We start from the raw sequence: 72,089 nt of genomic DNA, 5'->3' as shown, positions 1-72,089 counted from the left end.
GTCTCTTTTTGAATTATGGTTTTCTCACGGTATATGCCTAGTAGTGGGATTGCTGGGTCATATGGTAGTTCTATTTGTAGTTTTTTAAGGAACCGCCATACTGTTCTCCATAGAGGCTGTACCAATTCACATTCCCACCAGCAGTGCAAGAGGGTTCCCTTTTCTCCACACCCTCTCCAGCATTTATTGTTTCTAGATTTTTTGATGGCCATTCTGACCGGTGTGAGATGATATCTCATTGTAGTTTTGATTTGCATTTCTCTAATGATTAATGATGTTGAGCATTCTTTCATGTGTTTGTTGGCAGTCTGTATATCTTCTTTGGAGAAATGTCTATTTAGGTCTTCTGCCCATTTTTGGATTGGGTTGTTTGTTTTTTTGCTATTGAGCTGCATGAGCTGCTTATAAATTTTGGAGATTAATCCTTTGTCAGTTGCTTCATTTGCAAATATTTTCTCCCATTCTGAGGGTTGTCTTTTGGTCTTGTTTATGGTTTCCTTTGCTGTGCAAAAGCTTTGAAGTTTCATTAGGTCCCATTTGTTTATTCTTGTTTTTATTTCCATTTCTCTAGGAGGCGGGTCCAAAAGGATCTTGCTGTGATTTATATCATAGAGTGTTCTGCCTGTGTTTTCCTCTAAGAGTTTGATAGTTTCTGACCTTACATTTAGGTCTTTAATCCATTTTGAGCTTATTTTTGTGTATGGTGTTAGGGAGTGATCTAATCTCATACTTTTACATGCCCCTGTCCAGTTTTCCCAGCACCACTTATTGAAGAGGCTGTCCTTTCTCCACTGTACATTCCTGCCTCCTTTATCAAAGATAAGTTGACCATATGTGCGTGGGTTTATCTCTGGGCTTTCTATCCTGTTCCATTGATCTATCTTTCTGTTTTTGTGCCAGTACCACACTGTCTTGATTACTACCACACTGTCTTTGTCTTTTTTGTTCTATTTGCTGTCCTATTTCCTTAACCTTCTCTTCTGTTGAATTTTCCATTTTTGCTCCAATAATTTCCATTTCAAAGTTACTCCTTTTGTTTTCTGAGTGTTCCTTTTATAGAGCACCCTGCAATTTCTTCTCATATCTCTGAGGACATTAACAGCAGGGGTTCTTGTTCACGATTTTCTCCTGCTCCCTCTATTGCCATGGTTTCCTGGTCTTTCTCTTGTTGTGGCTGCCATTATTTCATGGGCTAGAGATGACCTCAGTGTTTTTTACTTCTTCACAGCAGGCTCCAAGCCCACCAGTGCTAAATTCAAATCCTCACACATCCGATTGCTTTAAATATAGCCCAAAGAAGGGTATTTTTAGCCACCTGAGCCTGCCTGCTTTGCAAAACTGCACTCAGCATCAGCTTACCTTAGATAAGACAAACCCTGGGGCCATTAAAGACCCCAAATCTGGGCTTCCCTGGTGGTGCAGTGGTTGAGAGTCCGCCTGCCGATGCAGGGGACACGGGTTCGTGCCCTGGTCCGGGAAGATCCCACATGCCACGGAGCGGCTGGGCCCGTGAACCATGGCCGCTGAGCCTGCGCGTCCGGAGCCTGTGCTCCTCAGCGGGAGAGGCCGCAGCAGTGAGAGGCCTGCGTACCGCAAAAAAAAAAAAAGAAGACCCCAAATCTGCTTTTGCCCTTCAGGGGTCTCTGACCTGGAAAATCCCCACCGCACTGCTGAGTGATGCCACGGAGACACAAAAGTCCCCTCTGTGATTCCACTCTCTCCTGGGAGTTCCCTTGCCCTGTTCCCCCTCTGGGTGCCGCAGCTGCCCCTGTAAGGTCTCCTGCAGCTGTCTGTAAGGTCCTTTTCACACAGTCCCGACCCAGTAGGCCTGTTCTGTGATCCTGACACGTCATGGTCCCATCTCTTCCTGATCAGCCCTGAAATTCTCCACCTCACCAGACGTAAAGATGGGGGCTTTGCTCACATGTCTCGGCCGTCCACTCACATGTCATCGTGGGACTCTGGAAGGCCCTGGCTGTGGGCAGGGCTTGTCCACCACGAGCTTCCCTCAACTCCCAACTGTCAGCATCTAGATCTCATCTCTTGGTCAGTTTCTCCGGGGGAAAACCCTCCAGTCTCCCTCCTGAGGAGTCCAAGCCTGGCTGCCAGTACTCCGGATGCCCGGGGAGGAAAGGACCTGACCCTTGAAGGGTAGGGAGTGAAGGACAAGGCCACTCATCCACTGTGGGTCTGGGAGCCTGCACCCCTCAGGCTACCAACTAGACCCAGCTGGATCGAGGCCACCAGGCGCAGCTGAGACGTGGGTGCTGTACCAAAAACAAGGGGTTAAATGAATATCTACCTCCTGAATGGTGAGACCCTCCCCCCAAGCCCCTGTCCCAGGCACATAGTTTTTCCTAGGACAGGAGATGGTAAACTTCTTCTGTAAAGGGCCAGACAGCAAATATTTTAGGCTTTGCAGGCCACGTGGTCGATGTTACAACTCTTCAACTCTGCCATCCTAGCGCAAAGGCAACTGTGTAAACGAAGAAACGTGGCTACCTTCCAAAGTCGCTTTATTTATGGGCTGAAATTTGAATTTAATATAATTTTCACATGTCATGAACAATGATTCTTTTGATTTTTTTCCCAAGCATTTAAAAACATAAAATTCTATATATAAAATAGATAACCAACAAGGACCTACTGTACAGCACAGGGAACCCTACTCAATATTCTGTAATAACATATATGGGAAAGGAATCTGAAAAAGAATGACTGTATGTATATGTATAACTGAATCACTTTGCTGTACACCTGAAACTGATACAACATTGCAAATCAACTATACTCCAATAAAATTTAAAAAAATAAAAATAAAAACATAAAATTCTTAGGTCGCTAGCTCTACAAAAAATGTAGCAAGCTGCAGTTGGCCCAGTGGTGGAAGTTTGCCCATCCCAGTCCTAGAACATCGTGGTCGAGGGTTTATTGTCAAAGGCCTCTGAACCTCTCTTACTCCTCCCCTTAGCAATGCTCCCAGTGCTGATTTTTACCTGTAGGTATAAGGGTTACCGGTTCTCTCTCCCTCATGCAGCCTCCAAGACGTGCCATGGAAATGTAGACATTTATGAACTGCCTTGGAGTGGAAAAGGTGGTGACAGCGATTCCGAGAGTTCCTGCCAAGTTCTACCCCGGGTGGAACAAGTCGCTAATTGTTCTCTTTCCCTGGATTTTACCCAAGGTGATACAGGAATGCAGTGAGAGGAGATGTCTGGGGAGGGTGGGGCCCCTGAGACAGAGCCCTGACTCCCAGGCCTTGAGCTTATGAGTCAGAACCTCTGTCTCTGGCAAGAAAGATTGTTTTCCGTAGGCCAGGACCTTCTTAGCTCAGCTTCCAAGTTGTCAAGGAAAGAAATCCTCAGTTGCGGGGGCAAAATGGGGGTTTGGCAGAGAGAAGAGCTGCTTCTGCCACTTCTTTTTATTTTTGAGTTAATTTTTATTGGAGTGTAGTTGATTTACAAGGCTGTGTTAGTTTCAGGTGTGCAGCAAGGTGAATCAGTTATACATACACATATATCCGCTCTTTTTTAGATTCTTTTCCCATGTAGGTCATTACAGAGTATTGAGTAGGGTTCCCTGTGCTCTACAGTAGGTCCTTATTAGTTATCTATTTTATATATAGCAGTGTGTTTATGTCAGTCCCAATCTTCCGATTCTTAATGTGCATTTTGGGGGCAAATCAGGTCTACCTGCTAAGCCTCAATTTTTTTATCTCTAAAATGGGGATAATCATTCCCTACCTCATGGGGTAGTTGTGTGGATTAATCAAATAACATACCCCCTAAAGTCCCCATCACATCAAAAGGGCTCAACAAATGGCAGAGAGTGTAGTTCTAATTTATCTGGACAAGGAAACTCAGAGAGGTTAAGGCACCATCCAAAAGGCACACAGCTCGTTAAGGGTGGAGGCAGGAATAGAGTTTGTTTTCTCAACTCTCCAGCTGATATTCTTTCTTATACCCTGCACTGCTGGAAGAGGAGGTCTTAGTTCTTTTTCTTACCACACCTGAAATTCTACAGTAGGGAAGGTGTCAGGGCTGAAGGATATCAGGTCTGTTCCCCAACTCTTCTCACAGCCCGCTTGGTTTCTGCTGCAGGGGACAGACCCACTCGTCCCATGGCCAGACACTGGGCAAAGCAGACCTCTCTGCATCACACAGCACAGGGAGTATTGATGGGCATCACCTCTTCGCCACCTCCCCTCTCCCCCCTTCCTGCAGTCACCCCCATCTCTACCACCACGCGCTTCCTGATTCAAGCTCCCTTCCTCTGGACGGTTACAAAGATTCTTTGTAATGTGTTTACACAGGGAGGAGTGAGAGCAGGGGCCTGGCTGTACTCAAACCACAGGGGCCCCCAGCCCTGTTTACATAAAGAGAGAAGGAGACAAGACGGATGACCCCGTTGCCCGGGGGCCCGGATTGAAAACAGAACCCAAGTCCAGAGCCCAGGGCTCCTCGTTTCCTGGGGTACATCACACAGAAGCAGCACAGAGGCGCCGCTACCCAGGAGGCCTGTTTACTCGGCTGGGTGAGAGATGTTTGCACAGGGAGGGAGGTGGCAGTGCCATCTGGCTATTCTCTGGCTGAGCGGGGAAGCGGGCGGGGGACCTTCGCAGGTCAGGCCCTGTCCGTGTTCCAGGGCCTCAGGGAAGGCAGGCCCCTGACAACAGTCTTTTGGAGACGCTCTCGTCTCTTCTTTGAGAGTGAATCTGGCAGATTTGGGAAAAATTCTCAAAACAGTGCTAATTATTTTCCCCTTTAATTCATACCCACACCAAATAAATCATCTAGGACCTTTCAAAGTGGGGAGAAATGCCATTTTCAGCACTCAAGGAATGGTGATGTTTCATACACGAGGTACAGTTGACAAAGCATTGTCATTTCCACCGTTTCATGTGACCCTCAAGATAGCAAGGAGGTGGGTAGCTGCGGCCAAAATCATCCCTGTTTTACCGATGAGGAGCTGACACTTAGAGAGTCAAGTCACTGGCACGAAACCACACACCCAACAAGAGGCAGAGGCCCAGTGACTGCAGGTTATGAGCTTTTTCTACCTCGCCCCCTGCCTCCCACTTGACTGTAAAGCAAGGTGTGTGGAGACCTTGTTCCAATATGTTACGTCCTTCCAGTGGCTCCTGGGAGAGAGCCTTGCATCTCAGGGACCTAGTGGAAAGCAAAGGTGGTGTGAGCTGCAGCGCACTGTGCCCGGACCACGGAATCTGTCCATGGGTACCACCAATGGGGCATTCCCCGGGCACCAGACAGAGCCTTATGTGGACCAGCCGGGTGAAACTACACAGAACATACGCACTCTTCTACCACCAGCGGAATCATGGAGGAGGGGGAACGTGCTATAGGACCACCGAAGCTTTCCTCCAAGTTCATTTCTCCCTGCCTCCTCTTGGGCTTGTCCCCGTGCATTCAAACCTGTGCGTGTCTACCTGAAGCCGTTACCTGAGTTCCAGCTCTGTCCTTCAAGTCCAGCTGCCCTGCTCCATCCAAACTGCTGTGACCTGTGAGGTCAGCTGGAACCTCTCGGCTCTGCTCCCCTCCCCACTTAGCCCAGCTCCAGCACCTGACTCAGCACCTGGCCGGCCTCACTTCCTGGTCTTTCCCGTCGCTGTCAAATCCTGTCTCCCCTCTTTTCTCACCAATCCATCCTTCAGGGACCACTTTCCTGTGACAACTAATGTGCTACCATGTTTTACAGCTTGCAAAGTCCATTTGCCTACGTGCATATACACAAACATTCATACCGACTCACATTTAGCAATTAGCTTCTCCTCCCTGCTGGATCTCTATTCATCCCCTGCCTAAACTACCAATACTGGGTTGTTATTTTTTAAAATATTTATTTATTTGTGTTTTTATTTATTTATTTATTCATTTATTTATTTGGCTGTGCCGGGTCTTAGTTGCAGCATGTGGGATCTAGTTCCCTGACCAGGGATCGAACCCGGGCCCTCTGCATCAGGAGTGTGCAGTCTTAACCACTGGACCACCAGGGAAGTCCCTCTAACACTGGTTGTTTGTGAGTTGTTGGGGTTTTTTTGTCTTTGCCTTCAATGCACCTGAGCTCTGCCTGCCATTTTTCTTTTAACCGACCTACGTTAAGATCTTCACTACCTTCCTGATAAATTGCTCCTTATACGCTTTCAAGCATTCTTCCTAATGTGAAGGTCTCACTTCCTTTCCTCCAAAAATTCTAACTAGCCCTCTCCTGTCTCTTTCTTCTCTCTCAACATTCAGAGCCTGTCATCGATTGTTAAAATGTGACTCCTGGGGCTTCCCTGGTGGCGCAGTGGTTGAGAGTCCGCCTGCCGATGCAGGGGACGCGAGTTCGTGCCCCGGTCCGGGAAGATCCCACATGCCGTGGAGTGGCTGGGCCCGCGAGCCGTGGCCGCTGAGCCTGCGCGTCCGGAGCCTGTGCTCCGCAACGGGAGAGGCCACAGCAGCGAGAGGCCCGCGTACCGCAAAAAAAAAAAAAAAAAATGTGACTCCTGGAACCAGCAACTTTAAGGGTCAGGTGGCCATGAATGACAGTTCACCCCATGGCCAGCCACCCCGTGCTGCCTGGGTGTGTTTGCACATCCACACCTTGCTTCTACCCTGCCAGCTCCCTGCAGCAGTGACAGTCCTTTACCTTTATAAACTACACAGATGTTTAGAGGAAGCTCTGGGTTAGTTCAGCTGCTCTCTGGGTTCTATCCCAACTCAAACACGTCCTGTGTTCTATTACCTATGGGTTTGGCATTATACCGAAGGCAATTTGGGGGAGGCACTGTGAGAGGTGACTCCCAGCTTGCCTGTGATTGAAACTCTGACCATCAGAGAAGTCCTAGTAACATGTCCTAAAGTTGAGTCCTAGAATTTCATAGAGGGGCATGCAAAGCCTTGTGCCAGCCCTAAATGGACCAGAGTTCTAGATAAATCCTAAACCAGGACTTCAGGCACAGGGACAAGTCAGGATTCCAGACACGGGAACTCAGATCCAAGGAGACCTGGTCTTTGGAACAAAACAGAAATTCAGGTCATAGGTCATAGAACTGGTGCCCAAGAGCAACCAGAGTGACCTTGTGCTGAGATCTGAGGGTCAGCTGGGTCCCCTCACATCTTCCCCTGATATGAATGGGCCTGCAAACAAGGGGGCAGCTCACCTGTGAAAGGACCACCAGTGGTCCCAGCTGGGCAGAACCAAGCAGGACTTGACTTCCTCCTCCTTCTGGGTCACCTCACTGCAGTCCAACCACTTCTCATTTCTGCGTTTAAAACTTAAGACTAGGGCTTGCCTGGTGGAGCAGTGTTTGAGAGTCTGCCTGCCGATGCAGGGGACACAGGTTCGTGCCCCGGGCCGGGAAGATCCCACATGCCGCAGAGAGGCTGGGCCTGTGAGCCATGGCCGCTGAGCCTGCGCGTCTGGAGCCTGTGCTCCATCCGCAACGGGAGAGGCCACAACAGTGAGAGGCCTGCATACCGCAAAAACAAACAAACAAACAAACAAAACCTTAAGACTAACTCAAAAATATATGCACCCCATGTCTATTGCAGCATTATTTACAATAGCCAAGATATAGAAACAACCTAAGTGTCCATCAATGGGTAAGTGGATAAAGAAAATGTGGTATCGGACTTCCCCGGTGGCACAGTGTTTAGGAATCCGCCTGCCAATGCAGGGGACATGGGTTCAAGCCCTGGTCCAGGAAGATCCCCCATGCCTCAGAGCAACTAAGCCCGTATGCCGCAACTACTGAGCCTGCGCTCTAGGGCCCTTGAGCCACAGCTACTGAGCCCACCTGCCACAACTACTGAAGCCCACGCGCATAGAGCCCATGCTCCGCAACAAGAGAAGCCACCGCAATGAGAAGCCCACGCACCGCAATGAAGAGTAGCCCTCGCTCGCTGCAACTAGAGAAAGCCTGTGCGCAGCAACGAAGATCCAATGCAGCCTAAATAAATAAATAAATAGAAAAATGGTACAGATGAACCCGTTTGCAGGGCAGAAATAGAGACACAGATGTAGAGAACAAACGTATGGACACCAAGGGGGGAAAGCGGCGGGGGTGGTTGTGGTGGTGGTGTGATGAATTGGGAGATTGGGATTGACATGTATACACTAATACGGATAAAACAGATAACGAATAAGAACCTGCTGTATAAAAAAATAAAACAAAATTTAAAAAAAGACATAAAATATTAATGAAGTATTTAGCGTAGTTGACATGGACATATACTAGATTAGTTGATTTGTTTTTTTTTTGTTTTCCCATGTCTATTTCGTTCTTAAGTAGTGTGTAAATATGTAGCCCATTTGCAGTGTTCTCTTACAATAGTAAGATAGTGATTGTCATGAAGCTCCTATGAAATGTACCACCACCCTACCCCACCCCTTTGCAATCTATATATATAAGTGTGTATCCCTAGAATGACTATTGGCATTGTCAGCTCAACTCTGAATTGCTTGTCTAGGTGAGGTCTCTGAGAGGCCAGTGTGTCCCCTGAAAGTGTTAGGTTACCATTTCAGTCACCAAGATTACAAGTGGTGGTTCATATAGGAAATGAGACCACCAGAAGATTGACTTCAAGCAGATAGGAGGGGAAATTACTTTTTCCAGCCCTTATCCTCTGAGATTTGAACTTTGAATTGCTTGCTAGTACCGCAAGAGAAGAAAGGTGACTTCTATCATGTAGAAGCACGCTTAGAGTATTCCTTCTTGGAACCCAAGCCACATGGAGAAGCTGTGTGGAGAACAATCAAGGCCTTCAATCAACAGCCCCAGCTGAGTTCCCAGACGACGAGCAGCACCAACTGCCCGCCCCAAGAGCGAGCCATAGTGGATATTCCAGCCGGGTTGAGCCTTCAGAAGACTGCAGCCCTCACACATGGTATAGAATTGCACTGTTGGGTCCAGTTAACCCACACAGAAATTGTAAGAGGCTATAAATACTTGTTGATTTAAAAAATAATAATAATAAAATAATAAATAAATTTATTAAAAAAAGAAAATGTGTGTGTGTGTGTACTTCAATATTATTCAACCATAAAAAAGAATGAAATCTTGCTATTTGCAGTAACATGGGTGGACCTGGAGGGCATTATGCTAAGTGAAATAAGTCAGACAGAGAAAGACAAATACCATACAATCTCACTTATACGTGGAATCTAAAAAAAAAAAAGCCGAGCTTGTAGATACAGAGAACAGATTGGTGGCTGCCAGAGGCTCGAGAGTCAGGGTTAGTGGTGAAAAGAGTCAAAAGGTACAAACTTCCAGTTATAAAATAAATAAGTCCTGGGGATGCAATGTACAGCATGGCAACTATATTTAATAATACCATATTGCATATTTGAAAGTTGCTAAGAGAGTAGGTCTGAAAAGTTCTCATCACGGGATAAAACAATTTTGTAACTATGTGTGGTGGCGGATGTTAACCTGACATTGTGGTGATTGTTTTGCAATATATACAAACATTGAATCATTATGCTGTATACCTGGAACTAATATAAGGTTATACATGAATTATACCTCAATTTTAAAAAATTAAGTACAGAAGAAATGGTACCCCAATCCAAAACCATGACTCTCCAGGTCTGGTATTTTGTCATTAAAGGGGAACACAAGAGATATTTTTGCAATTGTGTACACTCAGCATCAAAGAACCTCAGGCTCATAGATGCATCTTGAGGATTCATCCAGTCTGCCTTTTCTCAGATACAACATTCCCAACAAGAGACTATCCACCCTCTTTTTGACCATCTTTGAAACCATCCCTTCCTAAGGCAAAGCTCTTTCTTCTTTCTTACAAAGATTTTCCTATTGAGCCAGAATTGACCTTCCTAATAATTCCTACACAGTGGTCTTTGCTTTGTCTGCTGGAATCGCAAAAGAGAAAGCTACTTCCTTTTCTGCATGTGGAAACAAGAGTCAGTCATTGTTATGGGCTGAATTATGTATCATCGTCCCCACACCCAAAGTGCATGTGTTGAAGTCCTAACCCCCAGTACCTCAGAAGGTGACTGGATTTGGAGACAGGGTCTTTGAAGAGGTAATTAAATTTAAATGAGGTGGACTTCCCTGGTGGAGCAGTGGTTAAGAATCCGCCTGCCAGTGCAGGGGACACGAGTTCGAGCCCTGGTCTGGGAAAATCCCACATGCCGCGGAGCAACTAAGCCCGTGCACCACAACTAGTGAGCCTATGCTTTAGAGCTCGCGAGCCACAACTACTGAAGTCTGTGCACCTAGAGCCCGTGCTCCTCAACAAGAGAAGCCACTGCAATGAGAAGCCCGCGCACCGCAACGAAGACCCAATGCAGCCAAAAATAAATAAATAAATAAATTTATTTAAAAATAATGATTAAGATGGTAACTTAAAAAAAAATTTAAATGAGGTCCCTGGGGTGGGCCCTAATCCAGTAGGACTGGTGTCCTTAAAAGAAGAGGAGATTAGGACACAAACACACAGAGGGAAGACCAGTGAGGACACAGGGAGAAGGCCATCTGCAAACCAAGGAGGGAGGCCTCAGAAGGAACCAAGCCTCCAGATGTTAAGACAATATATTGTTATGGCGGCCACTGCAGACTAATACAGGCTCCCAGCTAAGCCCCCTCTTCAGCCTAAGCAGACCCTGCTCTTCTTACTGAGCAGGGATCTTCCCTTGCTCCTTCCCCATGTGGCTACCTCTCCCCTCCCTGCACTCTGGTTAGTTCCAGTGCCCAGAGGCGAAGCCCTGCAACCAGTTGCCCTGACCATTTGTGGAGGAAGACATGCCTCTCACTTCATTGGACTCTGTGTTGCTGCTCACAGAGACTAAGATTTATTTAACTTTGATTGACTCACCCTTGGCTCCCTTTGAGCTTACAGTCCGTAAAGAACCCCAGGGCTCGTTCACTAACATTACTGTCAAAAAGCCACATCTTCCACTTCTGGGCCTTCTATGCTTATTTTTTCCAGACTGATGTTCCAGCTTAGATGGTAGCCACAGGGATGTTTTGTAGACTTTTCCCCCTACAAGCAGAACACTTGGCCCTGTTATATTTTAACTCATCCATTCCCTGTCTGTGGATTGGGGTCGGGGGAGGAGGGACAGAAATTGCTTTTCTACCTTCAACACATTAGTTAACACCGTTAGCTTAGGATCATGTGCTAATCCAACTTTATGACACCAACATTCTTGAGTATGACACTGATAAAAGAGGAAACAGGTCATATAAAGCACATATAAGAGGATCTTGTTGGGGCTTCCCTGGTGGCGCAGTGGTTAAGAATCCACCTGCCAATGTAGGGGATACAGGTTCAAGCCCTGGGACTCCACATGCCGTGGAGCAACTAGGCCCATGAACCACAACTACTGAGCCCGCGTGCCACAACTACTGAGCCCACGTGCCACAACTACTGAAGCCCACGCTCCGCAACGAGAGAAGCCGCCGCAATGAGAAGCCCACGTGACGCGATGAAGAGTAGCCCCCGCTCGCCACAACTAGAGAAAGCCCGCGCGCAGCAATGGAGACCCAGCGCAGCCACAAATAAATAAATAAATAAATAAATAAAATAAGAGGATCTTGTTGAACGAGAATAGCAGTATGGAGCCCAGTGGTAGCAGTCTCTGGAGACTCCATTTAAAGTTGATATGAATTTGTTAATAGAACTTGGGTCTGGTAATTCAACCAACTAAAAATTCCATCCAACTCTGCCCTTACCTGCCTTCCATTTATATAGCAAATAGTCATTGAGGGCCACATTTTTCCAGCCTGTCCCCCAGGAATACGATCCATAAAATCACTATCTTCTCTACAAAGCAATATCTCCAGGTATTTGTCCTTTGTACTTTGCACGAGCATCTTCATTCTAGTGTTCCATGACTTAATGATTAAGCCTGTTTTACTCCAGTCATGCCACCTATAATTTTTCAGACTTACAAGTCTTACATATAATATCCTCCTGGACTTCTACTTCTGGCCATATAGCAGGTAAGAAGATTAGAGAAACTCCCCCTGTAGAGCATACCGAAAAACGATGGGTTCCATGAAAAAGACATCTTTTATTAATACTGTATGTGAAAGAGCTGGTTGGAAAGTAAGGGAATTCCCTGGAGGCCAGAAAGGACAATCCAGAGCGATAAGCACACCCGTGAGAGACTTCTCCCTGAAGCGTCTGCTCACCTCTGGTGTCCAGAGCGTGGGGGTTTTTTTGTTTTTTTTTTCTGCGGAGCACAGGCTCTGGACGCGCACAGCCCCATGCTCTGGGGCTTCCCTGGTGGCGCAGTGATTGAGAGTCTGCCTGCCAATGCAGGGGACGCGGGTTCATGCCCTGGTCTGGGAAGATCCCACATGCCGTGGAGTGGCTGGGCCTGTGAGCCACGGCTGCTGAGCCTGCGCATCCAGAGCCTGTGCTCCGCAATGAGAGAGGCCGCAACAGTGAGAGGCCCGTGTACCGCAAAAAAAAAGAAATCATCAGAGATGCCTTTAATGAGTATGCACAAAATTGGTTTGCTTTTTTCACAGCACCACTATGAAACTATCTTGATTATTTACTTGCGTCTTTTCCCCCATGTGGATGTAAGCTCCATTATTTCCTCTTCTGATTCAGATTATGATAAGAATAACAATAATAATGATAATGATAGGTAACAGGCCTTGAGTATTAACTGTGTACCAAGCATTTTGCTATGCATTTAATACATTATTTATACATTATGTCATTTAATGCTCACAAAGACTTCATGAGGTTAGTATCATTTTCACCCTTGTCAATTGATTATCAATAATGATCAGTTATTAATTATCATTATTTTACATATGAAGGAACTGAAGCCTTAGAGAGGTTATTAAAAAGCCCCCAAACACAACCATGCAGTGAGTTACAGAAGTAAGACCTGTAGCAACTATGCCTATTTTCTTCCTTATTTGTAGTATATAGTTATATATGTATTTATATATTTCTATGTATTTACTAATCTGTCCTTTTTCTTCTGTTTCTCCTATTATTTTATATAAAGAGTGTTACTAATTTTACATCAGAAATGGTTAACTACAATTTAGATTTTAGGTTACAGACTATACAGGTGAGATTGGAACTGAACCAGATATTAACACCCAATGGTGAATAAGTGACTGATGGGGATTTGTGGAAATGCACAAAAGCATTTCACATGTATGAGGGATCATTGCAACAACTTAAGTGAAAGTACAATGTGTTTTGTTGTTGCTGCTGCCACATGGAAGTTAAATCTTGATGAACAGTGAGAATGAGTGCAGTGGACTCTTCCTGTCTGCTCTCAGCTCCCAGCTTGATTCTCTCCCTTCTGGCTCCCACTCTGTATGGAAGAAGCTAGGACCATGCAAATTACACTTTCCAGACTCCTTTGCCAGCAGGTGATTCTGGTGTCATTTCCTTTGGGGGTAGTGGCAGCAGCAACATCTTTGATGGTGGTGATGGCAAGCTGACAGTTGATGGTGAAGCAATGGCCTGAGGATGCAGGTCCGTACGTGCCCAGGACTTGGGAACTGGATGGACAGCCTGCAGGGAGAGTTTGAAGAATTCTTCTCCCAGGAAGTTATGGTGGGCAGAACGATCCCCCCCCCCCAAAGATATCTATGCCCTAATCCTGAAACCTGTGAATATGTTATCTTTCATGGTGAGAAGTCCTTTGCAGGACTTCCCTGGTGGTGCAGTGGTTAAGAATCCACTTGCCAATGCAGGGGACGTGGGTTCGAGTCCTGGTCCAGGAAGATCCCACAGGCCGTGAAGCAACGAAGCCCATGTGCCACAACCACTGAGCCTGTGCTCTAGAGCCCGCGAGCCACAACTACTGAGCCCACATGCCACAAATACTGAAGCCCGTGCACCTAGAGCCTGTGCTCCACAACAAGAGAAGCCACCACAATGAGAAGCCTGCGCACCGCAATGAAGAGTAGCCCCCACTCGCCACAACTAGAGGAAGCTCACACGCAGCAATGAAGACCCAGTGCAGCCAAATAGAACAGGGAGATCAGCGGGTGCTTTGTGACCACCTAGAGGGGTGGGATAGGGAGGGTGGGAGGGAGATGCAAGAGGGAGGGGACATGGGGATATATGTATAGTATAGCTGATTCACTTTGTTGTACAGCAGAAACTAACACACCATTGTAAAGCACTTACACTCCAATAAAGATGTTAAAAAAAACCAAAACAACCAGCTACATCCCTCAATATCCTTCTCCCAGAGGGCCCACCCACCTCCAGGATGTACAATTTTCTCATGCAGTGCAAAGAAAAAGACTATTTTTTTAAAGGGAAGGAATTGCAATAGTGCTTCCATATTGTTGGTGGAGGATCAGCATTCACTTCACGTTCGGATGGCTCTTTGTTTAGGAAAACCCCTGGAGGGGACTTGTATAAGAAAGAGAAGGTCCCTCGGCCCTGGGGCTCTTTAGACAAGAGGTAGCACACAGGGCCACCTGCAAATCTCTCTGCACCCAACTCAGAGGGGGTGTATTGTGTGCGTGCCCAGTGCCAGTGTGCCCCTCGTTTGTTTGCTGAGTACCAAGTAAAAATTGAGAAACTTCATCTAAAAATCCCATTTCTCTTTTCTCCTTGGAAGAATTAGCCTTTCTGGAAATTCTGAGTCCACACCTGGCTTGGCAGCAATAGCCTGAAGTGTGAGTGCCTCCCTCGGCCAGGGCCTGTGCTCAACAGATGGACAGCCACCCACAGTCCCACTTCAAGCTCAGGTAACAATTAAATTTATCCCAGCCACTGGCTGCCTGGCCCCTGTGGGTACTTGGGGGTGGGGCAGATGGACGTACATAAAGAGACATCGATATTCAATAGAATAAAAGCTCCAAGAGATTGTTAAAATCCTAGAAGAAAGAAGATGAGAGGGAGGATCTGGGTAAAGCAGAGAGCTTGGGTGCCAGGGGAGAGCTAAGCATTAGCGAGCTGGGCAGGTATAAATTCCCGATGGCTGCAGTGGTTGCAAATGTTGAATATTCACCTTGAGTTTGATTCCAATCCGCATGTTATCATTTTCCTCATTGATTCAGAAACTGAGGATTAAATCTATTGTGCACAGCAATCTTTTTTCTTCCCAGCATTTTATCCAGAAATATGTTTGCACAGCATATCAGAGGTAATGGAGCAGATGAGGGGGGCGACCATGCTGTAGGAAAGCCCAGCTCAGGGACACAGCCACTGCACCCAGACGCGCTGACAAGGGCCAGATAGCAGGCTCGCTGCTGGTGGTGGTCTCTCTGTGGAGCCACAGGAAGCAAGAGGGGACAGGTGGGAAGGCCAGGGGCCACACACAGTGGGACAGCTGGGGTCACAGAGGATGTGCCATGCAGGGGCAGGGGGAGGGGGGAGGCGTGAGGGCCAGGCCCTCAGTCAGCACAGAGGTGGCCGACCTGAGAAAGGTCCTCACGTGGGGACTGCTCCTTCCCTGGCCTGGCCCCTTCCACCCCGCCCTGCTCTGCCCACAGCCTCGCTGGCACAGGTGCACAACAATCTTGTGTTATGGACCTTTCATAAGTCCAGGAACTGAAGAAGAGGCTTTTCCAAGCCAGGGGACTCAGAGTAGACAACAGCAGGCAGTGGCACTTAGGGGCAGCAGGAGGAGAAGCTGACCTTGTCACAGCTGACCTTGTCACAGCTGACCTTGGAGGAGGCTTGAGACAACCCCTTTTTCTTTTTTTTTAAATTAATTTTTATTGGAGTATAGTTGATTTACAATGTTGTGTTAGTTTCAGGTGTACAGCAAAGTGAATCAGTTATACATATACATATTTCCGCTCTTTTTTAGATTCTATTCCCATATAGGTCATTATAGAGTACAGAGTAGATTTCCCTGTGCTATGAAGAGACAACCCCTTTTTCTACTACCAGAGAGTAACCTTTGGAAGAGGGGCCCCACAGATCCCTTAATTCTGCCCTGGGAAACCTGCAGTCAGGACAGAGAAGTGTATTTATATGGCTCTGGATATATGCATCATTTCACTTTGTATTTTGGGGACCCATGCATTGATCTAATATCCCCACCAGACTTTAAACTTCTCGAAGACCAGTGCTATGTCACTTTTGTATCCTCCAAAGTCAAGCATAATCCCTGATACATATTATATGATCAATGGTTATGAATATATAAATAAGTTTTGCCATAACTCTGATGTGACCCAATAAATTAAGCAAGATCAATGGAAGGACATTTGCCACCCTTCTGGTGTAAGTAGATTTGCTGCAGGACAAAGATAAGAATTAAACCTCTTTGGGGAAGAAATATGGTTGTATGCATATTTTTTATTGAAGTGTATAGTTGATATACAATATTATATAAGTCACAGGGGAAATGTGATTCACAATTTTTAAAGGTTATACTCCATTTATAGTTATTATAAAATATTGGCTATATTCCCTGTGTTGTACAATATATCCTTGTAGCTTATTTTATACATAATAGTTTGTACCTCTTACTTCCCACACCTATATTCCCCCTCCCCCCTTCCCTCTCCCACTGATATCCACTAGTTTGTTTTCTATATCTGTGAATCTGTTTCCTTTTTGTTATATTCTCTAGTTTGTTGTATTTTTTAGTCCATATATAACTGCTATCAGATGGTATTTGTCTTTCTCTGTCTGACCTATTTCACTTAGCATAATACCCTCCAAGTCCATCCACGTTGTTGCAAATGGAAAATTTTCATTCTTTTTTATGGCTGAGTAATATTCCATTGTATACACACACCACATCTTCGTAATCCATTCATCTGTTGATGGACTCTTAGGTTGCTTCCACATCTTGGCAATTGTAAATAATGGTAATATATATATATATATGTACATATATATATATTTTTTAACTCAGTAAACTTGCTTGTCAGAATCTGTCCTATTTAAATAATCCAAAAGACATCTGCACAGAGATCTTCATTTAAATATTGCTTAACCTAGCGAAACTTTTGAAGTATTCAGCATGTCTAGAAATACAGGAATTATTAAATAATTAATGGTACAGCTGCTTGACGGAATACTATACAGCTATTAAAATGATAATTATACATTCTGTGTAGCAAAATTTTAAATGTTAATGATATGATATTAAGGTTTTTTAAGTAGTATGCATTATTTCACATCAACCACATGGGGCTTTTCTTTGTGGCAAGGAACAAAGTGAGACTCTTTTGTTGGCAAGGGATTTATTCTAAGGACACACGGACACATGGGGAAGTAGGGAGACAGGATACAAGAGCATCTGCAGCAAAGTCAAGTGGTGCAGAGAATAAAACTTTGGAACCTGAGGGTTATTCAGGCTGTCACCTCCTCATGCTGTGGGTTCTCAGCACTAGGTGGCTGGGCTCCCTTCTGTGAGCTCTGCCATGTGGTGCATCAGCCACTCTTGGTCTTTGTTTCTATAGCTCAGTTGAGTTTTCTCTACTGAAACCACTGCTTACCCATGACACCCATGGCTTTGTGGCTTCTGTCACCTAATGCCTTCTGCTGACTGATTTCTGCTTGGCCCCAGTTTTCTGTGTGTCTCACATTTGAACTCCCCAAGAAAGGAGATCTAGTTGCTTTAGTTCCCTACTATCCCATTCATCAGAGCTCTCAGACCAGACCACCACAGCATATAAGCTGTGTTTCCATCAAGTGCCCAAAACTGTTCCCATCAGCTCTGGTCCAAAAAGTGGCCACACAATATGAATGTGGCAGGTGCTTCAAGTACACCAGCCACATATCCAATACAATCATAGTTTTGAACCATGTTTAAAACAATAAAAACATATACATATGAAAACAGATAGGAAAGGGATACATTAAAACCATCATAGTTGGGTTACGATGGAGGGATTACAGCTGATTATTTTTCTCCATTTTGCAATTTTCATTTAATGAAACTGTAATTGCCTTTTAGTTTTCAAATATTTTTTAAAAAGTAATCTCCTCCAAGCAATAGGAGTCATGCAACCAAGCTATTAAGTTCAGTCTCTCCCCCAAACTTGCCTTGGAATATACAGCAAAGTCACAATCATTAAAGCCTGTGGTCACCCTTGCTCAGCAGGCGGAGTATTATTTCTGCTTTATCTTGCCAGGTGAAGGCCTTAATTGTTGTAGGTTGTGAAAGCACCTTGAAGGCAAAAGTGTCTGTTATTATTCTGAAAACTTCTTTCAAATCGCTATAATAGCATATGTCACATGAGCAGAACATAGAACCTGTAACTAGCTTGGTTGTAGAAAGACGTCCTTCATCCACAGGCCAAGTATTTAAAAATACCACCAACTCAATTGTCAGACATCTTCAGGGCCCGAGAGAAACTACCACGGCAGTTTTGTGAAACCAGCCACCGCTGGCTTCACTTTGACCTTCCTCTGTGTACACCCTTCTTTCAGCTCCCTCCTCTGCCACAGACATACAATTATTAAGTAGTATTATTGCTTGGTAATAACTATAATTACTACAAGGACTGCCCGAGATGAAAAAGGAGAAATCGAATTATCAGATGGACTGGTGTCAGAACTGGACAGTCTGTTTGTATCTCGAAAGGCCTGAATCCCTTCTCCTTCGTCCCCAGCCTTCACACGGGGCGCACAGGCTGAGGGCGGAGACCCCAAAGCGGGAGACAGGACCACGGCAGTGAAGGGGACTGGTCCAGCGTTCGGGAACCGAGATGCCAAAACCTCCCGCGCTCCTAGAGAGGACGCGGAAGCGCGGCGCAGTCCCGGAAGACGAGGTGCTGACACACTTCCGGCCTTTGTGACTCATTGTGTCTGTGTCGAGGCGTTAGGAGGGCCTAGATCCGTGTGCGGCGCCCTTCAGCCGGCCTGATCCCCAGAGTCAGCTCCCCTTGCTCGCCCAGCGACCCCAGGCCGCTCCCGGGGCTCACGGTGAGACTTGGGGCCGGCCTCTGTGGGGGGCGGGCGGGGCCGCAGGGGTGTGTGCGTGGGGGTGGGCTCTGCAGCTGCGGCCCCGGGGTCCTCTCCGGGCGGCCGGGGCGCAGCGTGAAGCGAGTCCGTGCCCGCGTCCCCGCCCCAGGCCCGGCCGTCCCCTCCCCACCGCGGGCCCAGGCGGGGAGGGGGCGACGGTCCTTGGCCGGGGGTCCTGGGAGGCCGTCTGCGGGCCCCTTCCGGGCCCCTCTCCTGCAGTGTCGTCATCGTCGCTTGACGTTTCTGAGAACCGGGTCGCGAGCGAACCGACCCCTGTCTGAATGTTCTGCTCTGCTTTCGTCGCCATTTGCTTTGATTCCAGTGAGAGATTTTTTTTTCGGGGTCCTTGCAGGACCTCGAGGTGAAAAATGCGGAAGGCTGAGAAATGGACACGTTTCAAGGTGCCGCATACGTGTTTCCAGATCACCTGCTTCTCCGCATCCCACCCCCACCCCCGAGCGGTGATTAAAGAGCTTTTGAAACCTAGTCAGAGCGGGTAAAGAATGATTCGGGTCTAGTAGAGATTATATGTACATCCCACTCTCTTTCAGCTTTATGGACTATTTCGAAGGCTTTTGAAAACGAGCTGTCCGGTAGATGAGGTGGATTTTCCATTTCTGGGTGGTAGTTATTCTGCCTGACTTGGAAGGGGTGAAGAGTGAAAGGAATTTGTGGAAATTGCGCGGGGTCATTAGGAGACTGATTAACTGAGTGACCTTGGATAAGATAAGACACTTCCGCCAACTCTCAGTTTTGTCATCAATCAGATTAACTAGGTTTTCTCCAAAGGCCCTTCCAACTTTGAGATAATTTGATTTGGTCAATATAATTGAAAGATTCAGCTACAGCTCAGCCTGACACTGACCCCCTGCCCTCCGTTTCCTGCAGTGCCTCCAGTACTCAATAACATACTTTCATTACAGAGAGCAGCTGTTACATGGCCTGGGACCAAAGAAAGCATTTATTGTACAGACTATTGCTAGGCTGATTGGAGGTGGTCAGTAAATAGTTGTCGAATTGAACTGTGGAGGATTCATTGTAACCAGTCAACAAAGCCCTGTTACTGTATTTGCCAGCCACGTGTGGAGAAATAGCTCTATTACTTAGGGAACCATAATGATCATTTGCCCCAGAATGTTTCTCCAAGTTTGTATTGTCTCTGAATTACTATGCACGATGCTTGTTCATTATTTCAGGCAGTTTTCACCAATCTTAAAATACAAACAGGGAAGCTAGCTACTTAATATCATAGTCTTTTGCTGATTTCCTACTTGATCTAAGCATTTAAATTTTTTCTAACTTTATATTGTATCTAAATACAGATGAGTGTTATGTTAAATGTTACCTTTTCATTCTGAGTATCAGTATTTGGGTAGCTAGTTGTCTTTTTTTTTTTTTCTTCCGGTACGTGGGCCTCTCACTGTTGTGGCCTCTCCCGTTGCGGAGCACAGGCTCCGGACGCGCAGGCTCAGCGGCCATGGCTCACGGGCCCAGCCGCTCCGCGGCATGTAGGATCTTCCCGGACCGGGGCATGAACCCGTGTCCCCTGCATCGGCAGGCGGACTCTCAACCACTGCGCCACCAGGGAAGCCCTAGTTGTCTTTTTTTTTTTTTTTTTTTCCTAGTTGTCTTTTAAAGGTAGCTTTTTCATGTTTTAAAACATGTTAGAGCTCTGTTCAGAAATGGGTGGGAGGCAGTTTAAACTTTGAGGACTATGCCCTGGAAAAGATACTGGCCTGTTTAGAAAATAGGCTTTGGAATAAACTGAGCTTGTAACTCCAAGCCTTTTTTTGTAAGAAAATCTTTCGTATTTACCTTCGGGGAGAACCAGGTACTGGGGGTGATCTTATCTAAATCGGATAGCGTGTCAGAATGGTTTTCAGCTCAAAGGGACCCCAGAGGTAGTTTTCTGCTCCTCTGTTCCCTCCCCCACCCTGCCCCAATTTGACAGATAAGGATACTGGATGTCAGAGAGGTTAAATAACTCACCCAGGGAGGGACTCACTCTTACTCAAGGGAGACTAGGATTCAGGTGTTCCACCCTGTGCTACTTTCACTATTACAGGATTTCTCCTGTTGCTTAATCTTTTAAGCAGGCTGAAAATTGGAAAGTATAGTTACATCTCTTAAGTTTATTGAAAAAATTTAAAACACTTCTCTAGTGCCTACTAAATGCCAGAGACTGTTTTCAGCACTTCATATATGTTAACTCCTATAATCCTCACAGCAGCTCTGTGAGACAAATACTGTTTTTTAACCCAGAGAAGAAACATCTGTACTTAGAGTAACTAACCTAAAATCAGCTGGTAAGTGGTGATGCAGCTTAGTGAAACTCTTCCACGCCTGTAATTTGAGGGCAACTTTGAATGCTGTATGAATGGGCCAAAAAGAGTAACATTCAGTCAAGTATTTTTTAAAAACTAGTGCTTGCAAAGAGGTCATACTAAGTGGTCTAAGAGGTACAAAGACGCATACTCTTAACAATAGCCCAGTCGAAGAAGATGGCATGAAAAATTAAATTACCAAGAAAGAACTTGAATAGCAGATGCTTGGTGGAGACCATTAGGGCTTAGAGTTTAGAGAGAGGAGAAAAGATTGTGTGCACAGATCCTCTGAAACCTAAAATAAAACCCAACCCTTCCACCGCTATTGTGGCTTTTCTCCTGCCCAAAGTAGGAGCAGAGAAATGGCGGGGGGGAGGGTACCTGTCAAAATTGGGGGAAGAGGGGCTGTGACCGTGCCCTCATCTCTGTCCCTTAAGGTCTCACTTCCTCCTCAGAATCCCTTCCTGTTGAGTCCCACTGACCCAAGGAGCATCCTACTCTTCAAAACTGGCTAAGGTGTGGGCACAAATTAAGATTCCTTTCCTTTAGTCTCCTTAAATGCCTAAGATGGAACAGAATTTTCATAAATGAGATTTCTGACACCAGGCTAGATGCCACACTAGCTCTGCTCAGTTGTCTCTTTTGAAGGTCCCACCTGGTTAGAGTTTAGATGATTCCCACTTGCATCTCCTGCCGTGTCTCCTTAGTCACGCAGCTCTCCAGTGAAAACAGTGGATGGCAGGTGAGGCCCATTCCTGAGTGGTCATCCTTCATGGGCCTTCCTCTTCGAAAGAATCCGTGTGTCCGCAGAAGCCCTTCCTTACCCCACACGTTGGGACAGAATGAGTTTAGTATGGTGGTTGGAGCTTGAACTGAGGGGTTCCACAGACCTAATTTCACATCCTCACTCTACCGTTCAATTGCTCTGTGACCTTGGGTATGTTATTTAACATCTGTAAACCTTAGTTTTTTCATTATACAGTGAGACAACAATGGTACCTACCTCCTGAGGGTGTTGTGTGAAATGCCTGGTACATAGAAAGCACTCAGTTAACATTGGTTCTTCCTATAATGCCTACTAGGGGCCTCTTGAACAGATGAGGGGCAAGTTGCATTTTAGCTTAGCTCTGAAGGATAAGTAGGATTTGAAAAGTCAGAGAAGACTGGGAGGGAAATCCCAGGCATTATCATGGGAGAAAAGGATGGTGTTCAAAATACAAGACATATTTAGGAAGTACTGAGTAGACTCATTTTGCTGGATGGAAAAGGTTCATGCAGGGGAGGGAGAGAAATTCATGGGAAATGAAGCTTGATGGGGAAACTGGGACCAGGTGCTGGGGAGTATTGACTGCAAGGCTCTAGAGTTTTAGGAAGAGGTCTGAGAGCAAGGTGGGAGGTGAACTGGGGTGGGGGATGAAGGCAGGGCACCAAAGAGAGGAAGCTGGCCTCCACGGAGCTAGATAGAAAAATAAGTATGAACAAAGAATTACTTCTCCCTGGTGCTTGGAGACTGAATGCACGTAAGGAGAGAGGAGTCAAGGAAGGTGAGATTCTGCGCCTGAGTGATGAGATGTTCGTGGGCTGTCTGATCACTAATTGCCACTAAAGGCAATAAGACGGCAGGGGGAGCTGTAATGGTTTGAGTTGTTCTTTTTTCTTTTCCTTTTTTTTTTTTTTAATATTTATTTATTTATTTGGCTGCGCTGGGTCTTAGTTGCGGCATGTGGGATCTAGTTCCCTGACCAGGAATTGAACCCGGGCCCCCTGCATTGGGAGCGTGGAGTCTTAACCACTGGACCACCAGGGAAGTCCCTGAGTTGTTCTTATTTCTTCTGTGCCGTTTAACAGTCTCCCCAGTTCCCTAGAAGATAAGTAAACAAAAGTCCTTGTCCTTGAGGGGCTCAGTTGGGAGGTGGAGATAGGAACTGCAACTCAAGTAATGATAATACAAGGAGAGTAGAAGTGCCTAAGATAGGAACAGAGAAAGTACCAGGGGTGTTCAAAGGAGGAAGATATCTTATTTAATTCAGAATATCAGGAGACAGTGTACATCTTGAAGGGTGAGTGAAAATTTGGCCAGTAGAGGTAGATAAAGGTGGGAGATTGGTCCCAGCAAAGGGCTGAAGATGCAAAGTCGCACCCTATGCCTGGTGAACATTAATGGGCCCAATAGGCTGAAACATAGGAGATCACTACTAAGGAAAGTAATGGGAGTAGAAAGGTCGAGAGGGTGTGTTTGAACACTAAATCGGTAGATGTCAGGGATTCATTGACAGTAACTGAGGGGAAGGAGGGAATGACCAGAAGCATACTTTGGCAATACTAAGTTGACCTTGGTATGTTGTTCGTATTAGAAAGGGGAGAAATGGACTCTAGAGAAACTGTATGGAGCTAAGGCCCTAGTCTCTCGGCAGGAGATGTGGAGCCTGGATTAGGGTGGGTGGTGGAGAACAGTTCTGGGAGGCATAGCTGGAAAAGATAGTCTTTCTTTTCACTTTTCAGAACGAAATAAAGAGGCTAAACCTTACAGGAATTATTTAGCCTCCAGCTGGGAGAAAGCTAGCCAAAGGAGTGATCTCTTGGACTCCCTACTCGCTGCCTCTTCTTGTCTGGGTCCCAGCTCCAGGGGAGCTGTTTCCTGGAAGCTGCCTTGTAGCTGTCAGTCTCTCCTCAGGGCTTCTCCAGCACTCAGGTTGTAACCTCCTTAGAACTGTTGGCACATCTGCTTTGTACTGTAATTATTTGTGTAAAAATAGGAATGGTGCTTCTCATCTTTTTATTCCCCTCAGTTTAGCAAGACACTTTGCATACTGTAGATTGCAGAAATGGTTAGGAAATTGAATACTCGTAACTGTAAGGACTTTCCAGGTAAAGCTGTTCTGAAGTTGAAAAACAAATATATTTCCTGCGGCAAGGTGGGTGGATGCAAAACAGATCTGAAGGAGTGGATGGGAAGGGCTAGAAGATGGTTTGCAACAGGACTTTTACCAGTTTAAAATCATTGGAGAAATGACTTAATTCCCACATTGTTTTTACATTTACGTAGAAAGCCTTTTTGAATGTAATATTCTTTATTGTTATTATAGACTGCTGTTTTAATAAGGGTTTCTGGTTTTCATTAAGGACCAAAGAAAGAGAGAGAAAGAAACTAATCCTATGATAAATCTCAGATTAAAATCATATTCTTTGCGATTAGAACAGTCATCTCCAAACTTCTGGTCACACGTTTCTGTCAGTAAAAACTATTTAGAAAAAGTATATACATGTACCAGTGTTTTGTATAATTAAAAAAATACATTAAGTTGTGCTATTCTAGAAAAATTTTTGTGCTTTCAATGTACATGATCCTTTTTCCATCAAAATTACTAATAATTCTTCAGTGAGAGCCATGTAATTAAAAATACTTTGCTAGTTTAAAACTCTTGGCTTATCTCATTGTTATAGAACAATTGGATGCTCTGTCTCTAAAGGTTGAATTTGATGCTTAATTTTGATGTCTGTAGAGGTGGAAAAAAAAAGATGCTTCACAAAGATTTGTCAGTTCAGATGGAAGCGACACATTGTTGCCTCTGCTCAGTAACTCATGATTGATCCTGTCCACCAACCATGTTAAATTTTTGTTCTTGAAATTCAGCTAGTACGTTTCCATTTTCCATGCCCTTAAATCGCCTGTTCTTACAAACTAATCAAAAGGTGTTTTATAAAGGGTGGGATGAATTGGGAGATTAGGTTTGACATAAATACATAACCATGTGTAAAATAGATAGCTAGTGGGAACCTGCGGTATAGCACAGGGAGCTCAGCTCAGTGCTCTGTGATGACCTAGAGGGGTGGGATGGTGGGGGATGGGAGGGAGGTCCAAGAGGGAGGAGATATATGTATACATATAGCTGATTCACTTCATTGTACAGCAGAAACTAGCACAGCACTGTAAAGCAGTTATACTCCAATAAAAAAATAAAAAGGTATTTAGCCAAAAAAAAAAAAAAAAGGTGTTTTATAATTTTAACAAACAGATTTAAGACCCACTAAAAATTCTCATTTGGAAGATTTTTAAACAAATTAGGAAATATTTCCAAGTTTTTTAAATGTGTAGATAATAAAGATTTTCCAGGAAACTGAGTATCATTTTTGGCAGTTAAAATTATGTAACAACACACATCTGTTCTCATAATATATCTTTCCTCACAATTTTTTTTAAGCAGCTACTTTCTCACTTACTGGCTGACTTCGTAAGTTTGATTCAGTTCCACATTTGTTTTTACCTTCTAACCTGGCTGAGTTAAAAATTGCTGTGCAGTTTTCTTGTTTGTGTGTGTTTGCATCGTTAGTATTTCCCTAATTGTAGTTTCTCTGAAAGAATCTTTAAAGCTGCTTGTCTCTCTTTTTTTTGAGATGTAATTGATATGTAACATTATATTGGTTTCAGGTGTACAATATAAGGATTCAATATTTGTGTATATTCCAAAGTGATCACCACAATAAGTCTGGTTAACATCTGTCACCATAGTTACATTTTCTTTTTTTCTTTTATTATTTATTTTTGGCTGCGTTGGGTCTTCATTGCTGCACGCAGGCTTTCTCTAGTTGCGGTGAGCGGGGGCTACGCTTCGGTGCGGTGCACGGACTTCTCATTGCAGTGGCTTCTCGTTGCGGAGCATGGGCTCTAGGCGCACAGGCTGCGGTAGTTGTGGCACACAGGCTCAGTAGTTGTGGCTCACGGGCTCTAGAACGCAGGCTTAGTAGTTGTGGCACACGGGCTTAGTTGCTCCGAGGCACGTGGGATCTTCCCGGACCAGGGCTTGAACCCGTGTCCCCTGCATTGGCAGGCGGATTCTTAACCACCGCGCTGCCAGGAAAGTCCCCTACATTTTATATTCTTTTGATGAGAATTTTTAAGAACTACTCTCAGCAACTTTCAAATATGCAGTACAGTATTATTATTATTATTATTATTATTTTTTGCGGTATGCGGGCCTCTCCCTGTTGTGGCGTCTCCCGTTGCGGAGCACAGGCTCCGGACGCGCAGGCTCAGTGGCCATGGCTCACGGGCCCAGCCGCTCCGCGGCATGTGGGATCTTCCCAGACCGGGACACGAACCCATGTCCCCTGCATCAACAGGCGGACTCTCAACCACTGCGCCACCAGGGAAGCCCCCAGTATTATTATTAACTGTAGTCACCATGCTGTACATTACATCCCCAGTACTTAACTTATTTTATAACTGGAAGTTTGTATCATTTGACCCATTTTGCTCACACACACCCCCCACGCTTGTCTCATGTGTGACATGTCACAGTTCAGCATTTAGACCAAGTGAGCTTGGTACTCTCCATTTGTACATTAAATATGGTTTATTTTTTCTCACTTTTAAAATATAAATAGACGTTCTGATATTTTCTTTCTCTGTCCAAAGTGGATCATCTCGTACTGACCAAGGCACCCATAAAAATAATAGAAATAGCTAGACGGTGGGTTAGCAAGTCCTGGCCTTCACGTTTGGCTTGAGTATTGACTCTGCTAGGGAGGTAGCCTCCTGCTCCTGAGCAAATCACTTGAGTCCTCCGAGCCGCAGTCGTGTCATCGGTGAGATGGTGCTCCAAGGGTGTCGTGGGAGGTGGTAAGATGGCTAGCGTGCTGCTGAAGCGGGTGCCTGGCACCCCACTAACATTCTGCTCTCACTGGGCTTAGCGTGTAAACACATGATGTCATAGCCTGCCCTCCTCCTGGAGGGACGGTGCTCAGGCAAACACCCTGAGGGGGGAATTTGCCAGTTGGAAGTTTGTTTGCAAACCTTAATATCTACAGTGACAGGGAAAACAGTGTGGCTCTGGAGGCTTTTTTTTCCCCCTTTGCTATTCAGAGACTTTTAATTAATTAATTAATTTATTTATTTTTTGGCTGTGTCGGATCTTCATTGCTGTGTGTGGGCTTTCTCTAGTTGCGGCGAGTGGGAGCTACTCTTCGTTGCGGTGTGCGGGCTTCTCATCACGGTGGCTTCTCTTGTTGTGGATCACGGGCTCTAGGCACGTGGGCTTCAGTAGTTGTTGCATGCGGGCTCAGTAGTTGTAGCTCGTGGGCTCAGTAGTTCTGGTGCACGGGCTTATTTGCTCTGCGGCACGTGGGATCTTCCCAGACCAGGGCTCGAACCCATGTCCCCTGTGTTGGCAGGCAGATTCTTAACCACTGCTCCATCAGGGAAGCCCCCAGAGGCATTTTTAATGCCTTGATGTGTAGCCTTGTATGAAGTATTAACAGCACAGGTCACTTTTCATAAAGGTACCAATAACTTTTTTTTTTTTTTTTTTACTCCTTCAGGAATAGTACAGAAACAGATATCAGAAAACATTTCCCAGGACAGAAAGGAGAGCACAGACCCTGTTTGGATCAAGTCAGGTCCCTGAGCCTGAATGATGACTGCTGAGTCAAGGGAAGCCACCGGTCTGTCCCCCCATGCTGCCCAGGAGAAGGACGGCATTGTGATAGTGAAGGTCGAAGAGGAAGATGAGGAAGAGCACGTGTGGGGGCAGGACGCCAGTCTGCAGGAGTCTCCTCCTCCCGACCCAGAGATCTTCCGCCAGCGGTTCAGGCACTTCTGTTACCAGAACACTTTTGGGCCTCGAGAGGCCCTGAGTCGACTGAAGGAACTTTGTCACCAGTGGCTGCGACCAGAGATAAACACCAAGGAGCAGATCCTGGAGCTGCTGGTGCTGGAGCAGTTCCTTTCCATTCTGCCCAAGGAGCTCCAAGTCTGGCTGCAGGAATACCGTCCCGATAGTGGGGAGGAGGCTGTGACCCTTCTGGAAGATCTGGAGCTGGATTTATCAGGACAGCAGGTAAGAAGAGGGGAAACCTGTCATGTGTGAGCAGCACGTGGACTTTGAGACTAGAGCAGAGAGAAAGTTACTGACTTAAAGTTTGTATTAATATAGTCCTCGTGGTGCTTTGATCCTGTTCTGCTTGGATATTAAAAAGTATTCCGGCCCTGTCCTTCCTGCAGCCACTGGTATATTTACTGTCTTTTTTCGTTTGTTTAAATTCCTGTTTAAAAAGTGATTTACCCACAAGCCCAACCTGTTTGTCCTCAGGTCCCAGGTCAAGTTCATGGACCTGAGATGCTCGCAAGGGGGATGGTGCCTCTGGATCCAGTACAGGAGTCCTCGAGCTTTGACCTTCCTCATGAGGCCACCCAGTCCCATTTCAAGCATTCATCTCGGAAACCCCGCCTCTTACAACCACGGGGTAAGAAGCAAGGTTTCACATGGCGGGAAAGAAGCAAACTATTCCAGATGGGAGTGCCCTCTCTGTGTTGCTAAATGCCTGTAATAGAGAAGCATGTTTACTTCTATTGTCGCTATTACTAAATATCAGAGGAAATATAACTTACAGACCAATTTCAGGAGTTAAATAATGTTACCAAGGAGTTAAGTGAAATGTGCATAATGAACTTGGGTGGACATTATTATTATTTGTTGAATTGTTAGTATTCTGGATGTCTAGCAGGTTTTTTTTTTTACAGGAAAGTCCTAGGAAGAGATGAAATATAGCCAACACTCTAGTATGTCGTAAATTATCTTTAAAAGGATCATTTATCAATTCATTTTATTTAAAATGTATAAAATACTGTAACATCACTCTATTTCTAGGTTACTTTCAAAAATTCCAAAGAATGGGAAAAGGATGGAAAAAATATTTTGTTTTTGGTTGAGGAACATGAGGCAAAAAAATCACTTCAGGGTCATATAAATAAAAATCAGTTGAATTTTTTTTCCTCTGAGGGAAATATTAACAATATTTTTATCCAATTTTAAAATCAAAGTTGATACGTAGAATATCAGTAAAAGAAAAAAAATAACATGCTAAAAGTATGGTTGTTCAGCAAGAGTTGACAAAGGCTCAGTCCTTAACCAGTGTGTTTATTTATGATAACATTCAGGATAGGAATATTAGAGCTTAAGGAAGTATTGTTTTCCGTGCATTCTGCAGGATAGCCAGCGCTCATAAGCTGGAGAAAGCCTTGTGAGCCAACCAGTGCACTGTGATGTTTATCCACTGCTGTCCACCCAGTCCCGTTAGGTCCTCGTAGGGTTTGTGAGCTCTCTCCGCACTCCACCAGGTGAAGTCAGGAAACGGAGGAGGATCTTCGTGGTTTTAAGTGCCAGATTAGGGCTGATTCAGGTTACCAGAGTAGCAGCTTTCCAGACCCTGGAACATACAGTTGTTAAGTCGTAAATAGTTCTTGAAGGAATTGAGGCATATGCACTTTCTCAGTTTCTCTTTGTGCTGCTCATCTTCCAGAGTGTTTCCTAACTCTCAGAGGGTTAAAGTGCTAGGTACTTGATCTTTTTCTACATTTTGCTTTAGCTTATATTATTGCTGTATATTCTGAAATAGTTACAAGATTTACTAATTCTGTTTCAAATTAGTTTTTCTAGTATCTTTGCAGCGCAGTAACATCATCTGTTCACCAGTAACATTTTCAAATCTAACATTACTTGGCAAGGGAGGATTTTGATTTTGCCGTTTAAAATTTTTCCAGTTTTTCTTGCACATCGCAGTTAGTGTGATCCTATATTGTAGATGTCTTTTATTAGATGAGTGTCAACCCAGACCTTTATACATTTGTAAATGTCTCCTTGACATTCGAACCATGTGTGCATTTTATCCAAAAACTGTGGCTAAGTGAGGGACAAAAGTAGAGGGACAAAAAATGGTAGAAACTTACCCAGAAGTAAGAAGAGCCCCTTCCTTCTCAGTGTTTCAAGATATTACTATACTAAAGATTTTAAAAACTGTTGCATTTTCCACAACTGAATGGGATTCTGAAGTCCTGGTATACTGTTCGTTGGACTGGAGAAAATTAAATTATGAGCCAGACTTGAATGTGGGCTGAGTGTTACCTACTTCTGTGGCTGAGAGTAGGAACCCGGGTTCTAGTTCTGGCTCTGCCCTCTTAACAGGATGATGTTAGGCAAGTTGTTTACCCTCTCGGGGCTTCGGTTTCCCCTTCTTTAAAATGAAGGAGTTGGACCAGGTGATTTTAAGGACCCTTTTATGACCCTTGTTACTCCTGCTTAAGAACAGAGGTCTTGGGAAGACACAGATCATGCCTTTTCTTTCTTATATTCTCTGTGGTTCTCAGTTCTGTAGTTAAACACTGAACATTGGGCATGCTGGTACAAGAAAGAGGGTGCCCCTGGGCCCTTCTTTGAGGGAAGGCCCAGAGCAGAGCTGGCTTCACTCACAGCTCCTTTCTCCTCCCTCAGCTCTCCCTGCCACCCACGTTCCTGCCCCTCATCACGAGGGGGGTCCCAGAGACCAGGCGATGGCATCTGCACTGTTCTCGGCAGATTCCCAGGTGAGCTGTGGGCCCCTCTGCCCTCCTGAGTCCCTCACATCTGCCTCTTCCTGGGGCTCTTTCAGCGGTCTTCACCAGGACACTGGCTCTTGATGTCCCTGCCCACAGAGTGGCCCCACTCCCACCTGTCCACTAGAGCCTGGCGTGGTCACCTTTTCTTTCCCAGCATCCTGTAGGTTTGCAGTCACCTCCGTCCCCGACTCCAGGTTCGGGCAGTGGGACTGTCCCTGGACTTTGGGAGAACTGAGTGTGGGGATCTCATGTTATTTCAGGCAATGGTGAAGATCGAGGACATGGCCGTGTCCCTCATCCTGGAGGAATGGGGATGTCAGAACCTGGCTCGGAGGAATCTGAATAGGGACACCAGGCAGGAGAATTATGGGAACGTGATTTCCCAGGGTAAGATGGCTGCAGGATTATTGTCTGATAAGATTGTATTGCCTCTTTTTCTGTTAGTTCTGGGATCTCTGATGTGTTAGAGACTACTGAGCCCCTTTCTTCAGACCAGATAGAGAAGGAGAACAATTTGAGTTTCTTTAATCCCAAAAGCCTGGTACTGGGACTTCCTGATTCCAGGTGGATTTTTTACCTCTAGGTAGTTTTTGCTGTTTGAAAGCAGAGATACTTTTATGTTCTGAATCCCCACCTCTTCAACTACTCTGTCACCATTGAGGACTCTGCTTCATTCCCTGTGGATACAATTAAGTGCTTTTGTCAGGGGGAGTGTCTGTATTTCCTAGTATAGAGGGCCAGGTGAGAATTGATCATCAGTCTAATCCTAACCTGGGACCATGTTCCTGAACCTACACTGCATCCTGCCATGGGCTTTCAGTCTTGCATCCTGTGAGCGCTGCTCCACGACAGCTCTGTATAATTCCATGAACTTGCACCTGTACCTCCCTTATGGTCAGGATTCCCAGATTCCAAACCTAATGGTGATCTTCTATGAAGAGCTCTGGCTCCTGAGTGTGTAGTTAAAGAACAAAGAAGTTCTAAGAGGCATCAACCAGATAAGACAAGGTGACAGTTGACAAACAGTCTCATATGTCTCTATTAGGTCTTAACCCCTGGGAGACAGTACTGCAGGAAGCTCTCAGATCAGTCCTGTCATAGGGAAGGCCACTTCCTAAGACTTGTGCCTAGGGAGGGCAGTGGTAGGGTGAATGAAGGGAAGTTATGAAGAAAGGATGTTATTACAGAAACCTCAAGTTTTGTTTTGAACCACAGGGATAACTGGGGTTTGTTGTTTCTTAGTACTTGCTCTTTGGACGAGGTGAAAATTAAGCCAAAAAACTGATCTCTGTTTGTGAGCGGGGTAGTACCCACCCCTTGCTAACTTAAAACAAAACAAAACATTGGGAACAGCCGGGGAACTATCCAGATCATCAAGGACCTAGGCTTGGAATTCGAAAGAAGTAGACCAATTTCCTCTTCCTTACGATCAGGTCAGTATTTATGGTGATTTCATCACTCAAGTCAGGGGTTAGATACTCAACTCCTTCAGTGATTGCGTTGAGATAGTGCACACTCACTTGGAAAGGTTTCTTAAGGCCAAGTAAATAAAGAATAGATTTGGGATAGTTTGGTTTTTTCCTAGACAAATGTAAACATATAAAATAGTGTTTTTGTACTGAACAATTTTTAGTCTATACTTAAAAAACAGGGTGGCACACAAAATATAGCAGTTCACAATAAGAATATATTCCAGTGTTTTAACAGGCAGATTGCTAAAATCAGAGGATCATCTCTGCATTTGTAAGATCTTGTCTTATATTACGTCCTTTGTGGGCTGTCTCCGGAATTGTTTTCGGTCTCTTTGTTCTCAGTAGTTCTCAGTCATTTGTCAGTGCAGGTTTCAGTTACATGTACTAATGCCCCAACCAGCTTCTTCACCCTCATTCCTGTTGCTTGAGCACTGTCAGCTCTGTGCTGCTCTCCCTGGTGGAGAGAAACTAGTTTCTGTGTCTGAAGGTAACCTGCCAGGTTCAGCGCTCCTTGTTTTGCCTGTTAACTATCACCTTGTCAATAAAAATCTCACAGAATTGGCAGAGTATTTGCTTTTTTTTATTATTATTAATTGCATTCCTTACTTTCTGGTAATACCACTTATCATTTCCTAGGAAAGACCTGTCCATTCTCTCTTTTTTTTAACTCATAAATTCTTTTTTTTTTTGCGTTATGTGGGCCTCTCACTGTTGTGGCCTCTCCCGTTGCAGAGCATAGGCTCCGGATGTGCAGTCTCGGCGGCCACGGCTCACAGGCCCAGCCGCTCCACGGCATGTGGGATCTTCCCGGACCGGGGCACAAACCCGTGTCCCCTCCATCGGCAGGCGGACTCTCAACCACTGCACCACCAGGGAAGCCCATTAACTCATAAATTCTTAATTAGAACTGGAACATGATTTTTTTTTAAATTTTTTTTTTTAGCCTCACAGCATGTGGGCTCTTAGTTCCCCAACCAGGGATTGAAGCCACACCCCCCTGCATTGGAAGCACGGGGTCTTAACCACTGGACCATCAGGGAAATCCCTGGACCATGATTTTTTTTAATGTGTATTTATTCTTTCAGATTAATTACCAGGTGACCAAATTATAGAACCATGAGTTGTGACCTCTTATGTTCCTTAATTCCTCACCCCTTCCTTCCTTCCTTGCCTGGTTCTGTTCCCTCTGCTCGCTCCTGGCCTCTCTGCACGCTCCCTCCGTTGTCCTTTCCACGCTTTGCCTGCCCTCTCATTTCCCAATTCTACTCCAAGTTGTCCCTATGTTTTTTCCCTTGTTTTTCTACTGTTTTATCTCCAGTTAATATTGTGAGGTCATTTTGCAGGCAGGTAGAAGCTTCCTGGAAAACAGTGTCACTTGAGTAACCCACATATTCAAAAGAAAAAGATGCTATTTGTATTTTTTATTTATTGTGTCAGGTTGTGAAAACAGGAATGAGAATGAGGAGTCCACCTCAAAAGCTGAAATTGCAGAAGACTCAGCATCACATGGGGAGACCACAGGAAAATTCCAGAAAGATTTTGGAGAAAAACGTGACCAGCAAGGCAGAGTAGTAGAAAGGCAGCAGAGAAACCCTGAGGAGAAGACTGGAAAAGAAAAGAGAGATCCGGGGCCAGCTGCAGTCAAGGAAAAAAAAAACCCCAGCCCAGGAGAGCGAGGTCCAAGGGAAAAGGGTAAAGGACTGGGGAGAAGTTTCAGTCTGAGCTCAAACTTCAACACCCCTGAAGAAGTTCCGACAGGAGCAAAGTCCCACAGATGTGATGAATGTGGTAAATGCTTCACAAGGAGTTCAAGCCTTATTCGCCATAAAATAATCCACACCGGAGAAAAGCCCTATGAATGTAGTGAGTGTGGGAAAGCCTTCAGTCTTAACTCAAACCTTGTCCTGCATCAGCGAATCCACACAGGAGAGAAGCCTCATGAATGTAACGAGTGTGGCAAAGCCTTCAGTCACAGTTCAAATCTCATTCTGCATCAGCGGATCCACTCTGGGGAGAAACCCTACGAATGTAACGAGTGTGGGAAGGCCTTCAGCCAGAGCTCAGACCTTACTAAGCATCAGAGAATCCACACGGGGGAAAAGCCCTATGAATGTAGTGAATGTGGAAAAGCTTTCAACCGAAACTCATACCTTATTTTGCATCGGAGAATTCACACCCGAGAAAAGCCCTATAAGTGCACGAAGTGCGGCAAGGCCTTCACCCGGAGCTCTACCCTCACTCTGCATCACAGAATCCACACCAGAGAGCGAGCCTCTGAGTACAGCCCCGCCTCCCTCGATGCTTTCGGAGCATTCCTGAAAAGCTGTGTGTAAAGCGAGAATTTGTCAACAAGCCATTTCCCCTTTTCGTTTCTAAAATTACTTCAGAGATGTGTGCCCACGGAGGGGAAAAAAAAAGCCTCAACAGGTTAAAAAAAAAAAAATCACACTTATGGATCCTTACAGGTACATCAGCAGTGTTCTGCCTTTGCCTAGACTTTGGGCGTATAATTCTTCCACAGCCCCTGCAGGGAAGTGCTAGTCATAGGCATGGATAATCCACATGCTATTTCCACACAGGATAGAAGCACACACAGAGGAAAATGTCAAGCTTTTCAGTAATGAGGAGACCTTTAAGGCGCTCTTGAACTCTCCACAACCACAGTACATAATTGAAAGACTAAGATCGGCTCTGTGAAAATGACACTGAGGTTCAAAACCTGCTTGCCGCAAACACGCCCTACTTGGCCAACGTCTTGCTGAACCTTATTTCTCAAAAAAGAGGGACAGTTTGAACAAAAACTACATCGGCACATGCTGCTCAAACTAGTTATATATATACGGTAAGTTCTCTACAGTCGCTGGTAGCCTACCAAAGCTATAGAAATCTAGGACTGCGCTGTCAGTATCAAACCAAAGATTTCTATCTCTTCCTGAAAGAGAGGGCATGCGCACCAGTCTACAGTTCCAAAGGACAGCTGCAGATGTAGATGGTTCCCTCCTCATGACTGAGATAAATCCTACTGAAATGGCAACCGTGATTCAAAACACTTCTCTCCCTTCGCGAAATCCCCGAATTCCCTAAAGCACTATCGCACTCCTAACTGCGTTTCTCCACAGGTTAGCACTTGATTGCATACTGTCTTTGAATCTTTTGTTGTTCCGTGTGTGAAAGTTTTCATCACTCCCCAAAAGAGATGCTTCTCTCGTCGGGGGATATATTTATATCCCCGACAGCCCTGGACACAGTGCTGACCATATGAGAAGTGCTCATTAGGCCTAGCAGGATTTGTACATTCACGACAAGGCCTGTGAGTCACGAGTACGTGAAATATGGTAGCGTGGCCCAGCTTGTGAGCCCGAGGCGTGGCTAAAGCTCTAGGGTAGCATGCTATTTTTGTCCTAAATATAAACGAAGGGTGCTGGTCAGCCGCCAGCGTAGACTATCTAGACACAGATCAGAGAGTAAATACCATGAAATGTCAAACGACTTTGTTGTCATCCGTCATCTTAAAGAACAATGTGAACACTTACTAAGGCAAAGATGGCAAAGATCTTAACCAGAATTTCTTCAGTCAGCTGCTGAACAACATGATGATTTGGGCACTTTCTGAATCATTTGTAACTTTAAAGTTCAAAGGATGTGATTTCTGTTGCTTTTCAGAAAAAGGAACATTGGAGGGAGCATTTTTTTTCCCACAGAAACTTCCAGAAACTTCGAAAAGACATTTGAGATCGTTAGCTGGCAATTACTAAACGTGTCTGTTGCTCTGAGAAGCTCACCAATGTGCTAAGATGTGGTTGGTCGTATTGTAGTCATACTGCACAGTGTCTTTTCAGAAGTTTCTCATCACTAGAGACTGAGGTGAGGTTATGAAACTTTGATCTTTCCCATCATCTGTGCAGAAGGATGCATTAGCTTCTGCGTAGAAGCCAGCGACAGACCATTTTCAGATGCACACACAAGAGACCCAAGCAGTGTGGGTCACATAGGAAGTCATCAGGGCCTTGGGTAGAGGTAACTGCTCCTGAGAGCACACGAATGATTGTGGACAGCCCTGCAGGGACTTAGAAACAGACTAAGAACACACCTGAAGACTAGCCCCGTAACGGGAGACCCCTCACATAGAGTTTGAGATTTTCCGTCAAGAACTAAAACTGTCACTCATCACTGGTTTGCTAGCCAACAACCCAAGCCTGTGAGACAGTGTCACTTCACCGGGAACCATGGAGGTGGGGGCACCTGTGGCCTCAGCTCTGGGCCAAACAGCACTTTTTCTCTGGCCTCTCTCTATAACTTGGAGCAACTCCAGCTTCCCGGTAGCTCCTAAGCAGTTGCATCAGTGTTGCCTGGGGGAACTTTAAGGAAGTCAGCCGGTGACCAGAGTATTCTATCCATCCAATTTAAGAAAAACAGGAGAGAGACTCCAGAAGAGCACACCTAAGTAACTTTTTATAGTAAGGGAAGGTAGAAGAAATGCTTTTAGGAATTTTCTTCAAAGAGTGAGACATAGTGGTGGTCGCATAGAAAACTGCTGATGCTTTTGAGCAAAGACTTTTGCTGCCAGGAAGCAACTGAAAGCAGTGAGGTGCTTAACTCCAGACACCGATTGAAGCACCGACTGTTGTGAAGAGGGAAAGAACACTGGTCAGGTCCACCCACATTGGCTTTTTTATGCGGACATGATTCAGCCGTCATTTCTTTTTAATGGAAGTTAACTATAACCTGTGCCCCACATTTAATTCCCATTTCCTGGGACATCGTACTGACTGTGGGATGGCCATGGGCATTGCTCCAGATCTTCAGCAGATGGACTCCTTGAAGCAGCTATTTGAAGACAAGTTTTGTGAAGAAAACCGGCTACCACTGTTTATTAAAACCATCTGCATTGCATTCATTTATCAGCTCTTCAGCGCAAAGTGTAATAGAGTCATGGCCCAAAAGGCTTATGACATCTAAATTAGTGCTCAGGATAGTCATTTGAAAGTTGTCAACTGGCTGAAGTATGTTAATGGTTTAAGTACTCTAGTTAACTGTTAGCATGCTAGTTGACCCAGTGGAAGTTTTTGAGGGGTTTTTAAAAATATACCTTAACCTTGCCAGGAAGAGAAGTAAAAGTCTTCAAGTTGTGGGGCATTTGTTTCTACTTCATCCTGGCAGGCAAGGCTAAAGCCTAAGACTACAGATGTATGAGGCATCTTGATATGGAAGGCACTTAGTATTTTATTAAAGGCATAAAAGTGAAACTGTGCTAAATATTTACAGAGAGGTTGACACGTTTGATACCTAAGACAATTCACATCTTACCTGGCGTCAGAGAAGTCATCCCAGGAAGGAACCTCTTGAATGTGATAAATATGGCAAAGCCTTTAATCACATCTCAGCCCTTAGCATCAGAAAGCTCACACTGTAAATAAACATTATTAATATTATATGTGTGGAAAACTTTCATGTGTAGCACTCATTGCTTTGGACAGAAAATGAATTCCGTCAGTATGTTCCAATCATGTATTGAATTTCAGAAACACTGCAGAGGAAGCTTAATCTTAACTCCAGAGGATCCACAGAAGAAGAAAAAAAAAATGTGGGGAAATGCTAAAGAAATAGCAAATGTACAACTTCTGACAAAAATTGTTAATGTTGGGTACTTCTATATATTTTGTATGACCATAATGTCAGTGTCTGTGTTTTGTACCTCCAGCCCCTGTTGTTGTTCTGTATATTTCCTGTAAACAGATAATGTATTTTTATTTTAATCTATTTGACAGAACACGTCACTCCAAAAGAGCAAAGTTTTGGAGTAGTGAAGAAGTTGATGTGGTCATAGACAAAAAGTCAGTTCACAGAACTGAGGAAGGGGGAAAAGAGAAAAAAGCCTTCATAGTTTGGTGCTTATCAAGTCAAGAGCTTAGGAGATGAGTGGAATCGCTAGGAGAGACAGGCGACTAGGGCACTAAAATGGAACAGTTCTAGAAACATCTGCAGCTTCCTGAGAGTGTTCTCTTCAAAGCCAGGAAGTTGACCGCTTAGCTGCCAGATCACCATTTCAAGCAAGGAGAATGGGTTCTCTGAGCTTGTGGGGGGAGGAAGAAGGTCTGCCCCCGTCAATCAAGAAGAGGGCATGTCCTGGGAGGGCCAGTGGGACCACTTACCTTGACCCAATGGTGTGAAGCGTAGTCCTGCTTCCTCCACTAACTCTTAAATTTCTGTGTTTAGAAAACTTGGGATAGGAAAACACCAGGATGGGTTCTTCCCGGGAAAATAGACACACAGGCATCCAGTCCCTGGGATTGCAGGAAGGCTTGAGAAGCATTTTGCAATATTCCTGTCTCATCTGTCTCCTGTGTACCCTCCTTGCTCCCACTCACTTCGCCTGGCCTGTGATTATTAGGAGAGGGCTTGTGAAGGTTCATAGCTGGGAAAGAACTTTTTTCTAATTTTTATCCTAGAGTTGATCACCTTTTATTGCAGGGTCTCGTCGTCCTGACGTCCTCATCTAAAGCTAGCTAACCAGGCTCATCCTACCATCCTCACAGAAGAGTCATCGTGTGAATTGGAGTAACAGTATTAAAACGTACTCACACAGTGACAGCAGTACTTACCAGCGGAGCCATGTGTTTGTGGGTCCCACTCTGTGCAACTTATCAGAAATACTGATGAGGGGGCTATGGTTCCCCACCTGGGAAACCACGTGAAGGTCTGCAGATTGCAAAGTGAAACATAGAATCAGAGAAAAGGAAATTAAGTGGTATAAATAGATCTTTTCATAGAAGTTAGAGTAGATTTTTATTTCAACTACTACTGGAAAATATAATAAAAAGTATTATTTGAAAAGTTTCCCTAACATTTAGGTTTCGTTTTTAGAATGGACACACTACTGTACATTGAAAAGTAGTTACTTATTTTGCTATTCAAATTAATTTTTTATTATATCTAAAAATGAAATTATCTGTTTTACTTTACAGAGCTTTGTAAAACAAACTTGAAGTTATAGGGAGGTAAGCCATCTCCAATTCTGCAGGTCAAACAAAAGTTTGGGAACTATTTTGGACATCTCATAATACAGAATGTCTTAACATGAGAACTTAGTTTCATATTGTCTGGTTCTGTTTAACAGTGGATACCACAAGCCTCATGTTTTTCTCTTATCCTAAAACAGTGGAAGGTAAAGAGGGGGCATTAGGTCGACTTCTGAACAATGGTCTGTTATTTTCACAGGTTTTTTGTTTTGTTTTTCTTTTAATCATTGAGATTCTCACCTCCATTTACTAAAGAATCATGACTCACTTCAAATTACACAGTAATCAGCAAAGTTAATTGGTCTTAAAATTAAATTTTCTCCCTTCAACAAGCACTCATTAAGCAGTCAGGCTGAGTGCGTTAAGATACAAAGAGTAAGTTCTGTGAGGGATTGAAAGGTGATGCTGAAACTGGGATTTCATTCCAGTTTCAGATGCGGGTTTCAAGTTCCTTTGGTCCAGGGAAGGGACCAGGCAGCTGCCTGAGTCGCTATTGTTTAGTCTCCCAACAAGGTCAGGTTTGCTAGGAAGGAGAGTGCAGGGGAGGGTTGTAGGGGCCAGACTCCCAGCTGCGGAAGAGTGGTGAGGGAGCCCTGTGGAGGGAGAGAAGAGGGACTGCTGGGCATGTGCTGGGGGCCAGTGCTCGCCTGCCTTCCCCACCCCCCTACCCCCACTTCAGCCACTTGACAGTAAGGTTTTAGTCTGCCGAGCGAGGACAAAGCGTATTAGATTTAGAGGTGCTTCTGCTGGTTGCAGGGGTTCTTAAACATGAGAGGGCTGGGCAGGGGGAAGCAGGTTGTGACGACACAGGAAAATCTTGTTCTATAAATCTATGAGTTTGAGGGCAAGGGGCGGGATATTCAAGCAAAATCAGCAATTATTTTAACATGAACATAAATATTTTTATTAACTTTTAGTTAAATAGAGGTTATTACACCCAGGTCAACACAATAAGCCTAAATCTATATAGAGAGCTAACTCAGGCATTGTCTTGTTTATCTGTAGACTGGATAAAACAAACCTTTGCTGTTTTGTCAGTTCCTAGTTTCTTAGTTTAGAATAAATTAGACGAAAAGAAACTGACTTGTCTTTGTATATCCGCAGAATTAAGTTATTGCTGTTGAAACCTGGCCTTTTCATTTCCCTGATCTTTGAAGCATCCAGATGCTTGGTAGATGTTCAGTGAATGATTTTTTAATGAATTTGTTCATTTAAAATCCTCATTAACATTTCTAGAACGGCTTCTTTCAGTAAATAATGGAATTTTAGAGGAAAAGTGGGGTTTTTTTTAAAGCTAGGAAACTCCTCCACTGAAAAGTCATTTGAGCACTAAAGTTTCAGTCATGAGAAATGGCAGCAAAGTAAATTGGTAATGCATTTATAGTCAATGGTCCATTTTAGGAGGCTGATGGTGTCTGACAAACTTTAGAGTAGTGAGGTGGGGGAAGGAAATTGTGGGGATTTGTAATAAATATTCTCTTTATGTTTCTCTTCAGGATCATGGTAAAACAATAAATTATCATCTCTAGGTGGCAATAGTTGTGATGTTTGTTTTTTGTTGTCCTTGGGTGCATAAAATGCATGTTTTGGGTAAAGAAAAAAGTATAATTTCAAAATCAAAAACTAGAACTGTGACACAAACAATCCTCACCCAAATGACATGTTCTAGATAATTTCACAAGCGCTTAGGTAGCTTCTTGGCAACAGAATGAAAAACCATGGAATCAAGTTGCTTTTTAATGATCCCCAAAACATAATTTTTTCTTAGGATGGAACCATTAAAATAACCTTTGGAGACTGGGATTGACATATACACACTACTATATATAAAACATAACTGATAAGTACCTACCGTATAGCACAGGGAACTCGATGGCCTATATGGATAAGGAAGCTAAAAAAAAAGAGTTGATATATGTATAACTGATTCACTTTGCTGTACAGCAGAAACTAACAACATTGTAAATCAACTATACTCCAATAACAAAACCTTCGACCATTTTATGAGACAAAAAATTGAACATCCTGATAGTAGGAGCAACATGTAAAGTTGATATTTTAGACCTTCAAACTATGAACTCTAACCTAATAACCTTGTTTTTGCATAACTTACTGAAACAAACTCAATGTGATTTTTTTCACTGTCTCATTTAAATAATTGATTTTTTTCCACCCTATTTAGAAACGAGAGAGAAGTGCAAAGTGTTCTGTTTTCCTCTGCTCTTCAGTTTCCTTATCCTAAAGTTTCCTTATCTTGCCTCACTTGCTTTCCAGGGCTATGGTGAGATAAACAAATTGTTTAAAAAGTAAAAGGTGGCACATATGAAAAAGCAATGTATTTTTACTTAGGTATCATGACCAAATCTTAATTCGGGTACTAAACCCTATCCTGTCCAACTATCTTAGCCTAGGTTCCCTGAGAGCAGAACCTGAGGTTAGGGCTCGTGTGCAGATGATTTATTTTAGGAGATGATTCCAGAGAACAGCAGGGTAGACAGAAGCTGGAAGAAATCCAGTGCATTATTGAACTTGGTCGCTGCTATGGACGACGGGCCCTGTGAGAGATTCTGGTCCTGAGCTTATTAACGGCTGGGTGTGGAGAGGACCAGAGACTCCAGCGTCCCCAGTGTAGACAAGAGCCCCAGGAGTCGTAAGGGTCAAGGTTACCTTCCAAGAGCATCTCAGCCTTTCACTGTGTCCACTTCAAACCCTGGTAGCTTCCTCCTCCCTCCATTCCTGTGCCTTAGTTACAGAAAGCTGCCTGGGGAAAATCTGCAGACATGGCCCCTCCATGACCCTCGCCCCTGCTAGCCTACCCTCTTCTCTGCCATAGTCTTGGGGCCGCTGTCCGGGTGTTTCGTGCTCCCCAAGCTCCCAGGCCCACCATGGCCTCACCTCACCCTTTCTCAGCAGTCCCCCCTTGATATGCTCTCCCAGGGGCCTCAGGCCATCCCGATGCCTCGCTGTCTGGTCCTCCCTGCTCCCTGGAGCCCCTCCCTTGCTGCCTGCCGAGGGATGTGGCCTTGCTCTCGAGCGCCTCCAGGCTCCTCCTCACCCCTCAGTACCTGTTCTCCATTTAAATAAGCACAAACTTGTAGCTTTGAGGAGCAAAAGCAAATTTTTAAAATCTTTGGTTTGACTTTGACCCTTCCGTTTAGCTACCAAATTCCTCTGCCACGTGGACCAGAACTGCTGTTTTCATCTCTTCACCGCTGATATCCTCCCTCATAAAGCCCCTGTAACTCAGCTCTTTTTTTTTTAACATTCTTTTTTGTGTGTTTTTAAATTTTTTGGCCACGTTGTACAGCATGCAGGATCTTAGTTCCCCAGGGATCTGCCCCCTGCAGTGGAAGCACGGAGTCCTTAACCACTGCACCGCCAGGGAATTCCCTTGTAACTCGGCTCTCATCCCAGCCTCTTAGATGGCACCATTAGAGGTCACCAGTGTTCTTGACAGAGCCCTTTCTCTCGTCTTCATTCTCCCTTACTTTTCTAGAGCATTTGACATTTCCTTGAAACCTTGTCAGTTGTTTGCATTGCACTGCCCATCAACTCCTCTCTCTCTTCCTCCTTCACTCCTGAATAATAACAACCATGAGGTTTCTCTAATCCATACATCAACTTTGTAGAGACAGTTGCCCCATTATACAGATGTGGACACTGAGGCCCATAACGTGAAGCAGCTGGCCCCATGAATGGCAGAGCTGGATTTAAAGCGAGGTGTGTCTGACTCCAGCAATCAGGTTCTTTCCACTACTTCATGTCCTTTCTGAGCTCAGTTATTCTCCCACCTGCATACGCCACCTCTGTGATCCCACAACTACATTTATGGAGCAGCCTAGCATAGTGTTTACACACGCAGGCACTGGAGCCAGTGTTCCCAGGATCAAATCCTTCATCTACCACTTACGTGCTGTGTCTTAGTTTCCTCATCTGCAAAATGGACATAGCGTTATAAGCATTAAGTGAGCCGTTACATGTAAGGCAGCTACAGCAGTGCCTGACCTACGTGATCCAGAAATACTAGCTATTATTTCCTCCATGGTCCTCTCACTCTTTCCTGAATATTAATTTACCCCTCACAAAAGTCTCCCTTCTTTAAGTGAAACATGCTGGCAGTGTCCTCCATCCCATGAGTCCCTAAAAGACGTTACCTTGAAATCTGGTCTTTGTGAAAATTTGGGACCCGTGACAGTCCCCAATGTTATGGACAGAATTTCACATGGCCTCTGAGTCTCTCAAATTGCACTAATCCCTACTCAATTCTTTCCCCTGCCCCAATGCTTCTTCAGCTCTTGCAATTCCAAATCCTCCGGGGAATGGTATTTCCTCTGGAGTCATGGGCATTACTGCACAGGTTTAAGAGGGCTTTCTTGTTCCAAACTATGCACATCCCTTCACCAGTAGTCACCACCACTGCCTCCAAGTCTCAGGTGTCTTTGGCACGGCCTCCACTCCAGATGCTTGAACATACACGTGCTAGCACGACTCCCCCCTACCTGGATTATCTGTCATCGTGCGCCCTGCATTTGGTTCTGGACTCCACATTTTAAAAGAGAGACAGACCAACCGCAGGATGGTAAAACCAAAACCACCTCAGGTGTGCAATAAGGGGTTTTGCTTGGTGAAGAGAAAACACATGAGAACTTGGTCTCTGCCCTCAAGTATCTAAAGGCCTGTCATGTAGAAGAGGCATTCAGTTTGTTCTGCATGCCTCCAAGAAATCAATCTAAATCCCTTTCAACAAACATTATTGTCAGGCCATGTGCTGGGTGTCAGGAATAATAAAAAAGAAAGAGGTCCAGCAGTGAGTAAGGCAGATAGGTAAAACCAGCTCTTCCCAGCTGCTACCAGGACTTTTGGGCAAATTAGAAAAAGGCACCCCTTCCTCAAGACACTTGCCTGCCTTGTGCTAGCGAGTTGTGATAACCGTACAACTCCTAATAAGAAGATGACTGGTGGCCCCAGGGTTCTGCAGGGCCCAAGGTGCACACCCAGAAGGAATGGCCCTAGTGGAAGACACTGGGAGAAGGAACCTCATTGCAGAGCCAGCCAGAGCAGGTGTCTGCATCGAATCAGGTCAGGTATGACACCCAGGGGTCCTGGGCAGGAAGGGATTTTGCAAGGGGGGGGAGGGCTGGGCCAGATGCCCTTGGTGATCTCCTTCTACTCAGAGGTTATGCAATTCTTTTCTGGGTTCTTCCACCAACAACGGGGAACAAGCCGGCAACCTGCTCTTGTAAAAGCCTTGGTGGGAGACTTTACTGTCTCTTGTTAAGAAGGCAAGTGGCCCTCTCCAGAGGGGGTAGGACAACAACAACAAAAAAGGACCTGTGATGGGCAGAGCCACATCCTAGGGCAGGGCGGCGGGGAGGGCAGTGCGCTGACATTAAAACAGAGATCAGAAATAATATGGTAGCCAAGAATTTTGAAGATGAAAATGTCCTTACTATTGGTACAGGTAATTACAAAGCTAGTTCACTCTCATGTGATCCAAATGCTTTAAAGTTCTCAGAGCAGGTTATTATTATGCCCATTTTCCAGATAATTAAGCTGCATCTTCAAGTTCTCCAAGGCTCATTAGCAACAGCGCTCCAGCTCTAAGCTATGGGGTTGTCTAACTACATCACCTTTATTCTCTTTTCATTTTCTTTAGCTGAATGAATGTCTTTGCAGCTTCCCAACAGGCTGTACAGGCGGACTCCCTCTGGGAAGAAAAAGGAAGTTTTCAGAGCTATGATGGATGAGGAGCTTGCCTTGTACTAAAAGAAACCAAGGTTTGATCACCCTCTGCTGGCGAAGCATAGTGATGGCAGCAAAAGTAAGTGATGGCGAGACTGAGCGAGGAAGATCCAGAAAGCAACCTTTTTAGAGAGAACCACGGCCACCCTGCTGGAAGAGGAGGGAGGGAGCCCAGACCTGCAGTAACTAGCGTAGCTTTTCCCCTTCCAGACCTCTGCTACAAAGTGGGGTCTTTTTCTTTTTCAAACCAAATAATCTTTCAAGACAAAAGACTTCGTTGTACAGCAGAAACTAACACAACATTGTAAAGCAATTATACTCCAATTAAAAAAAAAAAGACAAAAGAAAACCGAGTAATGCAGAGAAAGTTAAGTGGGAGAGTATGGAGGTCATTTAAATGAGGAACCGTGGACCCTCAGAGAGTCATTATACACTTCACATTCCAAGATTCGAAGCAACTTTCAGACAAGATCATAAAACTGTTGTAGGTGGTCTTCGGGACAGTCACACATGGTAGTTTCCAAATATTTTGAAGGGCTGACAAGAACAACTACATGCATTTTGTGAGAGAAAAAGATCAATCAAGACTAAGATCAATGTGGGACTTCCTTGGCGGTCCAGTGGTTAAGACTCCGTGGTTTCACTGTCGAGGGCCTGGGCTCAATCCCTGGTTGGGGACCTAAGATTCCACAAGCCTTGTGGTGCAGCCAAAAAAAAAAAGACTAGGATCAATGAGTTGAAATTACAAGAAAGCAGATGTTTGCTTTTTGTTTGTTTGTTTTAATTTATTTATTTATTGGCTGCGTTGGGTCTTCGTTGCTGCACGTGGGCTTTCTCTAGTCGCAGCGAGCGGGGGCTACCCTTTGTTGCGGTGTGTGGGCTTCTCATTGCAGTGGCTTCTCTTGTTGTGGAGCACGGGCTCTAGGCGCACGGGCTTCAGTAGTTGTGGCTCGCAGGCTCGGTAGCTGTGGTGCACGGGCTTAGTTGCTCTGCAGCATGTGGGATCCCCCCGGACCAGGGCTTGAACCCGTGTGCCCTGCATTGGCAGGCAGATTCTTAACAACTGCGCCACCAGGGAAGTCCCCTAGATGTTTGCTTTAATTGAAAGAACTTTTAGCAAGTAGAATTCTCCAAAAGGCGGGAACTGTCCTCTAATAAACTCCCTGCCACAGAGCTTTGCATATTAGGAGACATCACACTGTGCATCCCCAAGATGACCCGTCACTTAGTCACCATTTATTGGTCTCGTCTGTATTATCATGGACCATGTATTATTATGGACCATGTCCATAGTTATTTGTTTACGTACCTGCCAAGAACTACATGTATTTTTCATTTTTCATTTTCTCCTTTTGCCTGAACCCAATGGCTGACACATTGTAGGTTCTTGGTTAGTGTTTGCTGAATGAATTCATTGGAAGAATATGAGGTTCTTGTAAGTCAAAACTGTTCTGAAGAAGAAATGCAGAGCCACCAGCCACAATGGCTAACTTTTCCTTCGTCTGCTCTCTTGTGGTTTTGTCATATGGCCATGATTATATCAATAGATGATAATGGATCACGTAAGTTAACTTATTTTACCACAGTCTGATTTGGGTGGGAGCATATTGATCTTTTTAATCTGCTGAGATATAGTAAGGACACAGGATTGAATTAGAACATCTGGATTCTACTCTCAGCTCTGCTACTAATTAGCTCACTAGTGTGCCTCGGAGCTGACCTCTTCAGCCACAGGTGGGTTTCTTCATCTGAAAACAAGAGCTTAACCAGCTTTTCCCTAAGGTCTCTTTTGCCATCAGTATTTTGCAACTCTAGGCCCTTTGCTGTAGAAAGAACGATGGGCTTGGAACGGGAAGGATTTCCTTTAAGCCTCAACATCACAACTTACTGGTTGCATGACTCAGCAAAGATCCTTTTGTCTATGAGGTTGGACAGAGCACTGCCAAGGCATCAATACACGTGTGGCTCAGGAATTCCCTGGCAGTCCAGTGGTTAGGACTCCGAGCTTTCACTGCAGAGGGCACGGGTTCAATGCTGCAAGCCTCACAGTGCGGCCAAAAAACCAAAAAACAACAACAACAAAACATATGTGGCTCATGGAACTATGCAGGTTTCTGGTTTCCCCCTCAGCCCGAGTGATTCTGTTCTATCTGGCTCCTGGCCACATTGCAAAAGAGCATGTGGGATGGTAGATAATGTTGTGACTATTTTTAGAAACAATCTGCTACACACATTTATCTTCAATTTATCAGTCCTTTGAAACATAATCCTGAGAATACTTACCCCTGTGAAATATTAAAATCTCTGTTTTATAGATCAGGAAACATGGGCTCAGGAAAGTGAGTAACTTCTCCAGTGTCATACAAGTGAGATGTGGGAAAGTCAAGATTCAAACTTGGCTCTTTCTTCAGAGTCTATACTTTTAATCCCCTTACTGCCTCTGAGTTAGAAGAAGTCAGGATAATTGTTGTGTTTAAGGCACTAAGTTTTGGGGTAGTTTTTTATGCGGCAATAAAGAATTGAAACCAAGTGCTTAACACAGTACCGGCCCACAGTAAGTACTCAGAGGAGGTGTGTGGAGGGAGTGGTAATGGTGAATGAATGCCACTGGGGCTGGAGGTGAAGGGAAAAACTAACAGGAGTCTGGGGCAAGCTGCAGGTCATCCAGCCCCAAAATTCACTCTGCAAAACTCCTGTCCTCCCCATTCCCAGGGCTCTCCCACTTCAAAGCAGCACAAGATGATGCAGGAAGTGGCCGTTTTTGAGCAACTCTCTCAGAAAGTCCTTCCTTGTATTGAACTTTTCTTTCATTTCCATTCATTGCTCTTAGTTCTGTCCTCTGGGCTCCAGAAGACAAACTTCATTTTCAAGTGATGACACTTCACAAATTTGAAAACTAAGACTGCTTTGTCTCTCATTCTTCCCTTGTCCTCTCCTACCTAAGGTAAGAAAAATTCTCCAGATTCTCCTAGGTGGGATGGCATGGTGTTCAGAGCTCACACCTCCCAATGATTTCGTTATTTCTGGATGATCACTGGGTTTTGAACACTCCTCTTAACGTGTGCCACCCAGAAGGGGCCCATCTTAGACGTCTGACCAGTGCGTGGGGGAATGAATGAAACAAGACTGTGTGATAACTGTTGAAACTGGTCAGTTGGTACATAGGGGACTCACTGTTGATCTTTTGTATGTCTTTGAATTTTAAATTTTTATGTTTTTAAATTTAAATGATCATAGAAAACATCAGGGAAAAACGTCTCATCTCTACAAATTTATGGTGCATTCAGACACGGTATTCCCTGCGCAGGCACGTTGCTGTCCCTCAACATGTGTGCCTTTTGAGGGACCAGGCAAAAGCAAACTCAGTGAGGGCCGGACGGGGTGGGGCTGAGATCGAAAACATTGAGAATCTACAGTCCCGTAACCTGCAGCTGAGCAATAGCGGCGGGGGAAAAGGTAGGCAAGGACCTCTGTACCAAGTCCTGCAGCATCAGGAGCCTCTGGAAGGCGGCCTCGGAGATTTCTGCCCAGGAAGTTTCGAACCCGCAAAGCCCCAAGGGCACAGCTACTTCAGGTGGATGCGGCCGGGCATCTGAGTGTAATAACTAAATCTCGGGCTTCGTGGGCTAAGCGTGGGGCTCTGTGTCCATAAACGGGGACCGAGTTCTCACGCGGTGACCGGCCTGAGGGTCACAGGAGAACCGGCCTCTTAAGTCCACGAGGAGGACCAAGGCCGCCGCGCCTAGCCCACGCCTCTCCTTGGCCCGGGGCGTCGGGAGCGGGGTGCGAAAACCGCCAAGACTTCATCTGGTCGGCCCCTCCTTAGTTAAAAAAAAAAAAAAGGAATGGGAAAGAGGTCCCCGCCTGTTCACGTTGCGAGGGCGCCTCCACTAGTCACTTTCGCTCCTTTACCTCCCGAGTACCCGAGACACCGAGATGCCAAAAACACCTCCCAACTTCCTAGAGGGGCCTCTGCGGCCCCGCACAGCTCTCCGCGGGCGGGGCTATGACGCACTTCCGGCTGCGTCGGCGGCGGTGCGCGTCGAGGTGTTCCAGCGGCCTGAGCGGGTTTGACTCACGGTGAGCCTCCGGGTCCCCGGTTCGCGTGGCGGGCGGAAGCGGGAGTGTCCGCCGAAGGGTGCGGGGAGGGACGAGTGGGTTAGGCAGCTGTGGCCTGTGGGGACTCCCCAGACCGGTCCTGGGAGGGTGGTGGGAGGAGCTCCCAGTCCCTGCCCAGCCCCAGACGGCGGAGGCGTTTGCTCCCTTGAAAGCATTTCCTCCACTCCCGCGCACCCCCCGAGGGGCTTAAAAAGTGAAAGTTGGCCTCTTTCGTGTTCCAGAGCAGTTTTTCTCTGCGCTCCCTGAGCCGAACGGCCCGTCAGTCTGAGCGGGGCTGCTTTCTCTTTTTCCCTGGCTCTCAGTAGGCGGTCCGAATTCAAGGCTAATTGATAAGAATTCGCCCAAGGGGGTTGGGGACCTCGTGTGAGAAACTAGGCCTCAGTAGTCCTGGGTAGTGTCTGTTCCAAGGGAGGGAATAGGGAGGGCTTTGTTCAGGTTAGAAAGCACGTAACAGGGATCTGCTCCAGTTTGGAAACGCAGTTTTAGAGGACTATTTATTTATAAATAGTTTGTCAAGAGAAAGGTGACCTGGTGAGTGAGGTACTTGGAAACCTCTTATATAAGGAGCAATTGAAAGAACTGTGAAGAAAAGACAACTGTTTTCAGGTATTGGAAGCCTACAACGGAGAAAGTAAGTTTTGGTCTAGGACCAAACTAGGATCAGTGAAGAAAGAAGATAAAAAGTGATGCAGAATTTGGTTCAGTTTAAAGAAAACCTGTAACAGTTAGAACTGTCCAGCAGTAGAAATCTGTGCCTCATGAATTATCAAGTTTGCCTGCGTAGGAGTTTTCAGGTACAGAATGAGTATGTCAAAAGCATTCTAGCAGTAATAGGTAAGTCATGTTAAATTGTTAGACTGTAATAATTTGGTTTATTTATGCCTCATCTTGTTCTAGAATGGATTTGGGGCACTTTGATAAGGGCATATAAGCTTTGGGAAATCGGCATAAAAGAGGGGGAAAAAACCTCGGAACAGAACAAAGGCCTCTGCTTGTAGTAGACCATGAATGTTTCCTTGATGGGCCTCTTGTCCTAAACATTCTAGCGAGCTTAAAATAGTTCACTGTGGTTGCAGACAGTGTGAGTAATGAAGCCTCTGTTTTCTATTCACATGCTTTTTTATTTTATAAGCACCTTATTAAGAAAAATTCGAAAGCTGAGACCTTGAGGGCATCCCTAAATGAACCTTTAGACAAACTCAACATGACCAGTGTGGTCATGACCAATACTGGCTTTGCTAGAGGCAGACAAGAGACAAGGAGATCTGAGAGGCAACAGGGGCTGAAATCTTTGAGACCTTGTTGGCCTTGTGATGATTTTGGCTTTTACTCTGTATGACACACAAAGCCTTGAAAGGTGTGAGCAGAGGAATGATGTGATCTGACTTGTATTTAACAGGCAACAGATGATGGACTGGTGGGACAGCAGTGCTGGAGGTAGCGAACTCTGAATCTCTTACTTGTAGAGCTTTGCTCATGAATTGTGTGCAGAATGTGAAGGAGGATTTGGGTGCCCAGGTTTTTTTGGTCTGGAAAAAATGGTGGAGTTGCCATTAACTAAGATGAGCAGCTTTGGGGGAAAGATGGGAAGTACAGTTTCAGGCGTGTTAAGCTTGAGATGCCACTGGACGTGCTGGTGGCAACGTCAAGTGGGTAGTTTGTTGTGTGAGTCTGGAGTTCAGAAGAGAGGTCCAGGCTGCAGATAAATCGGCGGCTGTTGAGTATATAGATGGTACTTAAAGCCACGTGACTGGATGAACTCTCCAAAGAGAGTGAGTACAGTTAGGAAGAAGGCTCCAAGCACCCAGCCCTCCACTTGTTTGTGGCCTTGCTGAGGCATGAATTTGAATTGCGGGCACTGCAAAACTGGTGTGCTAGAATAAACCACTGAGCTATTGAGCCAGCCCAGCCAGTTGCCCAGCAGCAACATCTAGGGAAACTTTCTTCTTCAATTATGACTATGTATGTGTTTTGCAAAGGCGATTGTGTGATATAGTGGCATCTGTGAGTTTGAACTCACCAACTTCTGGGAACAGATCCCATGTGAACGTGATACAGGACACTCACTGTTTAATGCCTCCTGTGCTGGGTTATAACTCCTAGTGTCTTGCAGAGTTTCCCAGGCTGGATCCCAGAAGCTGAGCAGTCTTTCCTGTTCTTGGGGTGCCCTCCTCTGAAGAGAGTGGGAAATTTTGTAACCAGTTATGTTACAAAGTTATTCCAACACTTAGGAGGTCCACTTGAAAGGATTTCTAAGGAATGCTCCCAGCGCTGCTACATCTATATTTAGGTTATTTTAGCCTTTGGTGCTAATGCCTTTATTTTAAGAGACTAGATGACAGTGCTTCCCACCCACCCCCCATCCCCACTCAGTTTTCAAGTAATCCTGAACTTGGGAGCTTCAGTAGTGTACTGGGTGCAGAGGATAGCATAAACGAGTGTTCAGTGCTGATGCTGGTCCACTGTGTTGGAATACCTGTTGGCACCTCATAGGATGCTTCAGAATTTGGGTACAGTAGAGGGGAGTCCCAGCTAGCATCCCGAGAGTTCTGAACTAATTAGCAGCTGATAATTATTGACTTTCTCGTAAAAGCAAGGTTACATATTGAGGTTTTATTCCTAGAACCCCACTTCCTATATTTTTTTAATTACCAAAATTGATTACAAAAATAAAGGGGAAGTCATATAAAACACATGTTTTTAATACATATCTACTAAATGTGTGAAACTGAACATCTGATATAAAAGCTGTAACATAAATGTACCTTTTTTGGAAGGTTCTGCATGGGCTGGAATTGCTGCTTTTTTGTTTTCCTGGGTTTCTTTTTTTGAAGGGCATGGAATTTGGGCATTAGAAGTAAAATCTATTTTATTTGTTAAAAACTGCTTATGATCCCTTTGGAGATTTTATGATTTTCTGGCTACAAAAGTAATAATATCCATTATAGAAAATTTAAGAAATAAAAAAAAGACTTTAAAAAATTGAAATCATTCATAATTCTGTAACCCAGAAATATCACTGTTCGTGTTTTTATCTTTTTCCTTCATTGTGATTGTGTGTATATTATGACTTTGTGTGCGAAATGATATTTCAAGGCTGTCAAGCCAGATCCATGGAGATTGACACACATGTTAGAAATTAGCATACTCAACTTTTTAAATGCCTTAGCTTTAGATTATCTGCAACTCCTGTTCCCTCGTCTTCAGCTTTTATAAGCCATTTATACATCCTTTTTATGTTCTCTACCATTGTTATCAATATAATTTCATGTAATGAACACCCACATAGATTTTTTACGTGTTTGGCTCTTTCTTGAGACTGGTGGAGTTTTCCTGGTCTAGATTATTCAAATTCAGTACGGGAACACCTATGTGACAGGAAAGGTGCTGCTTAGAGTTTAAAAACATGCTCATCAGGAAGGCCAGCCACAAGTGTGTAAGATTAATTAACTTATGTAGTTTTCTTTCAGAGTACTATATTTAGTGAATGCCAATAATGATAGACTGATTCTATTGTCTGTTTACTCACTTCTTTTCCATCTCCCCCACAACTTGAAAGCTGTGTGAGGGTAGGCGTGTATCTGTCTTAGGCATCCCTGCAGTCCTAGCGTCCAGCCCATGGCAGGTATTCAGCAAATGTTGAGTGAATGGATTTCACTTTTCTGGCATATGAAGAAAATGGAAGTAATTATATTTACTATAGATGTTTTCAGTATTCTAATGCATCAACTGACAAATATATAGAATATTTAAAATTTAAAAGAAAAAATACTCTTAAACATCTTTTGTTTGTATTGTCTATTGTGGTTTAATTTTTCCTTTCAGTTTCCTCTCAGCAGTATGTGTCTCATCAAAAGAAATACCTCTGAAAGAACTTACGTTACTTTTAGTCTAATCTCTTGTCATTCCACTTGTCTTTCTGTGAAAGCTAAACATAAATGGCATTTTAAAACAAGAGTATGCCCTGCTTAAAATGGGTCAAGTGAAGCTCAAATTACATCACTAACTGTGCTCAATCATTTAAAAATATGCTAGTTAATTCCAGGCTTCTAACATGATTCCTGGTTATGCTAACTAGCCCTGTCATTTGACTAGTAAATTTTTAATGCTGAAGCTAAAAGTTGTAGGTTTAGACAGACTTCATTTGGCCAGTAGATGGCCTCTTGAGATCTCAGAAGTTGTAAGATTCTGAAACAGTTTTTGGAGCAAAGTTAATTTAAATTTAGTTTTAAGCTTATGCCACAGTGCTTTTCTTAAATTTATTTTCAAATCGAGGTATATTTGATGTACAATATTATATAAGTTACAAGTGTACAACATAGTGATTCACAGTTTTTAAAGATTATACTCCATTTATAGTTATTATAAAATATTGGCTCTATTCCCTCTGCTGTACAGTATATCCTTGTAGCTTATTTCTTTTATACATAGTGGGTTGTACCTCTTAATTTCCAGCCCTATATCGCCCCTCCCCCCTTCTCTCACCCTACTGGTAACCACTGGTTTGTTCTCTGTATCTGTGAGTCTGTTTCTTTCTTATTATATTCACTAGTTTTTTTTATTTTTTAGATTTTGCATGTAAGTGACAATATACAGTATTTGTCTTTCTCTGTCTGACTTTTCACTAAACATAATATCCTCCAAGTCCATCCATGTTGTTGAAGATGGCAAAATTTCACTCTTTTTTATGGCTGACTAGTATACCATTTTGTGTGTGTGTGTGTGTGTGTATACACGTACACACCCCACATCTTCTTTATCTGTTTATCTGTTGATGGACACTTAGATTGCTTCCATATCTTGGTAATTGTAAATAATGCTGCTATGAACATTGGGGTGAATTAGTGTTTTCGTTTTCTTCAGACATATATGCAGGAGTGGGGTTGAGCCACAGTGCACTTTTTCAGAGAGTGGAGGCAAAGTCAAATCAAAATAGGATATCCTGAGCTGACTCCAGAAAGATATTTGACAGTCATTGTAATATGGTAGCTTTACGATAGCCATAATTTCCACAATTTCCTGTGCTAAAGGTGTGGCTATAAAAACCAAAAAGCATACATACTTTTTCTTTTGGTAATTTTATGGTAACCATATTTTCATAGGTTTAACGTGTAGCCCTAAAGAACCAGAAACCCAAAGGAACCAGTACTCCTGCTACACAGAGCCCCATTTTAGTGACACTGTTTCTGGAGTACCTATATGATGACCAAGGTACTGGGCATGGCCACAGTTCTGGGCCCTAGAACTCCACAAGAGCAGGGGCCTGTGATTGTGAAGGTCGAGGAGGAGGAGGAGGAGAAAGGGAAGCGCCTTCCCAGCCTGGAGATGTTCCGCCAGCGCTTCAGGCAGTTTGGGTACCATGACACCCCTGGCCCTCGGGAGGCCCTCAGCCAGCTCCGGGTGCTCTGCTGTGAGTGGCTGAGGCCTGAGATTCACACCAAGGAGCAGATCCTGGAGCTGCTGGTGCTGGAGCAGTTCCTGACCATCCTGCCCCAGGAGCTCCAGGCCTGGGTGCAGGAGCACTGCCCGGAGAGCGCTGAAGAGGCCGTCACTCTCCTGGAAGATCTGGAGCGAGAGCTGGATGAGCCAGCACAGCAGGTAGGCTGGGGAGACCTTTTACTCTGTGAGATTGGAAGCATAGCAGTCCAGGCAGGAGCGGGTTTGTTCACACACTGAGAATAACTGAATGGACCTTCCGCTGAGTTAGACCATGTTTCCTCCTATTTTTCTTCTGCTATCCTACATGGAATTGGGGAATTACCCTTGGGAGTTGAATGGGATGGATGCTTTTCTCTTTCCTAGAGGTTCTACATAGCTGTCCTGAGATTTTCTTTTGTTCTGGTTCTTAAAGTGAGTTGTGCACAGACCCAGCCGTTCCTAATTGTCTCTAGGCCTCACCACCTCCCAGTGAACAGAAACAGTGGTGGGAGAAGATGGCATCCTCAGGAGCAGTGGAGGAATCCCTGAGCAGCCCGCAGCCACGGTCTGTGGAGACCAGTTACAAATACGAGTCTTGGGGGCCCCTCTACATCCAAGAGACTGGTGAAGAGGAGGACTTCACTCCAGAGCTGAGAAAGATTCAAGGTAAGACCATCTGTCAGGCCCCCACTCGGTGCCCAGGCCTTTGTGGTTGAAGAAACACTCGTCCTAATTCCTGGTTGTGAGGTGGTCCCCTAGGCTGACTCAACTGGTCTGGCTGATGAGGCAGAATGAGTTCCTTTCCTCCCTCAGGTGTGTCTCAGTCAGTCCTGGCGTGGGAACAGATGACACGCTCGTAAAGGGAGAGTTGAAGTGAGTTTAGTAAGGGGACTGTTCATGGAAGCGAGGACAGCTTGAATGAACCAGTAAAAGGTGGTACTGGTTCTTTTTGTTAATGACTTAGTGAACCTGCTGTGATCAGTTTGGGATTATGCAGAAATGGTCCTGGTAATTTCTTTTTCAACTTATACCTCATTAAGCTATTTAAAATGTTTAACTTTTCTTAAGTTATTTACTTCCCACACACAGTTCATGGCAACTTGAAGGGAAATCTGTATGTGTAGCCAAGTGACTGCTCATCATGGGGACTGAGAGGGATTTTAGCTGCTGCTTCAGTCAACAGTGAACAGTGAGGAGGGGGTGAGCCTAGAAGCAGCTGGTAGCAGAGGAGGGAAATAGATGGTGGGTGGAGAGAGAGACAGGGACGAGGAGAAAGTGGCTTAGAGGAAAGTACCTTGTTGACTGAGGCTTCTGGACTTGCGGAGGGATGACACTTCTCAAAGGGAGCCCATTTTTCAGTGTGAATTTCTCTTACTCCCCTTTTCTGTGTATGTGGATGGTTAGGTGGACTTTTTTTTTTTTTTTTTTTTGCGGTACGTGGGCCTCTCACTGCCGTGGCCCCTCTCACCGCAGAGCACAGGCTCCGGAGGCGCAAGCCCAGCAGCATGTGGGATCCTCCCACACCGGGGCACGAACCCACGTCCCCTGCATCGGCAGGCAGACTCCCAACCACTGCGCCACCAGGGAAGACCCCTAGGTGGACTTTTAAGAGGTGTGACTGTCTCGTGAAGTGCTCTAAAAAAGCTAAACTGCTTCAGTCTGATTTTGACAGTTACTTTATAACTAAGAGAATGATAAGACGTAGCCAATGTAGGTGAAATGATGAGAGTTAAACCCTCATGGGAGTTAAGTACTGTCATTCAAATTAGTAAGGATCTGGGACTAGAATGATTATAAGTGGGCCAAACGTTCTCTCTTATTGCTTTTATATTCAGCTTCTGTGAGAATAAGGATTTTGTGAGTTTGCCACTAGCCTCTTCTCCCTTAATTATCCTTTTTATTTTCCTTTATCAACTTTGACCCTTGCACAGTCTCTCTTGTTTCTTTCTACCTGAGCATCACCCAGCTCCTTTGCTGCTGTCTCAGTATGCTGCTTTTTTTTTTTTTTTGCGGTACGCAGGCCTCTCACTATTGTGGCCTCTCCCGTTGCGGAGCACAGGCTCCGGACACGCAGGCTCAGCGGCCATGGCTCATGGGCCCAGCTGCTCCGTGGCATGTGGGATCCTCCCGGAACAGGGCACGAACCCATGTCCCCTGCACCGGCAGGCAGACTCTCAACCACTGTGCCACCAGGGAAGCCCTGTCTCAATATGCTTGGTTTTGCCTAATTGCCCTCTATACCTGAAGTTCTCCTGGCAGAGAACACCATGTACTTCTCATACCATGATAGGTTCTGGTAGGGGGCTTGCGTGAAAGTCTGGCATCATAAACTAGATCTGATAATGACTTATTTGTATCAGTGTGATACTGTAACTTCATAGAGCAATATTTGGTTACCCCTTAGAATCCATCAGTGTCACCTGGTGATTCAATTTCTCATTTAACAGTTTCTTTTCAGGACAGGAAACAACTGACATGTCCTTATTCTACTTACTGTTTCAGATCGTAAGTCGAACACCCAGAATGAGGAATCAACAGATAAGCAGGAAAGTTCTGAAGAATTTCACGCAGAAGGATTCAGAAGGGATTCTATTCCCATGATTATTGCCAACAAATGTGAGGCCAGGTTAGAAAGGCAGTGGGTTAACCTGGAAAAGGGAAGAGGAACAAAAATTCCTCTCCAAGACAAAGGTTCCTCAAAAGGTAGAGAAGTAATGACTAAACCTGCCCCAGCAGAGAGACGTTACATATGTGCTGAGTGTGGGAAAGCCTTTAGTAATAGCTCAAATCTCACTAAACACCGGAGAACACACACTGGGGAGAAACCGTATGTGTGCACCAAATGTGGGAAAGCTTTCAGCCACAGCTCCAACCTGACCCTTCACTATAGAACACACTTGGTGGACCGGCCCTATGACTGTAAGTGTGGAAAAGCCTTCGGTCAGAGCTCGGACCTCCTTAAACATCAGCGAATGCACACTGAAGAGGCTCCTTACCAGTGTAAAGATTGCGGCAAGGCCTTCAGCGGGAAAGGCAGCCTCATTCGACACTATCGAATACACACCGGGGAGAAGCCGTATCAGTGTAACGAGTGTGGGAAGAGCTTTAGTCAGCACGCAGGTCTTAGTTCTCACCAGAGACTCCACACTGGAGAGAAGCCATATAAATGTAAGGAGTGTGGGAAAGCCTTCAACCACAGCTCCAATTTTAATAAACACCATAGAATCCATACCGGGGAAAAGCCCTATTGGTGTAATAATTGTGGGAAAACCTTCTGTAGTAAGTCCAATCTTTCCAAACATCAGAGAGTCCACACTGCAGAGGGAGAAGGGCCTTAACTGTCAGGTATGCTCTCTTGATGGTTTTTGTTTTTTTAACTTCAGAACGTGAATGCTAGGGAGAAAGCCCAGTAATTGCAGTGTAAACTCTGGGGTAGATTTCGTTTCACTCGACGTCGAGGGGACAGAGTGAGAGCTCAGGTGGGGACACTGCGGGTTCCTCACCTGCCCGCTGGCTGCAGCAGGGTCCCCTCACCACACTTCGAGTCCCATAAATCATGCGGACATTGCCTTTTGTATAGTTAAAGCGCTGTGTATCCGGTATAATTAAGGAGGAAACATTAAAACTGTTTAAGTGTTTTAACATATATTCAAGAATTATGATTTGTAAAGAAATGAGCCATGTTGAACACAGTTTAATCCAATTCAGAATAAACTTAAAACATCTTGTGATGCCTCAAGACTATTTTATTAAAAAATTGTATGTTATTCAACACTATTCTAGAGAGGAAACTTCCTTTTGGTTTTGCTTTTGGAAAATTTGGATTTGGGGTAAATAGAACTTTCAGTGCTTGTGAGTGTGTGTGTGAGGAAATTGCAGCAGGGTGTGCAGGGTAGCTGCAGCTTAGTCTTCATCGTGCTTTTCCTGTGTACAGAACACGTTTTTCTAGCATTTGGGAACATTTTGTCAGCCTCATGCTTTTTGGGTGTTATACTCGTGTCTCTGCCAAAGTCTGTGAAAATCTGACTCCCTGATAAGCTTCCTACTAAATTCCAGAAGCCAATAATGCACAGTATGATTACCTTAAATCCATCCTGTTTTTTTCCCTCTGACTGCAAACTCTTTGATTTAAGGTATGGCTTTTGGCCACTTGGTCCTCCTGTTACCTGGAAACCGAACAACTTCACTCTTTGCTCCTGTCATTTGCTTATCTTCATATTGTGAGTTTTTTCCACCTCTTATTAGTAGTCACTGAAATATCTCTTTGTCTGCTGCTGCAGCCCTAGTGGTCACACAAACCTGACATGCCAGGATTGGGGACAGCAAGAAAGTGTCATGTGTAGTACCAGTTCTGATCGCTGGAAACTGCCTCGTATGCCATCCTGGGATCAGATTAAACTACAGGTAATGAGTCTATGCAGCAGCCAAATTTATTAGGGTGGCGGGGGGGCAGGGGTGTCATTACTGAAAAAGAATCAATAGTGCTTGAAATCTGAAGGGTTCTTAACTGTTCCGGTGGCCTGCTGATGATCTGGACATCCCTGCCAGCTCCTTTGGCCATTTCGTGTGAGCCATCCTGTTTGTATATTAACCCTCCCGGAGGCCCACAGAGAATTAGTGATTAGGTGGCAGCTGGCTATCTGTAGGGCCCCCGCCGAAACTGCTCCAGATGAAGGCTGAGGAGCCTGCTGAGCCCTCGTCCTCCTCTGGTGAGAGCGGCCTGGGCCCCCCATCTGTCCTGCCCCTCACCTTCCTGACTGCAGTGGTAGTTTCTGATGGGTGTTGATGTGAGGCAAAGGTCCACACACTTCCTTTCAGCTCCCATCGGTCCATCGGCGAGCTGAAATCTTCCTCTGATCTCCTTGTCTCCAGACTTTCAGCCTTATTCTTTGCAGACCCCTTGTCTAGACAAGTCACAGCCCAGGAGGCCACTTCTCCCTCCATGAAAAGTTGGTGCCAGATAGACTGCTCACAGCTCTGCCCACCAGATTCCCCTCACTCTGGCCTTTAGGGCCACTCCTGAGCAAGGCCGTGTGAATCAGCACATTTTTGGTTCACACACCAAAATATTGAGCTGATCCCTCTGTGAAACACAAACGCTACTTGTTTCTTCCACCAAGTCAAAGGGGAATGAATCCACAGGTGTGAGCAGAGGGAGGCATCAGGTCAACAAAGGTAGGAAATGTGAGGCCTGAGCCTCCTGCTTACACACCTTGTGACTTCTGGACCTGCTCAGGTCGTATGAATGACTAAATTCATATTGTTATAAATCACAGTATCGCAGTCTGTATGTATTGTGGAAGATGGGGACAGATTTTGAGGAGAATGAGCATTATCTTGAGAGGCATCTGCCTCAGGTGAGATTTTTGCATGGTCTCCAGGCAAAAAGAGGCTCCTTTCCTGTATCAAGGGGGAAGGGAGGTGCTTTTGTTAGGCCAGAGGACTTGGGAATTTAGGGTTCCAGGTGCTCAGGCACACCTACCCAAGTGTCACATACATCAGGATCCCAGTCTTTCCCGATCAGGGCCTGGAATTTTGTCATCAGTGACTTGGTGAGGCTTTTCATTTAGCCACCTTTGCAGTTCCGCCACCCTGACAGTTAAACACTGCCTGATTTTCAGGCCAGCCTGCTCTCAGTACACAAGGCGCGGTTCTCCTCAAACGCTGCCGTGGAGGACTTCTGGCTGTCACAACAGGCCCTGAACCGATAGTTGGCTTACGCAAGTGTATCATTTTCTTTCTTCAAAGCTTGAGAGAGAGAAACTCTGCAGCCCTTATAACTGCCACTATCCCAGTAATGCTTGGGTTATATAGAACTATTGCATAAGCTGATGCTTTCCCTGGTACCTGTACCTCATCTCTTGCCAGAACTAGTAGGAACAGTAGCAACTGCCATGGGGTAGAACGCCAGGGGTTACCACCATTACATTTATCACCAGGCTCCTTTTTTTTACCATCTGACCAGCAAATGACCTACTCCAGAATCCCATCCTGAGGGCTCCATCTCTAGGGCACTTCCAGTACCAACTGTCATAGTTTGGATTTCCTCTAAAACAGAGCGCAGGACCAGGGCATGGGGGCAGATAGTTTACTTAGGGAGATGGCCAGAGGAAGCAAGGAGAGAGAGAGGAGGAAAAGCCAGTAAGAGACGCATTATTGAGCTGGTTCTTCTATAGGCAGCTAGTGCTCAGGTCTGCTGGGGACCTTCAGAGACATGAGGTCACAAATGGGGGAAGCTGGTATACCTGACCTCTGCTCTGTCCCAGTGCCCCCCTCCCATGGTTAGGAGGCTAGTTCCTGGTTGGCTCCAAGAGAGTGGTTGAGGATCCCTGGTGGGCTGGGAAGGACACTGTCCCAGGGGGCTGCGAGGCTGGCTTGGTCTGAAGATGCTTGTGAGTGTAGCCCCATATGTCACACACGGACACACATTTAGACACACACACATACACATGTACACTGGACCCCTGGCTAGGGCTGCCAGATTTAGCAAATAAAAGCACATTTAGATTCCGGGTAACCAGTATGTTTGGGACATACTTCTTATGCTAAAAAAATTATTCAGTGTTTTATCTGGAATTCAGATGTAATTGGGCATCTTATCCGGCAATCCTACCCCCAGTATGTGTGAACAGCAATGCTTCCACCTCTCTGTCTAACCTAATACAGATAACAAAAGCATAAAGAACCAAAGGAAAAATAAGAGAAACGACATCATCAAAGGACACCGTCAAGAAAGTGAAAGGACAACCCACAGAATGGTAGAACGTTTTTGCAAATCATGTATATATGATAAGGCACTTTTATGTTGAATATATTTTACAACCGAGTAATAAAAGAGACAACCAATTAAAAGATAGGCAAAGGATCTAAATAGACATTTCTCCACAAAAGATACAAAAATGGACAAGTACATGGAAAGGTGCTCAACATAGCTCTGAGGGAAATGCAGATCAGAACCGCAGTGAGACCACGCCATACCCACTAGGATGGCTGTGATAAAAAAGATAATATCAGGTATTGAGGATGCAGAGGAATCAGAAGCTTATATGCTGCTGGTGAGAATGTAAAATGGGATAACCACTTTGGAAGGCAGCCTGGCATTTCCTCAAAAGTTTAAATAGAGTGTTTGAGAAATTGCTACCCTAGATATATATCCAAGAGAAATGAAAACATATTTACACAAAAACTTGTATACAAATGTTCAAAGCAACGTTATTCATGATAGCCAAAAAGAAGAAAAACCCCAAATGTTTCCATCAGTGGATGAAAGAAAAAACAAAATGTGATATATGCATACAATGGAATATTATTTAGCCACAAAAAGGATGAAGTGCAGATTCACATTACAACATACATAGATGAAACTTGACGTCATTGTACTAAGCAAAAGAAGCTAAACACAAAAGGCCGCATATATGATTATGAGTCCAGTTATGTGAAATGTCCACAATAGGCAAATCCGTGGAGACAGAAAGTAGACCAACAGTTGTCTAGGGCTGGGGCAGCTGGAGGGAAGTGGGGAGTGACTGCTAAAGGGTATGGGGTTTCTTTTTAGGGTGATGAAATGTTCTCAAATTGTGACGGTTACACAACTCGATACTAAAAACCACTCGATATGCTGTATGGATTATTTCTCAAAGTTGTTTTTAAAAAACACAAACTCGGGCTTCCCTGGTGGCACAGTGGTTGAGAGTCCGCCTGCCGATGCGGGGGACACGGGTTCGTGCCCCGGTCCGGGAAGATCCCACATGCCATGGAGCGGCTGGGCCCGTGAGCCATGGCCGCTGAGCCTGCGCGTCTGGAGCCTGTGCTCCGCAACGGGAGAGGCCACGGCAGTGAGAGACCCACGTACCGCAAAAAAAACAAAAACAAAAAAAACCCCACAAACTCAAGCAAACAAATACAGAGCCTTTGCCGAGGGGCCAGCCTTGGTGGAGCAGTGGAGGATTCATGCTGATGAGACCCATGGATGCCCACACAGGCTGCTGCTTAGCAGAAGATGCATTGGGGAGTCAGATGTGAAAAGACATGAAAAGATTCATGCCAGCAGTTACCCTTGCATGTAATAACCATAGGGAAATTTTCCATCAGTTTCAACTGGATTGAGGATCAAGAATTCTGTGTGAGGGCTTCCCTGGTGTCACAGTGGTTGAGGATCCGCCTGCCGATGCAGGGGACACGGGTTCGAGCCCTGGTCCGGGAGGATCCCACATGTCGTGGAGCAACTAAGCCCGTGCGCCGCAACTACCAAGCCTGTGCTGTAGAGCCCGCGAGCCACAGATACTGAAGCCCGCGAGCCACAGATACTGAAGCCCGCGTGCCTAGAGCCTCTACTCCACAACAACAGAAGCCACCGCAATGAGAGGCCCGCACACGACAACGAAGAGTAGCCCCCGCTCAGCAGCGAGGACCCAGTGCAGCCAAAAATAAATAAATTTATAAAAAATAAAAAATAAAAAAATTTTTAAAAAAGGGCTTCCCTGGTGGCACAGTGGTTGAGAGTCCGCCTGCCGATGCGAGGGACACGGGTTCGTGCCCCGGTCCAGGAAGATCCCACATGCCGCGGAGCGGCTGGGCCCGTGAGCCATGGCCGCTGAGCCTGCGCGTCCGGAGCCTGTGCGCCGCAGCGGAAGGGTCCACAACAGTGAGAGGCCCGCGTACCACAAAAAAAAAAAAAAAAGAATTCTGTGTGAGAAAAACCCCTCCCATCTGATGATCTGACTTCCAGAATGCAACCCTTTCTAAATCTCAATGCCCCTTGCTGTTCCTGGAACATGGCAAACACGGTCCTCTTCAAGAGCCCTTTGCAGCTGCTGTTCCTTCTGCTTGGAATGCTTTTCCCCTGATATGAACACACTAGGATTTTAGCATCCAGGGAAAGGAGGGAAGGACACTGCAAACAGGGAACAGTACCAGCAAAGACAGGGTGGTGAGAGTATGTGGCACACTCTTGAGCGAAGGTGCTGGTGGGTCCTGGGGAGGCTGGTGTGCGGAGAAGGCTTAATGGCAGATCGTGGAGTCAGTGACAGAAATCTGTGACAGGGCAGCGTGACAGTTCCCGGACAGGTGTGAGACATGAAGAAAATGGGGCGGGGCTATCCCAGGGAATCATGCAGCTGCTGGGGTTCGGTGTTTCCATGGTGTAATTAGAGCAGATAAGTATTACTAAGAAATTCTGTGTTTAATTTGGGGTACATGACAGGTAATGTTAGTAGCTTTAAAAACAACTTTTTTTGTCACTTGCTACTCTTTATAATTCTGATGGTGCATCAGCTTCTTCCTGCAGAAGAGATGACATAAACTTTCTTTTCACTGGAACTTTTCACCTGGCGTCCACACTGTGACGAGGCAGATGGGGGCAGGTGGGGGGAGGTGGCAGTGGTATTTCATGGTTCTGGACAGTTTTGTCTAGACGATGCCTGCCTGCCCCCAGCCTTAAGTATCGTACCGCACAGAACAACACGCAGCACAGAAATTTCTGTACATGGGCATGAAGGTGGCAGTGACTGTAATGTCGAGATAGTCTGGGGCGGTATCCAGGGGAATATGCTGGAGTCTTGAGGGAAAGAGAGGTCACACCCTGGTGAGTAAAAGAGGAATGGTTGTCTGTATTTACCAACCCACGTTCTCAACTCAGCTTTCATGCCGTTTCCTCATTGAAGCCTTTGGTGACCACCATGTGCCTCACCCCTCCCCATGGGGAACACAAGCTAGCTTCTTTTGATTCCCTCGTTTCATTTGTAAAGAGAGAGTACCATGGTGTAATTAAGAGCCCAAGCTCTGGAGCCAGACTGCCTGGGTTTGAACCCCTGCTCCACTGCACTGTGTGTCTAGGTTTTCTCATCTGTAAAAAGGGGGATGTTAGTAGGACTAACAGCACATATGACTGTGTGACAACAATACTGACTGTACTGAAGACGGTCCATGCTGGCGTGTAGGTGAGCGGTCAGCAAAGGGCAGCTGTCATGATGGTTACCAGCCTCTCCTGGGGTCTCACTCTGGCTCTCATTAGGCTGGCGCCTCCTTAGTGCAGAACAATGGGTGGTTCGCCTCTGTGCCCCCCATGGCACTCGCTGAGCTGCTGGCGAAGGGCTTCAAGGATCAGTGGGAGGAGGTCTGGGGAGACTGTGATGAGGGAGGGCAAGCCCGGGCTTTGGCCTCCAAAGCCTCTGAGTCTCACTGCACCATTTATTGTGCCTGGAGGACTTCTCTCCCTCCTCTCCTTCCTTTCTTCTTTCCTGAAGAAAAGGGAATAAAAATGGGGGCAATATTAGTACCTACCTCACAGGATGGCTACAAGGATTAAATGAGTTACCAGATAAAATGCTTAGAACAATGCCTGACACATAAGTGCTCCATGGCTGTTCCTTCTTACTACTTTTCTCTTTTTCTTGGTATATTTTTTTCTGATTATGAACGCCATACTTATTTATGGTAGAAAAGTGTGAAAACGTAGGAAACCCCCCCACCATAGTGAGGGAGTCAGAGGTATGAGCAAACAAGTAAAAGATGGAGGAGGGGGGAGATGAGCACAATAATGCACATGTGTACAAGATGCAGAGGCAGCTCAAGGAAATGATGTACTCGGTGGGGGCAGAAGGTGCCGTCCCCCACACCCTGGAAAGACCCCACGGACAAGGTGAAGCTTACATACGAGGAGGTTTCCAAGATGAATAGAAGTTTGTTAGGTGGATGAAGCAGGGAAGGGCATTAGCATGTGCAAAGGCACCGGGGCATTAAATAGCTTCTGCGCCGCCGTCACTGTAGTTGTGCATCGCTCCAGTATAGTGTGTACGGGAGGGCAGGAGGGTGGGTGCTGGAGTGAGAGGGGTGCTAGGAGGGGGGACGGGGAAGTAGGCAGGGCCAGGAAGTGAAAAGCCCTGTGTCATGATGAAGAATTTGGACTTCAACCTGGGGGCTGAGAAGGGGCTCTGGAAGGCTTGGACGGGCTGTCAGCCAGTTAGCATTTAGGAGCAATGACTCACTCATAGCAGGACAAATGGTTGGAGGGGACTTTGGGAGTGAAGAGACCTACTGTAAGGCTGGTGCCAAAGTCTGGGAACAAATCAGAGATGGCCTAGGCCAATGCAGAAGTCCCAGGAATGGGCCAGGCAGGATAGGGAGAGACGTGGAGGGTGAGGAGATGGAGGGCAACAGCACAGCCAGAACAAGGCCCGGGTTTGGGGCTTGGCTGACTGGGAAGTTGATGCTCTCAGCAACCAGAGGAGGGGATACACGAGGGAAACTGTGCTGTGGAGGAAGGTACTAAGAGTCCTCTGTCATTCCTGAGAAACCACTCTGGCGACCATGTTTATCTGCATATGCAGAAAATGGTCCATATGGGAATTTGGACTCATTTTAAAACTCTTCAGTTCATCATTATTGATATATATATATATATATATATATATATATATTTTTTTTTGTGTGTGTGTGTGTGTGGTACACGGGCCTCTCACTGTTGTGGCCTCTCCCGTTGCGGAGCACAGGCTCCGGACGCGCAGGCTCAGCGGCCATGGCTCACGGGCCCAGCCGCTCCGCGGCATGTGGGATCTTCCCGGACCGGGGCACGAACCCGTGTCCCCTGCATCGGCAGGCGGACTCTCAACCACTGCGCCACCAGGGAAGCCCCATTATTGATATCTTTTAAATAATGTACCTGGGGATGTGTGTGTATGTGTAGCTGATTCACTTTGTTGTAAGGCAGAAATTAGCACACCATTGTAAAGCAATTACACTCCAATAAAGATGTTAAAAAATAAATAAATAAAGACAATGTTGTAAAAAAAATAAATAAAGATTTAAAAAAAAATAATGTACCTGACTGGGCTTTCTTTTTAGTTTTTGAAGTGGAAAAAAACCTTAACCTCTTTCTTTTTTTTTTTTTTTTTTTGCGGTACGCGGGCCTCTCACTGCTGTGGCCTCTCCCGTTGCGGAGCACAGGCTCCGGACGCGCAGGCTCAGCGGCTATGGCTCACGGGCCCAGCCGCTCTGCGGCATGTGGGATCCTCCTGGACCGGGGCACGAACCCGTGTCCCCTGCATCGGCAGGCGGACTCTCAACCACTGCGCCACCAGAGAAGCCCTTTGGGGAACTTTTATTGTTTTTGTTTTTGTTTTTGCGTTACGCTGGCCCCTCACCGCCACGGCCTCTCCCGTTGCGGAACACAGGCTCTGGACGCGCAGGCCCAGCGGCCACGGCTCACCGCTTCGCGGCATGTGGGATCTTCCCGGACTGGGGCAGGAACCCGTGTCCCCTGCATCAGCAGGCGGACTCTCAACCACTGCGCCACCAGGGGAGCCCCTGGGGAGCTTTTAAAAACAATCTTTTAATTAAAAAGGAACAGTTTGTTAAGATGTTCTTCTCCACCACCACCCCGTGGCTCACATTCCTGTCAGCTGCAGGGTTCAGGTAAAACCAGGCTTTTCCTCTCCTTGGAAACTTAACCCAACATCCTCTCTCAGAATTATTTCAGTTGGAGCTCGGACAGGCGTGACTTGGGGTGGGCAGGGGCATCAGGAATGAAGTTGCTTTTGCTAGGACTGATAATATCCTTCGGAATCACTCCACAGGTGAGAAGGCAAAGCTAACCGAGGAAGGCAGAAGCTTACAGGGAGGCAGCATGCAGCACAACTTAATTTCCAGCAGTCAGAAAGCTCAACAGTGGCATCACCTGCTTTTGCCTGGGGTAACAACAAGTCTGCCATCCCTAAAGAGACCACCACAGAGACCCGAGAGCCATCCGCCCAGGATACTATTGTTTAGTGTCTGCGCTGAGTGGAGGTTGAAGACCGCCTTGAAACAGGCCCTCTTGGACTCTGACTTCCACTGGCTGGAGGTAAGGAGCTGGAGCAGGACGTGGGAACACCGTGCGTGGACCTCTCGGGCAGGATGTAGGGTGTGTTTGGGGCCTTGTTATCATCTTGCTATATGATGTGACAGAGATTCTTCGCTTGAGCAAACCTTACTCAGGCTCCCGAACCTTTTCTTAGGCCCCTCTGTGCACTTCCTTGCAAAATCCAGTTCTAGCAAGAACCCTGCTAAGTCAGTTTAGCCAAAACCCCTCCTACCCCTAAAGCTTCCCCTTAGAAGTTTTCTATCCACTGACCTCCGCCCTACTCCTTAGCTATAAATTCCCATGTGGCCATGCTGTATTCAGAACTGAGCCCAGTTCTACACTGAGGCCTCTTTTCCCCTATTATAATAATTCTGAATAAAATCTTTTACCACCCTACTACCCACCTCTGTTTTCTCAAACACCTGGTTTTCAGATGTGTAAAGAGCAGTAAAGGAGAAGGCTGTACAGATATGTAGACACCAGCTCAAGGAAAGCCTGGACTCTATGGCTAAGGAGTTTGAATTTTATCCTTTAAGGAGGGAGAAGACATTGAACCTTTTTGGTAAAGCAGTGACAAGATGGGAGTAGAGCTTAGGGGAGATTAACTGGAGGGAAAATAAAGGTATTAGTCCATTAGGAGACTATTTATGTGATCCAGAGGAAAAGTCATAAAGACCCGAACTCTAGGGTTCGCAACAAAGGAAACAAAGAGGAGGAACTAGGAAGGAGATGGTAGAATTGTAACTGACAGGACAAGGCAATTGCCTGGATGACGTTTGCTCTTCACACCGGCCTCCTGACCTCACATCCAAGGCGTCTAGGCCATGCCCTAGGCAAGTTCAGTTGTTTTCTCTTCTGTAAGACGGGGTTAATACTAACACCTGCCTCACACACAGGTTGTTGTGAGGATTAAATGATTTAATATATGAACACCACTTGGGAAAGGGCCAGGAAGAGTGTATGCCACGTGTCCGCTATTATTACCTTCACTGGAAACCCCACCGCCTCCATGACTCAACTCTGAAACCTTCCCCTCTGACAACGTCTTTCCACACCTGGCTTATTGAAACTGCCCAGGACTTGACACTGGTCAGATGTAGGAGGATGAGCATAATTAAAGAAAACTCAGAAGTTTAGACCCTGAGAGGTTTACAGAAAATTTGGGGCAGTATATGGGGGAAAAAACATATTTGGTTTGAAGCAAATAATTTGAAACTTTTAAGAGGCCCAACTGTAAATGCCCCGCAGTCTGCTAGAGACCCGAGACTGGAGCTTGAGAGTGATCAGTACCCCATGTGCAGATTTAAAATTTAATTGAATAGAGGTTAACAGTCGAAGCCATGGGAATAAATGGGTTCCAAGGATAATGGCATAGGAAGATACCACCGATACGGTGACTGAACATTAAGGAATGCTCAATTAGGGACTGAGAAAAGAGGAATCATTAAGAGAAAAAGGAATGAACAATCAGGAGAATCAGGTGAATCAGATGTAGCCGTTTCAAAGATATTTTTCACACAGTGGCCCTGCTCAGTCTCAGGGGCCCCCCTGAGATGCTCTGAGAAGTGTCACGAAGTCTTCTAGGGGTAGGGGTAGGGGTCGGGGGTGGTCAGAAGGCTAAGCCCTGCTGTGCAGTGACTGTCCATCACCAGTTCTACCTGTTCAGGGGTCTTTCCCAGAGCTTCACAGTTGAACCTGCACGAGCAGCCAGGCTCAGGCCCACCCCAAACTGTCCTGCCTGGAACCTCCTCTCCTTTACACATGGGTCTTATACGGCCTAGCTCAGGTTTATCTTTTAGAAATTTCCTCCATTTCCTTACTATTTCTTCCTTCTCAGTGTAAATGTTTAGGCTCTACCCTCAGGAATTATACTTTATAGGTCTGACTTGGGACTCAGACACCTGCATTACTAACAAGCAGCCTCGTGACCCTGCTATGATAGTTTGTGGTCTACACTTGGTCAATCTCAAGTCTATGGTGGGTGTCAAAGACGAGCCAAAAATGATGAGTTTCATGGTCGTTTTAAGAAATTAAAAACATATTAGTCAGTCAAAATATATATTCCAAAATTTTTCAGAGGTCAGAGTTCCAGACATTTCCTCCTTTTATTCCATCAGACTTTCATCTCAGCCTTCTCCATAACTGTAACCTCCCACCAAGAGCCAAACCAAGAAATCTCAATATGCCTATTGGGTTTTTTTTTTTGTGGTGGGGGGGGCGATTTTTAGCCAAGACATGCTGCTTGCGGGATCTTAGTTCCCCGACCAGGGATAGAACCTGGGGCCGTGGCAATGAGAGCACCGAGTCCCAACCACTGGGCCGCTAGAGAATTGCCTCAGTACGCCTACTGTTACCCAACATCCAAGCATGCTCTTGTCAAGAACCCCATACTCAGAAACACCTTTCTAGTTTTGGTTGCTGGTGTTAAAGTATCGTGCAACACAGAACGCCATGCAGCACATGAAATCCTAAAGGTGGGTACGGACGTGTAAGCGGCTGTGTAAATGAGATAAGATACTCTGTGGCAGTGTGCAGAGGAAAGGACAGAGTCAAGGGAGAGAGGTCACAGATTTGAGACTAGAAGAGAAACAGCTGTCTGTAAAAAGTTTTAAAGATTCCATTTACAGTCACTAATGTTTCTTGTTTAAACCGAAATAAATTTGGCCCCAGCACAAAAACACACTCCATCTGTCCTTCTGGAAAACTATTCTGTTTAATAGTGCATTTGATTTATGCTACAGGATGAGCAGGATTTGGAAAATATAACGAAAGGTCATCCCTTCCACTGGGAAAACTCGGGGAGCTCCATCCTAAGCCAGCAAGGAGCCCTGATGCCAGGCTCAGACCCGAGCTTCCTCCTCTGGGCTGTGCTCTCTGCATTCACACTTGGCTGTTGAAGTCAGAGGTGGGGTCGGGAAAGGTCGGGCTGCTGGTGCCAGATGTCAGAGGTCATCGGTATCAGAGGGCAGGGCAAGCTGGCTGAGCGAGATCCTAAAAGTGTCCTTAGTTGTTAGGGGTTTAGATTAAATCACTTTCCATCACAGGAGTGCCAAGAGGAAGAGGGGGAGGGGAGGGAACGAGACAGAGGCCAGTGCTAAATGCTTTTGATCCCTTCCCTCACGTTAGACTCACTGTCACAAAAGGGAAGAGTGAGTTCTCCACCCATATCGTCAGACTGCTCTTGGCAACTTGGTCTTGCTGCTCCAAGAGCCCTGAAGGATATACAGTCACTACAGAAAATCTCTCTTGGGGCCTTCCCCCATGCCCAACAAAATAACAAATCCCTCAGCACCAGATTCCCGTAATTAATGAAGTCATGAAACAAAATAGCACATTCCTTATCAAAATTTAAAGCTGGATTAGAAGCAGTGGCTTTGAAATACAGCCTCCATTTCCCCTTTCTAGCAAAAACACGACCCAAAACATTCTTTCTACTTTCTTCTGTGCTGACTCCAGTTAGAGGAATCCTTGGAATTTTATTCCTATTGTGCTTCCATCCCCACCTTGGAAATGGTGTGAGAAAAATGGTCTAGTGCAAACTCCCTTCCCAAATGGAAGGAGACTGGTCCCAGAGCTTCCCTCTACTCCCAGCACTTAATCTGCTGCTTGCACCCTAATTTTTCAAGGCTGGTGTCATTCCTGGGAAAACTGACTAGGTTGCTAACCACTGTGCCAGGATGATTTGCCCAATATGCCCCATTCTCTAAGGCGAAAGGATGGAGTCGGAAGGGACACGTCCCAAATTGTTCATACTTATATAGTAAGGCAGGAGCTCTTGAAACTCAGAGGAAGTGAGGAAAACAGGCATCTGGCTCTCTTTCACGTAGACTCTCTGATATTTAATTCAGCAGTAACTCGGAGAGAACTTTTGCTCACTCCCATTACATTCAAAGGCTTCTCTCCAGTGTGAATTCTCTGGTGGCGAACAAGAGCTGAGCTGTACCTAAAGGCTTTCCCACACTCACTACATTCATAGGGATTCTCCCCTGTGTGGATCCTTTGATGCTGAATAAGGCCTGAGCTATAGGTAAACTTCCCTCCACATTCCATACATTCATAGGGCTTCTCTCCAGTGTGGATCCTCTGGTGCTGATAGAGGTGTGAGCTCTGGCTGAAGGCCTTCCCACACTCATTACATTCATAGGGCTTCTCTCCAGTGTGGATTCTCTGGTGATGAATAAGGGTGGAGCTCCTGCTGAAGGCCTTCCCACACTCGTTACAAGCATAGGGTTTCTCTCCAGTGTGGATTCTCTGGTGGTGAGTGAGGGTGGAGCTCCAGCTAAAGGTTTTCCCACACTCATTACATTCATAGGGTTTCTCTCCAGTGTGGATCCTCCGGTGGAGAATGAGAGCAGAGCTGCAACTGAAGGTCTTCCCACAGTCGTTACATTCGTAAGGTTTCTCCCCAGTGTGGATCCTCTGATGCTGAATAAGATGTGAGCTCTGGCTGAAGGCCTTCCCACACTCACTACATTCATAGGGTTTCTCCCCGGTGTGGATTCTCTGATGCTGAATAAGGTCTGAAGTTCGATTAAAGCTCTTGCTACATTCATCACACTTATGGGGTCTGTCTCCCACAGGAAGTCTCTGCTGGGAAATAAGGTTGGAACTCACAGTGAAGCTGTTCCCCAGATCGCTGTATTTCTCACTTCTCCCTCCCATGGGGGTTCGCTTTTCCTCAACTGTCACTTGACCAAAATCCTGTATCTTCCTGTTCAGTCTCTCTCCAGAGGAGCTCCCCAGCTGCCTCTTCAGACTGACTTCTTGTTCATAGGCTTCTTCAAACTTAAGACCCTGAGAAATATCCTTTTGGAATCTTCCCAATAGCACCCCATGTGATCCTGTATCTTCAGAAATTTCTGGATCATGTTCAGTTCTGGTCTCACCATCTGGC

The 72,089-nt window shown here is 45.5% G+C and overlaps 2 protein-coding genes across 2 annotated transcripts; both read left to right on the top strand.

The window, feature by feature from the left end:
* Positions 1-27,627: 27,627 nt before the first annotated feature.
* On the top strand, positions 27,628-34,874 carry LOC307063078 (zinc finger protein with KRAB and SCAN domains 1-like; the record flags this gene model as incomplete). The annotated part of the gene is made up of 5 exons (XM_079719062.1): positions 27,628-28,053; positions 28,306-28,459; positions 30,484-30,575; positions 30,848-30,974; positions 33,806-34,874. 5 exons carry the CDS (start codon positions 27,628-27,630, stop codon positions 34,390-34,392), a joined length of 1,386 nt encoding a protein of 461 aa, XP_079575188.1. The 3' UTR covers positions 34,393-34,874.
* A 19,264-nt stretch (positions 34,875-54,138) lies between these two features.
* Positions 54,139-58,073, top strand: ZSCAN21 (zinc finger and SCAN domain containing 21; the record flags this gene model as incomplete). Its single annotated transcript, XM_079718783.1, is given in 5 exon segments — positions 54,139-54,537; positions 54,831-55,023; positions 56,860-57,060; positions 57,140-57,231; positions 57,235-58,073. Coding segments are annotated over 5 exon segments (1,398 nt in total). The 3' UTR covers positions 57,748-58,073.
* Positions 58,074-72,089: the final 14,016 nt, after the last annotated feature.

Source organism: Hyperoodon ampullatus (genome assembly GCF_949752795.1).
Source record: "Hyperoodon ampullatus genome assembly, chromosome: 14".
Taxonomy (NCBI): Eukaryota; Metazoa; Chordata; class Mammalia; order Artiodactyla; family Ziphiidae; genus Hyperoodon; species Hyperoodon ampullatus.
This window is presented reverse-complemented; position numbering and strand designations above follow the sequence as displayed.